Source organism: Copadichromis virginalis, linkage group LG15, assembly GCF_057382275.1.
Source record: "Copadichromis virginalis isolate Kocher_CV1m ecotype Utaka linkage group LG15, C_Virginalis_male_GT1.1, whole genome shotgun sequence".
Taxonomy (NCBI): domain Eukaryota; kingdom Metazoa; phylum Chordata; class Actinopteri; order Cichliformes; family Cichlidae; genus Copadichromis; species Copadichromis virginalis.
Window position 1 is genome coordinate 42,649,816 of NC_140632.1, and position 72,089 is coordinate 42,721,904.

Here is a 72,089-nt window from a genome sequence, read left to right on the forward strand (position 1 = left end):
ATATGAAGTTGTACAAAAACGCTTTCTTTCGCCAAGACAGTGCGTTTCTCACTGTTACATGCATTTGAATGGGGAACTCGACCGAAACAAAGTATAGGTTTTCATTATGTGTATAACTTGAAAATCTTAGCTCAAACAGCTGCAAAACCTGTTTTCCCAGCACGGGGATATTGAGTTCTATAAGATAAAGCCATAAACATGTTTGTCTGAGTCTTCTATCAAAAGTTACAGCTATTTATATGAAGTTGTACAAAAACGCTTTCTTTTGCTAAGACAGTGCGTTTCTCACTGTTACATGCATTTGAATGGGGAACTCGACCGAAACAAAGTATAGGTTTTCATTATGTGTATAACTTGAAAATCTTAGCTCAAACAGCTGCAAAACCTGATTTCCCAGCACGGGGACCTTGAGTTCTATAAGATAAAGCCATAAACATGTTTGTCTGAGTCGTATATCAAAAGTTACAGCTATTTATATGAAGTTGTACAAAAACGCTTTCTTTTGCTAAGACAGTGCGTTTCTCACTGTTACATGCATTTGAATGGGGAACTCAACCGAAACAAAGTATAGGTTTTCATTATGTGTATAACTTGAAAATCTTAGCTCAAACAGCTGCAAAACCTGATTTCCCAGCACGGGGACTTTGAGTTCTATAAGATAAAGCCATAAACATGTTTATCCGAGTCTTCTATCAAAAGTTACAGCTATTTATATGAAGTTGTACAAAAACGCTTTCTTTCGCCAAGACAGTGCGTTTCTCACTGTTACATGCATTTGAATGGGGAACTCGACCGAAACAAAGTATAGGTTTTCATTATGTGAATAATTTTAAAATCTTAGCTCAAACGGCTGCAAAACCTGTTTTCCCAGCACGGGGATATTGAGTTCTATAAGATAAAGCCATAAACATGTTTGTCTGAGTCTTATATCAAAAGTTACAGCTATTTATATGAAGTTGTACAAAAACGCTTTCTTTCGCCAAGACAGTGCGTTTCTCACTGTTACATGCATTTGAATGGGGAACTCGACCGAAACAAAGTATAGGTTTTCATTATGTGTATAACTTGAAAATCTTAGCTCAAACAGCTGCAAAACCTGATTTCCCAGCACGGGGACCTTGAGTTCTATAAGATAAAGCCATAAACATGTTTGTCTGAGTCTTCTATCAAAAGTTACAGCTATTTATATGAAGTTGTACAAAAACGCTTTCTTTCGCCAAGACAGTGCGTTTCTCACAGTTACATGCATTTGAATGGGGAACTCGCCCGAAACAAAGTATAGGTTTTCATTATGTGTATAACTTGAAAATCTTAGCTCAAACAGCTGCAAAACCTGATTTCCCAGCACGGGGACCTTGAGTTCTATAAGATAAAGCCATAAACATGTTTGTCTGAGTCTTCTATCAAAAGTTACAGCTATTTATATGAAGTTGTACAAAAACGCTTTCTTTCGCCAAGACAGTGCGTTTCTCACAGTTACATGCATTTGAATGGGGAACTCGCCCGAAACAAAGTATAGGTTTTCATTATGTGTATAACTTGAAAATCTTAACTCAAACAGCTGCAAAACCTGTTTTCCCAGCACGGGGACCTTGAGTTCTATAAGATAAAGCCATAAACATGTTTGTCTGAGTCTTATATCAAAAGTTACAGCTATTTATATGAAGTTGTACAAAAACGCTTTCTTTCGCCAAGACAGTGCGTTTCTCACTGTTACATGCATTTGAATGGGGAACTCGCCCGAAACAAAGTATAGGTTTTCATTATGTGTATAACTTGGAAATCTTAGCTCAAATGGCTGCAAAACCTGTTTTCTCAGCACAGGGACCTTGAGTTCTATAAGATAAAGCCATAAACATGTTTATCCGAGTCTTCTATCAAAAGTTACAGCTATTTATATGAAGTTGTACAAAAACGCTTTCTTTCGCCAAGACAGTGCGTTTCTCACTGTTACATGCATTTGAATGGGGATCTCGCCTGAAACAAAGTATAGGTTTTCATTATGTGTATAACTTGAAAATCTTAGCTCAAACAGCTGCAAAACCTGATTTCCCAGCACGGGGACCTTGAGTTCTATAAGATAAAGCCATAAACATGTTTGTCTGAGTCGTATATCAAAAGTTACAGCTATTTATATGAAGTTGTACAAAAACGCTTTCTTTTGCTAAGACAGTGCGTTTCTCACTGTTACATGCATTTGAATGGGGAACTCGACCGAAACAAAGTATAGGTTTTCATTATGTGTATAACTTGAAAATCTTAGCTCAAACAGCTGCAAAACCTGATTTCCCAGCACGGGGACCTTGAGTTCTATAAGATAAAGCCATAAACATGTTTGTCTGAGTCTTCTATCAAAAGTTACAGCTATTTATATGAAGTTGTACAAAAACGCTTTCTTTCGCCAAGACAGTGCGTTTCTCACTGTTACATGCATTTGAATGGGGAACTCGCCCGAAACAAAGTATAGGTTTTCATTATGTGTATAACTTGGAAATCTTAGCTCAAATGGCTGCAAAACCTGTTTTCTCAGCACAGGGACCTTGAGTTCTATAAGATAAAGCCATAAACATGTTTGTCTGAGTCTTCTATCTAAAGTTACAGCTATTTATATGAAGTTGTACAAAAACGCTTTCTTTTGCCAAGACAGTGCGTTTCTCACTGTTACATGCATTTGAATGGGAAACTCGCCTGAAACAAAGTATAGGTTTTCATTATGTGAATAATTTTAAAATCTTAGCTTAAACGGCTGCAAAACCTGTTTGCCCAGCACGGGGATATTGAGTTCTATAAGATAAAGCCATAAACATGTTTGTCTGAGTCTTATATCTAAAGTTACAGCTATTTATATGAAGTTGTACAAAGACACTTTATTTCGCCAAGACAGTGCGTTTCTCACTGTTACATGCATTTGAATGGGGAACTCGCCCGAAACAAAGTATAGGTTTTCATTATGTGTATAACTTGAAAATCTTAGCTCAAACAGCTGCAAAACCTGTTTGCCCAGCACGGGGATATTGAGTTCTATAAAATAAAGCCATAAACATGTGTATCCGAATCTTCTATCAAAAGTTACAGCTATTTATATGAAGTTGTACAAAAACGCTTTCTTTCGCCAAGACAGTGCGTTTCTCACTGTTACATGCATTTGAATGGGGAACTCGACCGAAACAAAGTATAGGTTTTCATTATGTGTATAACTTGAAAATCTTAGCTCAAACAGCTGCAAAACCTGTTTTCCCAGCACGGGGACCTTGAGTTCTATAAGATAAAGCCATAAACATGTTTGTCTGAGTCTTCTATCAAAAGTTACAGCTATTTATATGAAGTTGTACAAAAACGCTTTCTTTCGCCAAGACAGTGCGTTTCTCACTGTTACATGCATTTGAATGGGGAACTCGCCCGAAACAAAGTATAGGTTTTCATTATGTGTATAACTTGGAAATCTTAGCTCAAACGGCTGCAAAACCTGTTTTCTCAGCACAGGGACCTTGAGTTCTATAAGATAAAGCCATAAACATGTGTATCCGAGTCTTCTATCAAAAGTTACAGCTATTTATATGAAGTTGTACAAAAACGCTTTCTTTCGCCAAGACAGTGCGTTTCTCACTGTTACATGCATTTGAATGGGGAACTCGCCTGAAACAAAGTATAGGTTTTCATTATGTGTATAACTTGGAAATCTTAGCTCAAACAGCTGCAAAACCTTTTTTCTCAACACAGGGACCTTGAGTTCTATAAGATAAAGCCATAAACATGTTTGTCTGAGTCTTCTATCTAAAGTTACAGCTATTTATATGAAGTTGTACAAAAACGCTTTCTTTTGCCAAGACAGTGCGTTTCTCACTGTTACATGCATTTGAATGGGGAACTCGACCGAAACAAAGTATAGGTTTTCATTATGTGTATAACTTGGAAATCTTAGCTCAAACAGCTGAAAAACATTTTTTCTCAGCACAGGGACCTTGAGTTCTATAAGATAAAGCCATAAACATGTGTATCCGAATCTTCTATCAAAAGTTACAGCTATTTATATGAAGTTGTACAAAAACGCTTTCTTTCGCCAAGACAGTGCGTTTCTCACTGTTACATGCATTTGAATGGGGAACTCGCCTGAAACAAAGTATAGGTTTTCATTATGTGTATAACTTGGAAATCTTAGCTCAAACAGCTGCAAAACCTTTTTTCTCAGCACAGGGACCTTGAGTTATATAAGATAAAGCCATAAACATGTTTGTCTGAGTCTTATATCAAAAGTTACAGCTATTTATATGAAGTTGTACAAAAACGCTTTCTTTTGCCAAGAAAGTGCGTTTCTCACTGTTACATGCATTTGAATGGGGAACTCGACCGAAACAAAGTATAGGTTTTCATTATGTGTATAACTTGAAAATCTTAGCTCAAATGGCTGCAAAACCTGTTTTCTCAGCACAGGGACCTTGAGTTCTATAAGATAAAGCCATAAACATGTTTGTCTGAGTCTTCTATCTAAAGTTACAGCTATTTATATGAAGTTGTACAAAAACGCTTTCTTTTGCCAAGAAAGTGCGTTTCTCACTGTTACATGCATTTGAATGGGGAACTCGACCGAAACAAAGTATAGGTTTTCATTATGTGTATAAATTGGAAATCTTAGCTCAAACAGCTGAAAAACCTTTTTTCTCAGCACGGGGACCTTGAGTTCTATAAGATAAAGCCATAAACATGTGTATCCGAATCTTCTATCAAAAGTTACAGCTATTTATATGAAGTTGTACAAAAACGCTTTCTTTCGCCAAGACAGTGCGTTTCTCACTGTTACATGCATTTGAATGGGGAACTCGCCTGAAACAAAGTATAGGTTTTCATTATGTGTATAACTTGGAAATCTTAGCTCAAACGGCTGCAAAACCTGTTTTCTCAGCACAGGGACCTTGAGTTCTATAAGATAAAGCCATAAACATGTTTGTCTGAGTCTTCTATCAAAAGTTACAGCTATTTATATGAAGTTGTACAAAAACGCTTTCTTTTGCCAAGACAGTGCGTTTCTCACTGTTACATGCATTTGAATGGGGAACTCGACCGAAACAAAGTATAGGTTTTCATTATGTGTATAACTTGAAAATCGTAGCTCAAACAGCTGCAAAACCTGATTTCCCAGCACGGGGACCTTGAGTTCTATAAGATAAAGCCATAAACATGTTTGTCTGAGTCGTATATCAAAAGTTACAGCGATTTATATGAAGTTGTACAAAAACGCTTTCTTTTGCTAAGACAGTGCGTTTCTCACTGTTACATGCATTTGAATGGGGAACTCGACCGAAACAAAGTATAGGTTTTCATTATGTGTATAACTTGAAAATCTTAGCTCAAACAGCTGCAAAACCTGATTTCCCAGCACGGGGACCTTGAGTTCTATAAGATAAAGCCATAAACATGTTTGTCTGAGTCTTCTATCAAAAGTTACAGCTATTTATATGAAGTTGTACAAAAATGCTTTCTTTCGCCAAGACAGTGCGTTTCTCACTGTTACATGCATTTGAATGGGGAACTCGACCGAAACAAAGTATAGGTTTTCATTATGTGTATAACTTGAAAATCTTAGCTCAAACAGCTGCAAAACCTGATTTCCCAGCACGGGAACCTCGAGTTCTATAAGATAAAGCCATAAACATGTTTGTCTGAGTCTTCTATCAAAAGTTACAGCTATTTATATGAAGTTGTACAAAAACGCTTTCTTTCGCCAAGACAGTGCGTTTCTCACAGTTACATGCATTTGAATGGGGAACTCGACCGAAACAAAGTATAGGTTTTCATTATGTGTATAACTTGAAAATCGTAGCTCAAACAGCTGCAAAACCTGATTTCCCAGCACGGGGACCTTGAGTTCTATAAGATAAAGCCATAAACATGTTTGTCTGAGTCGTATATCAAAAGTTACAGCGATTTATATGAAGTTGTACAAAAACGCTTTCTTTTGCTAAGACAGTGCGTTTCTCACTGTTACATGCATTTGAATGGGGAACTCGACCGAAACAAAGTATAGGTTTTCATTATGTGTATAACTTGAAAATCTTAGCTCAAACAGCTGCAAAACCTGATTTCCCAGCACGGGGACCTTGAGTTCTATAAGATAAAGCCATAAACATGTTTGTCTGAGTCTTCTATCAAAAGTTACAGCTATTTATATGAAGTTGTACAAAAACGCTTTCTTTCGCCAAGACAGTGCGTTTCTCACTGTTACATGCATTTGAATGGGGAACTCGACCGAAACAAAGTATAGGTTTTCATTATGTGTATAACTTGAAAATCTTAGCTCAAACAGCTGCAAAACCTGTTTTCCCAGCACGGGGACATTGAGTTCTATAAGATAAAGCCATAAACATGTTTGTCTGAGTCTTATATCAAAAGTTACAGCTATTTATATGAAGTTGTACAAAAACGCTTTCTTTCGCCAAGACAGTGCGTTTCTTACTGTTACATGCATTTGAATGGGGAACTCGACCGAAACAAAGTATAGGTTTTCATTATGTGTATAACTTGAAAATCTTAGCTCAAACAGCTGCAAAACCTGATTTCCCAGCACGGGAACCTCGAGTTCTATAAGATAAAGCCATAAACATGTTTGTCTGAGTCTTCTATCAAAAGTTACAGCTATTTATATGAAGTTGTACAAAAACGCTTTCTTTCGCCAAGACAGTGCGTTTCTCACAGTTACATGCATTTGAATGGGGAACTCGCCCGAAACAAAGTATAGGTTTTCATTATGTGTATAACTTGGAAATCTTAGCTCAAACAACTGCAAATCCTGTTTTCCCAGCACGGGGACCTTGAGTTCTATAAGATAAAGCCATAAACATGTTTGTCTGAGTCTTCTATCAAAAGTTACAGCTATTTATATGAAGTTGTACAAAAACGCTTTCTTTTGCCAAGACAGTGTGTTTCTCACTGTTACATGCATTTGAATGGGGAACTCGCCTGAAACAAAGTATAGGTTTTCATTATGTGTATAACTTGGAAATCTTAGCTCAAACAGCTGCAAAACCTGTTTTCTCAGCACAGGGACCTTGAGTTCTATAAGATAAAGCCATAAACATGTGTATCCGAGTCTTCTATCAAAAGTTACAGCTATTTATATGAAGTTGTACAAAAACGCTTTCTTTCGCCAAGACAGTGCGTTTCTCACAGTTACATGCATTTGAATGGGGAACTCGCCTGAAACAAAGTATAGGTTTTCATTATGTGTATAACTTGGAAATCTTAGCTCAAACAGCTGCAAAACCTTTTTTCTCAACACAGGGACCTTGAGTTCTATAAGATAAAGCCATAAACATGTTTGTCTGAGTCTTCTATCAAAAGTTACAGCTATTTATATGAAGTTGTACAAAAACGCTTTCTTTCGCCAAGACAGTGCGTTTCTCACAGTTACATGCATTTCAATGGGGAACTCGCCCGAAACAAAGTATAGGTTTTCATTATGTGTATAACTTGAAAATCTTAGCTCAAACAGCTGCAAAACCTGTTTTCCCAGCACGGGGATATTGAGTTCTATAAGATAAAGCCATAAACATGTTTGTCTGAGTCTTCTATCAAAAGTTACAGCTATTTATATGAAGTTGTACAAAAACGCTTTCTTTTGCTAAGACAGTGCGTTTCTCACTGTTACATGCATTTGAATGGGGAACTCGCCCGAAACAAAGTATAGGTTTTCATTATGTGTATAACTTGAAAATCTTAGCTCAAACAGCTGCAAAACCTGTTTGCCCAGCACGGGGATATTGAGTTCTATAAGATAAAGCCATAAACATGTTTGTCTGAGTCTTCTATCAAAAGTTACAGCTATTTATATGAAGTTGTACAAAAACGCTTTCTTTCGCCAAGACAGTGCGTTTCACACTGTTACATGCATTTGAATGGGGAACTCGCCCGAAACAAAGTATAGGTTTTCATTATGTGTATAACTTGGAAATCTTAGCTCAAACGGCTGCAAAACCTGTTTTCTCAGCACAGGGACCTTGAGTTCTATAAGATAAAGCCATAAACATGTGTATCCGAGTCTTCTATCAAAAGTTACAGCTATTTATATGAAGTTGTACAAAAACGCTTTCTTTCGCCAAGACAGTGCGTTTCTCACAGTTACATGCATTTGAATGGGGAACTCGCCTGAAACAAAGTATAGGTTTTCATTATGTGTATAACTTGGAAATCTTAGCTCAAACAGCTGCAAAACCTTTTTTCTCAACACAGGGACCTTGAGTTCTATAAGATAAAGCCATAAACATGTTTGTCTGAGTCTTCTATCAAAAGTTACAGCTATTTATATGAAGTTGTACAAAAACGCTTTCTTTCGCCAAGACAGTGCGTTTCTCACAGTTACATGCATTTCAATGGGGAACTCGCCCGAAACAAAGTATAGGTTTTCATTATGTGTATAACTTGAAAATCTTAGCTCAAACAGCTGCAAAACCTGTTTTCCCAGCACGGGGACCTTGAGTTCTATAAGATAAAGCCATAAACATGTTTGTCTGAGTCTTATATCAAAAGTTACAGCTATTTATATGAAGTTGTACAAAAACGCTTTCTTTCGCCAAGACAGTGCGTTTCTCACTGTTACATGCATTTGAATGGGGAACTCGCCCGAAACAAAGTATAGGTTTTCATTATGTGTATAACTTGGAAATCTTAGCTCAAATGGCTGCAAAACCTGTTTTCTCAGCACAGGGACCTTGAGTTCTATAAGATAAAGCCATAAACATGTTTGTCTGAGTCTTCTATCTAAAGTTACAGCTATTTATATGAAGTTGTACAAAAACGCTTTCTTTCGCCAAGACAGTGCGTTTCTCACTGTTACATGCATTTGAATGGGGAACTCGACCGAAACAAAGTATAGGTTTTCATTATGTGTATAACTTGAAAATCTTAGCTCAAACAGCTGCAAAACCTGATTTCCCAGCACGGGGACCTTGAGTTCTATAAGATAAAGCCATAAACATGTTTGTCTGAGTCGTATATCAAAAGTTACAGCTATTTATATGAAGTTGTACAAAAACGCTTTCTTTTGCTAAGACAGTGCGTTTCTCACTGTTACATGCATTTGAATGGGGAACTCAACCGAAACAAAGTATAGGTTTTCATTATGTGTATAACTTGAAAATCTTAGCTCAAACAGCTGCAAAACCTGATTTCCCAGCACGGGGACTTTGAGTTCTATAAGATAAAGCCATAAACATGTTTATCCGAGTCTTCTATCAAAAGTTACAGCTATTTATATGAAGTTGTACAAAAACGCTTTCTTTCGCCAAGACAGTGCGTTTCTCACTGTTACATGCATTTGAATGGGGAACTCGACCGAAACAAAGTATAGGTTTTCATTATGTGAATAATTTTAAAATCTTAGCTCAAACGGCTGCAAAACCTGTTTTCCCAGCACGGGGATATTGAGTTCTATAAGATAAAGCCATAAACATGTTTGTCTGAGTCTTATATCAAAAGTTACAGCTATTTATATGAAGTTGTACAAAAACGCTTTCTTTCGCCAAGACAGTGCGTTTCTCACTGTTACATGCATTTGAATGGGGAACTCGACCGAAACAAAGTATAGGTTTTCATTATGTGTATAACTTGAAAATCTTAGCTCAAACAGCTGCAAAACCTGATTTCCCAGCACGGGGACCTTGAGTTCTATAAGATAAAGCCATAAACATGTTTGTCTGAGTCTTCTATCAAAAGTTACAGCTATTTATATGAAGTTGTACAAAAACGCTTTCTTTCGCCAAGACAGTGCGTTTCTCACAGTTACATGCATTTGAATGGGGAACTCGCCCGAAACAAAGTATAGGTTTTCATTATGTGTATAACTTGAAAATCTTAGCTCAAACAGCTGCAAAACCTGATTTCCCAGCACGGGGACCTTGAGTTCTATAAGATAAAGCCATAAACATGTTTGTCTGAGTCTTCTATCAAAAGTTACAGCTATTTATATGAAGTTGTACAAAAACGCTTTCTTTCGCCAAGACAGTGCGTTTCTCACAGTTACATGCATTTGAATGGGGAACTCGCCCGAAACAAAGTATAGGTTTTCATTATGTGTATAACTTGAAAATCTTAGCTCAAACAGCTGCAAAACCTGTTTTCCCAGCACGGGGACCTTGAGTTCTATAAGATAAAGCCATAAACATGTTTGTCTGAGTCTTATATCAAAAGTTACAGCTATTTATATGAAGTTGTACAAAAACGCTTTCTTTCGCCAAGACAGTGCGTTTCTCACTGTTACATGCATTTGAATGGGGAACTCGCCCGAAACAAAGTATAGGTTTTCATTATGTGTATAACTTGGAAATCTTAGCTCAAATGGCTGCAAAACCTGTTTTCTCAGCACAGGGACCTTGAGTTCTATAAGATAAAGCCATAAACATGTTTATCCGAGTCTTCTATCAAAAGTTACAGCTATTTATATGAAGTTGTACAAAAACGCTTTCTTTCGCCAAGACAGTGCGTTTCTCACTGTTACATGCATTTGAATGGGGATCTCGCCTGAAACAAAGTATAGGTTTTCATTATGTGTATAACTTGAAAATCTTAGCTCAAACAGCTGCAAAACCTGATTTCCCAGCACGGGGACCTTGAGTTCTATAAGATAAAGCCATAAACATGTTTGTCTGAGTCGTATATCAAAAGTTACAGCTATTTATATGAAGTTGTACAAAAACGCTTTCTTTTGCTAAGACAGTGCGTTTCTCACTGTTACATGCATTTGAATGGGGAACTCGACCGAAACAAAGTATAGGTTTTCATTATGTGTATAACTTGAAAATCTTAGCTCAAACAGCTGCAAAACCTGATTTCCCAGCACGGGGACCTTGAGTTCTATAAGATAAAGCCATAAACATGTTTGTCTGAGTCTTCTATCAAAAGTTACAGCTATTTATATGAAGTTGTACAAAAACGCTTTCTTTCGCCAAGACAGTGCGTTTCTCACTGTTACATGCATTTGAATGGGGAACTCGCCCGAAACAAAGTATAGGTTTTCATTATGTGTATAACTTGGAAATCTTAGCTCAAATGGCTGCAAAACCTGTTTTCTCAGCACAGGGACCTTGAGTTCTATAAGATAAAGCCATAAACATGTTTGTCTGAGTCTTCTATCTAAAGTTACAGCTATTTATATGAAGTTGTACAAAAACGCTTTCTTTTGCCAAGACAGTGCGTTTCTCACTGTTACATGCATTTGAATGGGAAACTCGCCTGAAACAAAGTATAGGTTTTCATTATGTGAATAATTTTAAAATCTTAGCTTAAACGGCTGCAAAACCTGTTTGCCCAGCACGGGGATATTGAGTTCTATAAGATAAAGCCATAAACATGTTTGTCTGAGTCTTATATCTAAAGTTACAGCTATTTATATGAAGTTGTACAAAAACGCTTTCTTTCGCCAAGACAGTGCGTTTCTCACTGTTACATGCATTTGAATGGGGAACTCGACCGAAACAAAGTATAGGTTTTCATTATGTGTATAACTTGAAAATCTTAGCTCAAACAGCTGCAAAACCTGTTTTCCCAGCACGGGGACCTTGAGTTCTATAAGATAAAGCCATAAACATGTTTGTCTGAGTCTTCTATCAAAAGTTACAGCTATTTATATGAAGTTGTACAAAAACGCTTTCTTTCGCCAAGACAGTGCGTTTCTCACTGTTACATGCATTTGAATGGGGAACTCGCCCGAAACAAAGTATAGGTTTTCATTATGTGTATAACTTGGAAATCTTAGCTCAAACGGCTGCAAAACCTGTTTTCTCAGCACAGGGACCTTGAGTTCTATAAGATAAAGCCATAAACATGTGTATCCGAGTCTTCTATCAAAAGTTACAGCTATTTATATGAAGTTGTACAAAAACGCTTTCTTTCGCCAAGACAGTGCGTTTCTCACTGTTACATGCATTTGAATGGGGAACTCGCCTGAAACAAAGTATAGGTTTTCATTATGTGTATAACTTGGAAATCTTAGCTCAAACAGCTGCAAAACCTTTTTTCTCAACACAGGGACCTTGAGTTCTATAAGATAAAGCCATAAACATGTTTGTCTGAGTCTTCTATCTAAAGTTACAGCTATTTATATGAAGTTGTACAAAAACGCTTTCTTTTGCCAAGACAGTGCGTTTCTCACTGTTACATGCATTTGAATGGGGAACTCGACCGAAACAAAGTATAGGTTTTCATTATGTGTATAACTTGGAAATCTTAGCTCAAACAGCTGAAAAACCTTTTTTCTCAGCACAGGGACCTTGAGTTCTATAAGATAAAGCCATAAACATGTGTATCCGAATCTTCTATCAAAAGTTACAGCTATTTATATGAAGTTGTACAAAAACGCTTTCTTTCGCCAAGACAGTGCGTTTCTCACTGTTACATGCATTTGAATGGGGAACTCGCCTGAAACAAAGTATAGGTTTTCATTATGTGTATAACTTGGAAATCTTAGCTCAAACAGCTGCAAAACCTTTTTTCTCAGCACAGGGACCTTGAGTTATATAAGATAAAGCCATAAACATGTTTGTCTGAGTCTTATATCAAAAGTTACAGCTATTTATATGAAGTTGTACAAAAACGCTTTCTTTTGCCAAGAAAGTGCGTTTCTCACTGTTACATGCATTTGAATGGGGAACTCGACCGAAACAAAGTATAGGTTTTCATTATGTGTATAACTTGAAAATCTTAGCTCAAATGGCTGCAAAACCTGTTTTCTCAGCACAGGGACCTTGAGTTCTATAAGATAAAGCCATAAACATGTTTGTCTGAGTCTTCTATCTAAAGTTACAGCTATTTATATGAAGTTGTACAAAAACGCTTTCTTTTGCCAAGACAGTGCGTTTCTCACTGTTACATGCATTTGAATGGGGAACTCGACCGAAACAAAGTATAGGTTTTCATTATGTGTATAAATTGGAAATCTTAGCTCAAACAGCTGAAAAACCTTTTTTCTCAGCACGGGGACCTTGAGTTCTATAAGATAAAGCCATAAACATGTGTATCCGAATCTTCTATCAAAAGTTACAGCTATTTATATGAAGTTGTACAAAAACGCTTTCTTTCGCCAAGACAGTGCGTTTCTCACTGTTACATGCATTTGAATGGGGAACTCGCCTGAAACAAAGTATAGGTTTTCATTATGTGTATAACTTGGAAATCTTAGCTCAAACGGCTGCAAAACCTGTTTTCTCAGCACAGGGACCTTGAGTTCTATAAGATAAAGCCATAAACATGTTTGTCTGAGTCTTCTATCAAAAGTTACAGCTATTTATATGAAGTTGTACAAAAACGCTTTCTTTTGCCAAGACAGTGCGTTTCTCACTGTTACATGCATTTGAATGGGGAACTCGACCGAAACAAAGTATAGGTTTTCATTATGTGTATAACTTGAAAATCGTAGCTCAAACAGCTGCAAAACCTGATTTCCCAGCACGGGGACCTTGAGTTCTATAAGATAAAGCCATAAACATGTTTGTCTGAGTCGTATATCAAAAGTTACAGCGATTTATATGAAGTTGTACAAAAACGCTTTCTTTTGCTAAGACAGTGCGTTTCTCACTGTTACATGCATTTGAATGGGGAACTCGACCGAAACAAAGTATAGGTTTTCATTATGTGTATAACTTGAAAATCTTAGCTCAAACAGCTGCAAAACCTGATTTCCCAGCACGGGAACCTCGAGTTCTATAAGATAAAGCCATAAACATGTTTGTCTGAGTCTTCTATCAAAAGTTACAGCTATTTATATGAAGTTGTACAAAAACGCTTTCTTTCGCCAAGACAGTGCGTTTCTCACAGTTACATGCATTTGAATGGGGAACTCGACCGAAACAAAGTATAGGTTTTCATTATGTGTATAACTTGAAAATCGTAGCTCAAACAGCTGCAAAACCTGATTTCCCAGCACGGGGACCTTGAGTTCTATAAGATAAAGCCATAAACATGTTTGTCTGAGTCGTATATCAAAAGTTACAGCGATTTATATGAAGTTGTACAAAAACGCTTTCTTTTGCTAAGACAGTGCGTTTCTCACTGTTACATGCATTTGAATGGGGAACTCGACCGAAACAAAGTATAGGTTTTCATTATGTGTATAACTTGAAAATCTTAGCTCAAACAGCTGCAAAACCTGATTTCCCAGCACGGGGACCTTGAGTTCTATAAGATAAAGCCATAAACATGTTTGTCTGAGTCTTCTATCAAAAGTTACAGCTATTTATATGAAGTTGTACAAAAACGCTTTCTTTCGCCAAGACAGTGCGTTTCTCACTGTTACATGCATTTGAATGGGGAACTCGACCGAAACAAAGTATAGGTTTTCATTATGTGTATAACTTGAAAATCTTAGCTCAAACAGCTGCAAAACCTGTTTTCCCAGCACGGGGACATTGAGTTCTATAAGATAAAGCCATAAACATGTTTGTCTGAGTCTTATATCAAAAGTTACAGCTATTTATATGAAGTTGTACAAAAACGCTTTCTTTCGCCAAGACAGTGCGTTTCTTACTGTTACATGCATTTGAATGGGGAACTCGACCGAAACAAAGTATAGGTTTTCATTATGTGTATAACTTGAAAATCTTAGCTCAAACAGCTGCAAAACCTGATTTCCCAGCACGGGAACCTCGAGTTCTATAAGATAAAGCCATAAACATGTTTGTCTGAGTCTTCTATCAAAAGTTACAGCTATTTATATGAAGTTGTACAAAAACGCTTTCTTTCGCCAAGACAGTGCGTTTCTCACAGTTACATGCATTTGAATGGGGAACTCGCCCGAAACAAAGTATAGGTTTTCATTATGTGTATAACTTGGAAATCTTAGCTCAAACAACTGCAAATCCTGTTTTCCCAGCACGGGGACCTTGAGTTCTATAAGATAAAGCCATAAACATGTTTGTCTGAGTCTTCTATCAAAAGTTACAGCTATTTATATGAAGTTGTACAAAAACGCTTTCTTTTGCCAAGACAGTGTGTTTCTCACTGTTACATGCATTTGAATGGGGAACTCGCCTGAAACAAAGTATAGGTTTTCATTATGTGTATAACTTGGAAATCTTAGCTCAAACAGCTGCAAATCCTGTTTTCCCAGCACGGGGACCTTGAGTTCTATAAGATAAAGCCATAAACATGTTTGTCTGAGTCTTCTATCAAAAGTTACAGCTATTTATATGAAGTTGTACAAAAACGCTTTCTTTTGCCAAGACAGTGCGTTTCTCACTGTTACATGCATTTGAATGGGGAACTCGACCGAAACAAAGTATAGGTTTTCATTATGTGTATAACTTGAAAATCTTAGCTCAAACAGCTGCAAAACCTGATTTCCCAGCACGGGGACCTTGAGTTCTATAAGATAAAGCCATAAACATGTTTGTCTGAGTCTTCTATCAAAAGTTACAGCTATTTATATGAAGTTGTACAAAAACGCTTTCTTTCGCCAAGACAGTGCGTTTCTCACTGTTACATGCATTTGAATGGGGAACTCGACCGAAACAAAGTATAGGTTTTCATTATGTGTATAACTTGGAAATCTTAGCTCAAACAGCTGCAAAACCTTTTTTCTCAGCACAGGGACATTGAGTTCTATAAGATAAAGCCATAAACATGTTTGTCTGAGTCTTATATCAAAAGTTACAGCTATTTATATGAAGTTGTACAAAAACACTTTATTTCGCCAAGACAGTGCGTTTCTCACTGTTACATGCATTTGAATGGGGAACTCGACCGAAACAAAGTATAGGTTTTCATTATGTGTATAACTTGAAAATCTTAGCTCAAACAGCTGCAAAACCTGTTTTCCCAGCACGGGGACCTTGAGTTCTATAAGATAAAGCCATAAACATGTTTGTCTGAGTCTTCTATCAAAAGTTACAGCTATTTATATGAAGTTGTACAAAAACGCTTTCTTTCGCCAAGACAGTGCGTTTCTCACTGTTACATGCATTTGAATGGGGAACTCGACCGAAACAAAGTATAGGTTTTCATTATGTGTATAACTTGAAAATCTTAGCTCAAACAGCTGCAAAACCTGATTTCCCAGCACGGGGACCTTGAGTTCTATAAGATAAAGCCATAAACATGTTTGTCTGAGTCTTCTATCAAAAGTTACAGCTATTTATATGAAGTTGTACAAAAACGCTTTCTTTCGCCAAGACAGTGCGTTTCTCACTGTTACATGCATTTGAATGGGGAACTCGACCGAAACAAAGTATAGGTTTTCATTATGTGTATAACTTGAAAATCTTAGCTCAAACAGCTGCAAAACCTGTTTTCCCAGCACGGGGACATTGAGTTCTATAAGATAAAGCCATAAACATGTTTGTCTGAGTCTTATATCAAAAGTTACAGCTATTTATATGAAGTTGTACAAAAACGCTTTCTTTCGCCAAGACAGTGCGTTTCTCACTGTTACATGCATTTGAATGGGGAACTCGACCGAAACAAAGTATAGGTTTTCATTATGTGTATAACTTGAAAATCTTAGCTCAAACAGCTGCAAAACCTGATTTCCCAGCACGGGAAGCTCGAGTTCTATAAGATAAAGCCATAAACATGTTTGTCTGAGTCTTCTATCAAAAGTTACAGCTATTTATATGAAGTTGTACAAAAACGCTTTCTTTCGCCAAGACAGTGCGTTTCTCACAGTTACATGCATTTGAATGGGGAACTCGCCCGAAACAAAGTATAGGTTTTCATTATGTGTATAACTTGGAAATCTTAGCTCAAACAACTGCAAATCCTGTTTTCCCAGCACGGGGACCTTGAGTTCTATAAGATAAAGCCATAAACATGTTTGTCTGAGTCTTCTATCAAAAGTTACAGCTATTTATATGAAGTTGTACAAAAACGCTTTCTTTTGCCAAGACAGTGCGTTTCTCACTGTTACATGCATTTGAATGGGGAACTCGACCGAAACAAAGTATAGGTTTTCATTATGTGTATAACTTGAAAATCTTAGCTCAAACAGCTGCAAAACCTGATTTCCCAGCACGGGGACCTTGAGTTCTATAAGATAAAGCCATAAACATGTTTGTCTGAGTCGTATATCAAAAGTTACAGCTATTTATATGAAGTTGTACAAAAACGCTTTCTTTCGCCAAGACAGTGCGTTTCTCACTGTTACATGCATTTGAATGGGGAACTCGACCGAAACAAAGTATAGGTTTTCATTATGTGTATAACTTGGAAATCTTAGCTCAAACAGCTGCAAAACCTTTTTTCTCAGCACAGGGACATTGAGTTCTATAAGATAAAGCCATAAACATGTTTGTCTGAGTCTTATATCAAAAGTTACAGCTATTTATATGAAGTTGTACAAAAACGCTTTCTTTCGCCAAGACAGTGCGTTTCTCACTGTTACATGCATTTGAATGGGGAACTCGCCCGAAACAAAGTATAGGTTTTCATTATGTGTATAACTTGGAAATCTTAGCTCAAACGGCTGCAAAACCTGTTTTCTCAGCACAGGGACCTTGAGTTCTATAAGATAAAGCCATAAACATGTTTGTCTGAGTCTTCTATCAAAAGTTACAGCTATTTATATGAAGTTGTACAAAAACGCTTTCTTTTGCCAAGACAGTGCGTTTCTCACTGTTACATGCATTTGAATGGGGAACTTGACCGAAACAAAGTATAGGTTTTCATTATGTGTATAACTTGAAAATCTTAGCTCAAACAGCTGCAAAACCTGATTTCCCAGCACGGGGACCTTGAGTTCTATAAGATAAAGCCATAAACATGTTTGTCTGAGTCGTATATCAAAAGTTACAGCGATTTATATGAAGTTGTACAAAAACGCTTTCTTTTGCTAAGACAGTGCGTTTCTCACTGTTACATGCATTTGAATGGGGAACTCGACCGAAACAAAGTATAGGTTTTCATTATGTGTATAACTTGGAAATCTTAGCTCAAACAGCTGCAAAACCTTTTTTCTCAGCACAGGGACCTTGAGTTCTATAAGATAAAGCCATAAACATGTTTGTCTGAGTCTTATATCAAAAGTTACAGCTATTTATATGAAGTTGTACAAAAACACTTTATTTCGCCAAGACAGTGCGTTTCTCACTGTTACATGCATTTGAATGGGGAACTCGACCGAAACAAAGTATAGGTTTTCATTATGTGTATAACTTGAAAATCTTAGCTCAAACAGCTGCAAAACCTGTTTTCCCAGCACGGGGACCTTGAGTTCTATAAGATAAAGCCATAAACATGTTTGTCTGAGTCTTCTATCAAAAGTTACAGCTATTTATATGAAGTTGTACAAAAACGCTTTCTTTCGCCAAGACAGTGCGTTTCTCACTGTTACATGCATTTGAATGGGGAACTCGCCCGAAACAAAGTATAGGTTTTCATTATGTGTATAACTTGGAAATCTTAGCTCAAACGGCTGCAAAACCTGTTTTCTCAGCACAGGGACCTTGAGTTCTATAAGATAAAGCCATAAACATGTTTGTCTGAGTCTTCTATCAAAAGTTACAGCTATTTATATGAAGTTGTACAAAAACGCTTTCTTTTGCCAAGACAGTGCGTTTCTCACTGTTACATGCATTTGAATGGGGAACTTGACCGAAACAAAGTATAGGTTTTCATTATGTGTATAACTTGAAAATCTTAGCTCAAACAGCTGCAAAACCTGATTTCCCAGCACGGGGTCCTTGAGTTCTATAAGATAAAGCCATAAACATGTTTGTCTGAGTCGTATATCAAAAGTTACAGCTATTTATATGAAGTTGTACAAAAACGCTTTCTTTTGCTAAGACAGTGCGTTTCTCACTGTTACATGCATTTGAATGGGGAACTCGACCGAAACAAAGTATAGGTTTTCATTATGTGTATAACTTGAAAATCTTAGCTCAAACAGCTGCAAAACCTGATTTCCCAGCACGGGGACCTTGAGTTCTATAAGATAAAGCCATAAACATGTTTGTCTGAGTCTTCTATCAAAAGTTACAGCTATTTATATGAAGTTGTACAAAAACGCTTTCTTTCGCCAAGACAGTGCGTTTCTCACTGTTACATGCATTTGAATGGGGAACTCGACCGAAACAAAGTATAGGTTTTCATTATGTGTATAACTTGAAAATCTTAGCTCAAACAGCTGCAAAACCTGTTTTCCCAGCACGGGGACCTTGAGTTCTATAAGATAAAGCCATAAACATGTTTGTCTGAGTCTTCTATCAAAAGTTACAGCTATTTATATGAAGTTGTACAAAAACGCTTTCTTTCGCCAAGACAGTGCGTTTCTCACTGTTACATGCATTTGAATGGGGAACTCGCCCGAAACAAAGTATAGGTTTTCATTATGTGTATAACTTGGAAATCTTAGCTCAAACGGCTGCAAAACCTGTTTTCTCAGCACAGGGACCTTGAGTTCTATAAGATAAAGCCATAAACATGTGTATCCGAGTCTTCTATCAAAAGTTACAGCTATTTATATGAAGTTGTACAAAAACGCTTTCTTTCGCCAAGACAGTGCGTTTCTCACTGTTACATGCATTTGAATGGGGAACTCGCCTGAAACAAAGTATAGGTTTTCATTATGTGTATAACTTGGAAATCTTAGCTCACACAGCTGCAAAATCTGTTTGCCCAGCACGGGGATATTGAATTATATAAGATAAAACCATAAATACGTAAATCTGAGCCTTCTATCAAAAGTTACAGCTGTCTTCATGAAGCTGTACAAAAACACTTTATTTCGCCGAGACAGTGCGTTTCTGACTATTACATGCATTTGAATGCAGTTCTCGCACGAAACAAAATATAGGTTTTCATTATGTGAATAACCCGAAAATCTTAGCTCAAACCTGTTTGCTCAACACGGGGATACTGAATATTATAAGATAAAGTCATAACTACTTAAATCTGAATCTTCTATCAAAAGTTACAGCTAACTTCATGAAGTTGTACAAAAAGGCTTTATTTTGCAAAGATAGTGCGTTTCTGACTATTACATGCCAGACATGTCTCTTTACTGTGTTTAAGACACTTTACAGGTCCCTCCCCTAATGAAGAGTAGTGAGCAGCTGATTGGACCATGGAACAGGTGACCACGTTCAAAAAGCCGCTCTGACAGCTCCAGAGGGGAGAGAGAGAGAGAGTGTGTGCAACGAGCGAGTAGCCTGACAGCCTTCGCGGTTCTTACCATGGTTTTCCCAGCCTGTGCTTATCTTGTGTATTTGTGTGAGGGTGAATTGTAAAAGCCGCTCCTAGTGCATTAGCTGAGAGCTTAGGCACTCGTGGGCTGAAGCGGAAGGGGTGAGCTGCCTTTTCTTTTGGAATCGTTTTCTCCTGTTTTCTTGGTCAGGGAGCGAGGGATAGCTCTGTCATTTGTTTGTTATTTTTCTTTCCTAGGGTTTAGTTAGTCTTTTCTGGTCGGTCTTAGTTGGTTTTGTTTATTATTTTGGCCTGGGCTCACCCTGGAGCTATGCTTCTTGTCCTTAAATAAAATCACCTTTTTTTACTCACAACTGGTTTGGATGTTTGGCTTGGGAACCAGGGCGGGGATTTGTCTCTCTCTCCTCCAACCTTATGTGCGTCCCTACACGCCTAGATTAGGGGCGTAACATAAATGGAGTTCAAACACGAAACAAAGTATAGCTTTTTATTTTGTGAATAACTTAAAAATCTTAGCTCACATAGCTTTAAAACTGTTTGCTCAACGGGGATATTGAATTCTATAAGATAAAGCCATAAATACGTATATCTGAGTTTCCTATCAAAAGTTACAGCTGTCTTCATGAAGTTGTAAACCCTTTATTTCGCCGAGACAGTGCGTTTCTGACTTTTACATGCATTTGAATGGAGTTCTCGCACGAAACAAAGTATAGGCTTTCATTTTTTCAATAACTGGAAGCTCTTGGCTCAAACAGCTGCAAAACCTGTTTCCCCAGCACGGAGATGCTGAATTGTATAAGGCAAAGCCATATTGATGTGTGTCTGAGCCTTCTATCAAAAGTTACAGGTAACTTCATGAAGCTGTACAAAAAAACTTTATTTCGCCGAGACCGTGCGTTTCTGACTATTACATGCATTTGAATGGAGTTCTCGCACGAAACAAAGTATAGGTTTTCATCTTGTGAATAACTTGAAAATCTTAGCTCACATAGCTTTAAAACTGTTTGCTCAACACGGGGATATTGAATTCGATAAGATAAAGCCATAAATACGCATATCTGAGTCTCCTATCAAAAGTTAGAGCTGTCTTCATGAAGTTGTAAACGCTTTATTTCGCCAAGACAGTGCGTTTCTGACTATTACATGCATTTGAATGGAGTTGTCGCACGAAACAAAGCATAGGTATTCATTTTGTGAATAACTTGAAAATCTTAGATCAAACAGCTGCAAAACCTGTTTGCTCAACACGGGGATATCGAACTTTATAAGACAAAGCCATAAATATGTTTATATGCGTCTTCTATCAAAAGTTACAGCTGTCTTGAACGAAAGCATTATAGCAGCTTACCTCGATCATGTGGTAGAACAGACACATGGGCCACCTACGTGTCCTTCTATGGCAGGAGTAGTTGCCACAAACCTGCAAAACAAAAAGAAATGATCAGGTGACATGAACAGATTTATACAGCCATAAGCAAGAGATTCTTCCTGCCTGTGGGCGTCAAACTGGACCCCCCCCCCCCCCCTCCTTACTGTAACTATCAAAACTATCATAGTCTAAAACTATCATCTCATATCAAAACTATTATAATCACATTATGACTTTATCAGTTATAACAATGAGAAACGGTAAACAATTTGGCAAATAATACTTATAATTTAAAATAAATAAAATAATAATAAATAATAATAAAAAATAATAATAAAATGAAAATAAATACTTATAATTGTGCTTACCTGGTCCAAATGATCCACAGTCCCTTTGCATTTGTTATAATCCAGGATGATGTGGGGCTTTCTCTTCCCAGAGTCCTGGACTTGTAGCTCACGGTGCCTGGTGCTCAATAAGACAACCTTTTTTCTTTGCTTGGGGATGTAGGAAACCACAGCCTTGCCCCCCCCCCCCCCCCCCCCCCCCCCCCCCCCTGTAGCGACCTGGACGGGAGAGACGATCATCGAATCTTACTGCCCGATTAATTTGCTCAAATCTTTTCTTTTTTTTTTTTGACATGGTAGCATGAAACAGAAGAGCCCTGTCTCCCCATTTCACAGGCTTGTTGTCGTTTCATGTTGAGACCTGTACAGGCCAGCCAGCATCACAAGCCCCATGTAAGCCTGCAACTCCTCATCTATGTCCTTCCAGTCTTTTACTGACCTGTTGCCCCTGCAGGTTGGTGAAATGCAGGATTAGCTGCATAATGTCCTCTGCAAAAAAAAAGATGGAAAGTGCTCACAGGGCTGCTGATCCTATACGATTTGCATAATGGGTTGGTCCTGGGGTTAAAATGGGGGGAGGAAAAAATGGCAGGACCTCTTCGTGTGTGGGTTGCCACATGATTTCTCCATTTTTAGATCTCCACTGGCCATCCTCCAGTCTTGTCTCTTCCTCCTGCTCTTCTTCCTCCTTCTCCTTCTCCTCCTCCGCACATGAGCTGCAAAGCTCCTTGGTGCCTGGCAAAAATTCTTCTTCGCTGTCAGAAGTATCTCCACTGCTTGTGGAGAGTGCAAAACTGCAGCAACAGCCTCCTCTAAACTGAGTGCACGCTTCATTGTGTCTGTGCAGAAATGACCACTCAGACCAGGCTGCAAAGTATTCTCATAGACTTCAAAGGTGCACCTGAATAAACATGCTATACCATACATCCAATAAGAGAGAGGAGGCACACTCTTGATCAAGAAAAAACATAAGCGCAGGCCTTTGATCTCTTCCCCCCCCCCCTCTCTTTCTCTCTCTCTCTCTCTCTCTCTCTCTCTCTCTCTCTCTCTCACACACACACACACACACATGCACATACATACATACACAATACCATTTTATGGTGGTTAGCTGTTTTATTGTCATGCATTTTACAAGGTAAGATAACCATGTCCTGCATTCAAAACCACTGAAAATGTCTATGGTGGTGCTGTGCCTAATATTGTGCTGGTGTATGCTGGGTAATCGCACAGCTAGCGACTGGGTGACTTTATTCACCCGCTTCGGCTGTTATCAGTCCATATCCCCATAGATATGGACCATCTCCTGCTAGATTGTTCAGAAGGTTGTTATCATCCATCCAGATGGAGGATCACTAACAGGAGCGTGGGAAGACTCCAGAATCCACTCTGGCTGCAATGTGTGTACAGGTAAGACCGTTTAAACGGACAGCATTTATAGAATGACTATTAAAAGTCAGACCAGCGAGTGTCAATAATGTTAATGTGGTTATGTTAGTAATACACCGAGTGCTAATATAACAGCTTTAAGATGCATTTGTAGATGTTATTACGTGTTTTACCGTCTTTATGGTGCTAGCTTAAAGTTACGGTGTAAACGTTAGCTTATATTGGAGTAAAGCTGTTACTGTTTAAACGATGTTAGCACAGAAATATTAGCTTCTGTCATGACTGACGAAGTTACTAGTTAATAAAGTTTCCAGTAAAGTGTTTAATCGCAGCCACAGACTGACAGCAAATATCTCGATTAGCTTCAGTGCATCTGTAATAAATATGTGCAAGTTTCAGTGCTTCGTTTAAACTGTATGATACTTATACTGACCCAGGGTCAGTGTAAAATACAATCCTAGCTGTGTGAACAAAGCCTGGCTCCTTTAATCCTGCATGAAAAACCTCAGGATGCAGGCTATTATTACTCTTTCCTGCTGGCACACCTGTCGCACCTGAGAGTCAGCTAGAAACTTACAGTGACGTGGACATCATGCAAAGACTGCCAGACTCTGTAATACTGCAAATGATCAGTGACTCAAGTTAACACTAAACTTTAAACGGTACCTCTGTGTCTCTGTGTGCTGAACATTTAGGATTGAGTCAGGCTGCATCTGTGTTAGTCCTCTGACAGACTGGTGACCTGTCCAGGTGTGCTCTACCTATGACTACTGGGACAGGCTCTAGCTCCTGTAATAGAAATTTTATGTTATTCTCATTTAAAGCATTTAAGTGCTTATGCATATGCTTAGTTGTGACACTGTTATAGACTGTTCAATGAAAGTTTCTAAAACTAGATGAACTTACTTCAGCAGTTTGAGAAAACAACTCCCTTTACAGGTGCTGATAACGTCAAGGGCACAAAACAGCATAACCATTGATCCGTTAGGTTTCATAGCGAGACACGTGAAGTGGCAGAGTTGACATGACTGAACTGTGATGTTTGATGTGTGTTTGCTCTCCTGTGCACAGTAATAAATAGCATGATCACAGCTCTTTCTGTGTTGCAGACTTTATTTAAAAAATTCCATGACATCTACTATAACTGAACCAACCTGGTGCTCTTCATTTATGGAGGCTGTTGAGTCTGAATGTTGGATGTTGTGTATCTCGTGTTCTCTGGGCTTTGTTGTCCTCAGTCTTTTTGCAGGATCAGAAAACAAAACCGGGAGGCGCGTAAATGTTTCTTCTCCATGATGTTTCTTCAAATGTTTCTTCTGGATGATGATATGACCGTGACACGGGATGCCACCTTTGGTCTTGTGACGAAGCAAAGCTCAGGAAGAAGTGTGATTAAATGGTACCCACATGTTGAGAAGGATGTACAGGGCACCTGCAGCCAAATCCAAGCTTCAGCTTAGTTGTAGTTGCAGAATGCTATAGGACTGAGACATCTAAGGCATCAAATGTTTGATTAAATGGATGAAAAAGAGAAGTTTTTTCCCTATAATTATCACTTCTTAAAATCTGTAGCAACTTCAAGTCTGTCAGCATGCTGAGCATGCTCAGAATGTGACAATATATTTTTGTTCAATATTTAATTTCTTTCAGTTGCAATTGTTAAATGAAAAAATATATATTCTTATAATTTAGCAAACGAATTTATCAAAAAAAAAAAATACATATATCTGTATTAGTTTTAGTAAATTAATTTGACACCTGTATTGAAAATACCATATTGTATTCATACAGAATCAGTATGGTATCATTGTTTGTCTGTTCACTGATTGTTGAAGCTAAGAGCTACTTTGATCTGTTTAGATCTAAAGTATCCAAAGTTGAGTTCTAATGTTTCTTCACCCCTGTGTGTGTGATATGTGATTTCCTACATGCTGGCAGAGCAGAGCAGCAGTTTGTGCTCACAGATGGTGACAGTGTGGAGAGACGGTGGTATTTCCTCAGAAGAACCAGCAGAGTCACAAAGGACACCAGTCCATCTCACCACCTTGACTTGCTGACTGATGTTCGTCTGCACTGCACAGAGGAAATCAACTGACCGAGGTTTGTCCAGTGACATGTTATGAAATGTATATTTGTTTTATGCTTACAGATATGTTTTTCTTGACAGAGGCTCTGCAGAGGTTAGACAAAGCAGAGAAAACATGTGCTTTACATTTTACTGTGATTTATTGAGATATTTGTTGCCTGATGTTCAGCAGGAATGGAGAAATAGAATCAAAGGGAGATGTTTTTCCTGTTTTTGTAATGATGTAAGTAAATCTTCAATATTATTTATTTGCTTGGTTATATTAGGAGCGTTTCTGAGTGAGGGGGAGAGGAGTCATCATCCAGGTAAAGTGACGTGGATCAGTGGATACACTTGTCTCCCCTTTAAAGGAGACGATCCAAGTCATCCTTAAATGTTAGTGCTTTCAAATACACAAACATTTTTAAAGGACAAAAATGAACATCCAACTTTGACTGTAATACAAAATAAATCTTTGCATGTGTGTTTTCAAACTCTCAGATGGGCAGTATATCAGTCTTGGACTGTCTAACCTGCCGGAGCAGCACTGAATGACCACCGCACGAGCATGTTCCTGCAACATTCAGCATCTGATCCTTCATCTGTGTGCTTCTGCTTTTGGTAAGTAGAGTTACCCAACTCCAGTAACTCTAAACACATGCCATCCATTTCTAACGGCCTGGTTACTTCCTGTCAGTTACTTTAGAAACCATGTGGTCACCTGACCTAACACTGTTTCTTCTTCTTCCCCTTAATGTTGAAGTGTCAAATGTCAAACAGCTGGAGAGGAAACTACACCAGTGTACTGGGATGTTTCAGCAACACGTGCCAGATGCTGTTCCTTCATGGTGACATCACCAGAGACAGTCCCGCCCACCTCAGGACCCATTGATTATGATGATCTGATCCATCAAACCCCCAGCAGGTGAACTTTATTCATGACATAACACCGCAACAATGTAAAAAATTAAACAGCAACAGTCTAAATGTAAAGTGCATTCTAAAGTCCTCTTCAATAAATTGTATGCAAAGAGTCATTCAGGTCACTACAGAACCCAGAGTCTTCATCATTAAATCTCTGGTTGCTTCATTTTTTCTATCCTATATCAGATATTTTAAAGGTTAGCTTAGGTAAAGTTCCATTCTCATGGTGAGGCAAAGTGCTTTATGTGTGTGTGTGCGTGTGTCATGAACGGCTATAAAAGGCCTATAATTAAAGAACAAAGTGGGGTTTGAGTTCGAGTTGCGGCAGACTGTCACTACTTGTAAATGGAACGCAGCCTTCCTACGGCGGACAGCTAATAACAGGAATCGGACGCGGTCCAGCCAAGTCCACAGCAACCACCATAGCAACCGCCTAGCATGACCTTAAAAACATATTCTGTCTTCATAACTATCAAAATCGTGAAATGATTTGCAAAGTGTGAAAGTGTTACAGCTGCAGAGAGCTATGGCGGTATCTATGGAAGCTGTTTACATAGCTAATAATATACGATGTAACCATGGAGACAGTCAGTCACTTGAGCTAGCGGTGCATGTTTACTACAGTGAATAAGGTGATTGAGTGCACAGCGTCCACACTCTGCAGGGGATAAAGACATTACTTCAATATTATTTTATATTGATATCTATTAGCCTTCTGTTGACCATCACCTCAGGTTCACCATTATAGTTTCAGCATACAAATGCACACTGTCTAAACACATTCAAAAACTCATGTCTCAGAGATAAGCACAGCTGTTCATGTTTGTCATTAGAGTTTTATTTGTAAGAAAATTATGAACTTCATATTGTGCATTAAATAAAAGAACATTTCACAACTCTGAGTCAACAGAAACAGGTAACAGAAATGTCTCTAATGTGTACAGTGTAGTGTAAGCATTAAAAGATCATAAAGGAAAAACTAACATTTATGTGAAACTAATTGTAATAAAAAATGAGCAGGTGCTTTATAGATTTAAAAGAAAGAATCTGAAAACAACACTTTTTTGGTCTAAGTGATCAAAGTAGAAAACAGAACTGATGTTCAAGAACAAACCGTAGCTGCACTAATATTACACATCTCGATCGTTGTACTGAACAGACATGTTGCTTTTAAAACCACATGCAGTGTGTGACCATGACTGTTCACTGAGACCATGAACGCCACTTCGCTGAAGCATTCTTCTTCTTCTTCTTGCCATTAAATTGAAAGCAGAAGCAGCACGAGCTGATTTGATCTACTGAAAGGAAAAAGCAGAACATCTGAGTTGAAACCAGTCAGCTGAAATCATTAAGACAGGAACAAATTCAATGCAGTGTCTCAAGTGGCTTAGCCTGTTACAACTGTTGATACAAGCTAAATACGGTTAACACACAGTGTCAGGGAGCTCCAGTGTGGGAACTAGTGGCTTTAGGTTTGTAGTCATTTAACTTTCATCCATTCATTCATTTAATTCAGGAGGAAGAAATGCCAGGTTGGTGCAGGCTGGTTACATGCATTTGGTCCCATGCTGTCTTTAATTAAATGACTTGGTTCATTTTATGGCTGGGCTGTATGTGGGGTTATATCAGGTTATTTGGGCAGGAGTACCTGTCCCCTGTTAGACTTAGAAAGTTTCTCCATAAGTAGAGTTTCTAACTCTTCTAGCACATCTGTGGCTGACAGCTTTTTGGTGGCTCTTTTTACCCCACACTGGTTGTGAGTGTGTAAATAGCCCCACTAGTTATTTTGGGTTGCAGTTAACTAGGGAGGAAGGGGTGGGTATGCCATGATTAGGTGAATAACAATTATATGTGATACATAAATTTCACAATGCATGCATATATCTCTATCAATTAAACCTGGCCTGAGGGCTGCCATTTTTTACATTCAGTTATTTATCTTAGAAATGTTGGAACTAAATAATGAATGTGTTACAGTTAAAGTGAAACACTGGTCAGTGTAAATGGCTCATTGGGACACAGAAACCTTTAAATTAAACCTGATATCTAGTGTCAAACAATATCAAAGCTGTAAAAGATGTTTACATTCAGAATTTATAAAACTATGATTGTAAATAAATTCAAACAAGTGAGCTTTTCTCTTTGTGCTGAATATCAACACTGTGGTTTCTTAGACTGTAAGCTTTACTTTAGTGCAACCAGTTGCAGAAGCTGCCACTCCAAATGTCTTTTGATAACAAGAAAAAAATACCTTTTCAGTACACGGCCTGAAGTTCTTCTCCGACATCTTCTGCAATCGGCTTTGTCTGCTGGTTTGAAGACAATAAACCACAAAAAAGATGATTTAGTCACTTTGTCTGCGTCATGCAGCTCGAATGTGTCGTGTAACGATGTTGAATAGCCGTCGTTATCCCTCTGCTTTGAGCCTTTTATCAAAAGTTACAGCTAACTTCATGAAGTTGTACAAAAAGGCTTCATTTCGCCGAGACAGTGCGTTTCTGACTATTACATGCATTTGAATGGAGTTCTTGCACGAAACAAAGTATAAGTTTTCATTATGTGAATAACTTGTATTTTACACTGACCCTGGGTCAGTATCAACTTCATGAAGACAGCTGTAACTTTTGATAGAGGACTCACACACAAACATATTTATGGCTTTGCCTTATAGAATTCAGCATCTCCGTGCTGAGGAAATAGGTTTTGCAGCTGTTTGAGCTAAGATTTTCAAGTTATTCACAAATTGAAAACCTATACTTTGTGTCGGGCGAGAACTCCATTCAAATGCATGTAATAGCGAGAAACGCACTAACGTGGTGAAATAAAGCGTTTTTCCATAAACTTCATAAAGACAGCTGTAAATTTTGAGAGAAGACTCACACACACATTGGGGGGATATTGAAGTCTATAAGATAAAGCCATGAATATGTTTGTCTGAGTCTTCTATCAAAAGTTACAGCAAGCTCTATGAAGTTGATGAGAAACGCTTTACTTCGCCAAGACAGTGCGTTTCTCACTGTTACATGCATTTGAATTTAGTTCTTGCCCGACACAAAGTATAGGTTTTAATTTGTGAATAACTTGAAAATCTTAGCTCAAACAGCTGCAAAACCTATTTCCTGAGCACTGAGATGCTGAATTCTATAAGGCAAAGCCATAAATATGTGTGTGTGATTCTTCTATCAACAGTTACAGCTGTCTTCTTGAAGTTGATACTGACCCAGGGTCAGTGTAAAATACAATCCTAACTGTGTGAACAAAGCTTGGCTCCTTTAATCCTGCATGACAAACCTCAGGATGCAGGTTATTATTACTCTTTCCTGCTGGCACACCTGAGAGTCAGCTAGAAACTTACAGTGACGTGGACATCATGCAAAGACTTCCAGACTCTGTAATACTGTGAATGATCAGTGACTCAAGTTAACACTAAACTTTAAACGGTACCTCTGTGTCTCTGTGTGCTGAACATTTAGGACTGAGTCTGCATTGACTTTATTTATTGAGACTTTAATGTGCTAAAAGCAGGTTGAAGACAGCTCAGAAACATTTGAAGATTAAAATTTAGCATTATGGCTGCTGGTGGTTTGTAAAGCCTATACTCAGCTGTAGTTTTTGTTACTAATTTATGTTTGTTGTTGTTTAACACAGATTTCAGAAGAGCAAATATGCTTAATAGTTTAACTAGATTTCATTTGTCAGTGTGGGACTGCTGAGTCACCTGAAGAACTCATTTCATTCATTCTCCACATGATGTTCATATACAGAAATGTTTCACAGGAACTGGTTCCTCCCAAACTGTGAACTAGTGTGTTTCCATAGATTATCTCTGTATGAATGTACTTTTAAATGAAGGCAAGTGTTTGTCCTTTTTTGTTCCTCAGTTACAGTACGTGATATCTTGATATCAGGCGGTCAACACTGGGGGAAGACAAGAAGCAGACGTACTTCCAAGAGGGAGCTGCAGTGAGGACACAGCCAGGTCACTGAGGTCAGAGGTCAGAATCTGAAACAGCTCAGGTTTATATTTTAGGGGTTATAAAAAATCAAAATGTATTTATGAAGAAACCTTTAAATAATAGTCATAATTATGATTATTATAAGAAATATCAAACATTTAAGTGGATTTTCTGTTACACATATTGTATTATCCCTGCAATAAACTGGCAGCCTGTCTTTGTCCTGTATCAGCTGGGATAGGCTTCATCCTCCCGCAACCCTGAATTGGATACATTGTATGTAATCTGATCATTTACAAACTCAAGGTATCTAATCAAAATGTAAGTAATAATTATAAAATGGGAAAGCAGAAATAAGTGTGACATAAATGTAAATGTGTTAGCTGACATAGAGGACAGCTACATGTAGTCTGAAAAACCTTTGTTGTCAAGTTTGCAGGTATATCAGCACGAGACATTCTTACATAGAAGAGTCTGTTAAAGTCTCTAACTCAGCGAAGCATTATTGGTCCCGTCTGTTTGGATAAATATAGTAAGTTGATGTTTGTCCATTTATTGACACATTTTCTTAAGTGCTTATCCAGTTCAGGATCACAGTGGAGCTGCAGCTGGATATGTTCATTAAATAAACCTTACAAAAGTTAACAATAAACCTGCATCCATGTACGTTGTTGTCCACAGGATAAGAAAATCAAACTGGAACACTGTGGAACATGTTAATAAATGTTTGTGTGTTTATGCCTGTGTCTTTCACAGGAGGCGCTGGAAGGTTTCCCTAATAGTTCCTGGTGAATCAAAGCAGAACCATAAAGGTTGCTGGATTGCATGATGGCCTTACCCCTGAGCAGTCATCCTGTTAAAGGAGGAACCAGTTAGAAGCTGTTTTCAAAGTAGCTGAGCAGATTTCATCTCAAGTAAGCGATTAACTGTTTGTTCATCTGTTCTGCCACTTAAAGAGCATTTAAGGACGTCTTTCGAGTGTCCAGCTGAATTAATTCTACTGGCTCTCATGGTCATTTGCTATTATAGACATATTTTTCATGTTCATCCAGCTATTTAGTAAATTCTATCTATTTAGTAATATCCGTCAGCTATAAAATGTAATATAGATATAAAAAATATCTAAATATCTCCTGCACTTTATATTTTAATGATGTAAGTCTGTTATCGTGTTACATTAGCATTCCTCACATATCAATGAGATGCTGTACAGTACAATCCTACTGACGCAGCAGAGGGATAACGACGGCTATTCAACATCGTTACACGACACATTCGAGCTGCATGACACAGACAAAGTGACTAAATCATCTTTTTTATGGTTTATTGTCTTCAAACCAGCAGACAAAGCCGATTGCAGAAGATTTCGGAGAAGAACTTCAGGCCGTGTACTGAAAAGGTATTTTTTTCTTGTTATCAAAAGACATTTGGAGTGGCAGCTTCTGCAACTGGTTGCACTAAAGTAAAGCTTACAGTCTAAGAAACCACAGTGTTGATATTCAGCACAAAGAGAAAAGCTCACTTGTTTGAATTTATTTACAATCATAGTTTTATAAATTCTGAATGTAAACATCTTTTACAGCTTTGATATTGTTTGACACTAGATATCAGGTTTAATTTAAAGGTTTCTGTGTCCCAATGAGCCATTTACACTGACCAGTGTTTCACTTTAACTGTAACACATTCATTATTTAGTTCCAACATTTCTAAGAGAAATAACTGAATGTAAAAAATGGCAGCCCTCAGGCCAGGTTTAATTGATAGAGATATATGCATGCATTGTGAAATTTATGTATCACATATAATTGTTATTCACCTAATCATGGCATACCCACCCCTTCCTCCCCTAGTTAACTGCAACCCAAAATAACTAGTGGGGCTATTTACACACTCACAACCAGTGTGGGGTAAAAAGAGCCACCAAAAAGCTGTCAGCCACAGATGTGCTAGAAGAGTTAGAAACTCTACTTATGGAGAAACTTTCTAAGTCTAACAGGGGACAGGTACTCCTGCCCAAATAACATGATATAACCCCACATACAGCCCAGCCATAAAATGAACCAAGTCATTTAATTAAAGACAGCATGGGACCAAATGCATGTAACCAGCCTGCACCAACCTGGCATTTCTTCCTCCTGAATTAAATGAATGAATGGATGAAAGTTAAATGACTACAAACCTAAAGCCACTAGTTCCCACACTGGAGCTCCCTGACACTGTGTGTTAACCGTATTTAGCTTGTATCAACAGTTGTAACAGGCTAAGCCACTTGAGACACTGCATTGAATTTGTTCCTGTCTTAATGATTTCAGCTGACTGGTTTCAACTCAGATGTTCTGCTTTTTCCTTTCAGTAGATCAAATCAGCTCGTGCTGCTTCTGCTTCCAATTTAATGGCAAGAAGAAGAAGAAGAATGCTTCAGCGAAGTGGCGTTCATGGTCTCAGTGAACAGTCATGGTCACACACTGCATGTGGTTTTAAAAGCAACATGTCTGTTCAGTACAACGATCGAGATGTGTAATATTAGTGCAGCTACGGTTTGTTCTTGAACATCAGTTCTGTTTTCTACTTTGATCACTTAGACCAAAAAAGTGTTGTTTTCAGATTCTTTCTTTTAAATCTATAAAGCACCTGCTCATTTTTTATTACAATTAGTTTCACATAAATGTTAGTTTTTCCTTTATGATCTTTTAATGCTTACACTACACTGTACACATTAGAGACATTTCTGTTACCTGTTTCTGTTGACTCAGAGTTGTGAAATGTTCTTTTATTTAATGCACAATATGAAGTTCATAATTTTCTTACAAATAAAACTCTAATGACAAACATGAACAGCTGTGCTTATCTCTGAGACATGAGTTTTTGAATGTGTTTAGACAGTGTGCATTTGTATGCTGAAACTATAATGGTGAACCTGAGGTGATGGTCAACAGAAGGCAAATATATATCAATATAAAACAATATTGAAGTAATGTCTTTAACCCCTGCAGAGTGTGGACGCTGTGCACTCAATCACCTTATTCACTGTAGAAAACGTGACTGACTGTCTCCATGGTTACATCGTATATTATTAGCTATGTAAACAGCTTCCATAGATACCGCCATAGCTCTCTGCAGCTGTAACACTTTCACACTTTGCAAATCATTTCACGATTTTGATAGTTATGAAGACAGAATATGTTTTTAAGGTCATGCTAGGCGGTTGCTATGGTGGTTGCTGTGGACTTGGCTGGACCGCATCCGATTCCTGTTATTAGCTGTCCGCCGTAGGAAGGCTGCGTTCCATTTACAAGTAGTGACAGTCTGCCGCAACTCGAACTCAAACCCCGCTTTGTTCTTTAATTATAGGCCTTTTATAGCCGTTCATGACACGCGCACACACACACATAAAGCACTTTGCCTCACCATGAGAATGGAACTTTACCTAAGCTAACCTTTAAAATATCTGATATAGGATAGAAAAATGAAGCAACCAGAGATTTAATGATGAAGACTCTAAAACCCACGGTCTTGACAAAATAAAGCGTTTTTGTACAACTTTATATAAATAGCTGTAACTTTTAAAATTATTCACATAATGAAAACCTATACTTTGTTTCGGTCGAGTTTCCCATTCAAATGCATGTAACAGTGAGAAACGCATTGTCTTGGCGAAATAAAGCGTTTTTGAACAACTTCATATAAATCGCTGTAACTTTTGATAGAAGACTCAGACAAACATGTTTATGGCTTTATCTTATAGAACTCAATATCCCCGTGCTGGGCAAACAGGTTTTGCAGCCGTTTGAGCTAAGATTTTAAAATTATTCACATAATGAAAACCTATACTTTGTTTCAGGCGAGTTTCCCATTCAAATGCATGTAACAGTGAGAAACGCATTGTCTTGGCGAAATAAAGCGTTTTCGTACAACTTCATATAAATCGCTGTAACTTTTGATAGAAGACTCAGAAACACATGTTTATGGCTTTATCTTATAGAACTCAATATCCCCGTGCTGGGCAAACAGGTTTTGCAGCCGTTTGAGCTAAGATTTTAAAATTATTCACATAATGAAAACCTATACTTTGTTTCAGGCGAGTTTCCCATTCAAATGCATGTAACAGTGAGAAACACACTGTCTTGGCGAAAGAAAGCATTTTCGTACAACTTCATATAAATCGCTGTAACTTTTGATAGAAGACTCAGACAAACATGTTTATGGCTTTATCTTATAGAACTCAATATCCCCGTGCTGGGCAAACAGGCTTTGCAGCCGTTTGAGCTAAGATTTTAAAAGTATTCACATAATGAAAACCTATACTTTGTTTCAGGCGAGTTTCCCATTCAAATGCATGTAACAGTGAGAAACGCATTGTCTTGGCGAAATAAAGCGTTTTCGTACAACTTCATATAAATCGCTGTAACTTTTGATAGAAGACTCAGACAAACATGTTTATGGCTTTATCTTATAGAACTCAATATCCCCGTGCTGGGCAAACAGGTTTTGCAGCCGTTTGAGCTAAGATTTTAAAATTATTCACATAATGAAAACCTATACTTTGTTTCAGGCGAGTTTCCCATTCAAATGCATGTAACAGTGAGAAACGCATTGTCTTGGCGAAATAAAGCGTTTTCGTACAACTTCATATAAATCGCTGTAACTTTTGATAGAAGACTCAGACAAACATGTTTATGGCTTTATCTTATAGAACTCAATATCCCCGTGCTGGGCAAACAGGTTTTGCAGCCGTTTGAGCTAAGATTTTAAAATTATTCACATAATGAAAACCTATACTTTGTTTCAGGCGAGTTTCCCATTCAAATGCATGTAACAGTGAGAAACGCATTGTCTTGGCGAAATAAAGCGTTTTTGAACAACGTCATATAAATCGCTGTAACTTTTGATAGAAGACTCAGAAACACATGTTTATGGCTTTATCTTATAGAACTCAATATCCCCGTGCTGGGCAAACAGGTTTTGCAGCCGTTTGAGCTAAGATTTTAAAATTATTCACATAATGAAAACCTATACTTTGTTTCAGGCGAGTTTCCCATTCAAATGCATGTAACAGTGAGAAACGCATTGTCTTGGCGAAATAAAGCGTTTTTGAACAACTTCATATAAATCGCTGTAACTTTTGATAGAAGACTCAGAAACACATGTTTATGGCTTTATCTTATAGAACTCAATATCCCCGTGCTGGGCAAACAGGTTTTGCAGCCGTTTGAGCTAAGATTTTAAAATTATTCACATAATGAAAACCTATACTTTGTTTCAGGCGAGTTTCCCATTCAAATGCATGTAACAGTGAGAAACGCATTGTCTTGGCGAAATAAAGCGTTTTTGAACAACTTCATATAAATCGCTGTAACTTTTGATATAAGACTCAGAAACACATGTTTATGGCTTTATCTTATAGAACTCAATATCCCCGTGCTGGGCAAACAGGTTTTGCAGCCGTTTGAGCTAAGATTTTAAAATTATTCACATAATGAAAACCTATACTTTGTTTCAGGCGAGTTTCCCATTCAAATGCATGTAACAGTGAGAAACGCATTGTCTTGGCGAAATAAAGCGTTTTTGAACAACGTCATATAAATCGCTGTAACTTTTGATAGAAGACTCAGAAACACATGTTTATGGCTTTATCTTATAGAACTCAATATCCCCGTGCTGGGCAAACAGGTTTTGCAGCCGTTTGAGCTAAGATTTTAAAATTATTCACATAATGAAAACCTATACTTTGTTTCAGGCGAGTTTCCCATTCAAATGCATGTAACAGTGAGAAACGCATTGTCTTGGCGAAATAAAGCGTTTTTGAACAACTTCATATAAATCGCTGTAACTTTTGATATAAGACTCAGAAACACATGTTTATGGCTTTATCTTATAGAACTCAATATCCCCGTGCTGGGCAAACAGGTTTTGCAGCCGTTTGAGCTAAGATTTTAAAATTATTCACATAATGAAAACCTATACTTTGTTTCAGGCGAGTTTCCCATTCAAATGCATGTAACAGTGAGAAACGCATTGTCTTGGCGAAATAAAGCGTTTTTGAACAACTTCATATAAATCGCTGTAACTTTTGATAGAAGACTCAGAAACACATGTTTATGGCTTTATCTTATAGAACTCAATATCCCCGTGCTGGGCAAACAGGTTTTGCAGCCGTTTGAGCTAAGATTTTAAAATTATTCACATAATGAAAACCTATACTTTGTTTCAGGCGAGTTTCCCATTCAAATGCATGTAACAGTGAGAAACGCATTGTCTTGGCGAAATAAAGCGTTTTTGAACAACTTCATATAAATCGCTGTAACTTTTGATAGAAGACTCAGAAACACATGTTTATGGCTTTATCTTATAGAACTCAATATCCCCGTGCTGGGCAAACAGGTTTTGCAGCCGTTTGAGCTAAGATTTTAAAATTATTCACATAATGAAAACCTATACTTTGTTTCAGGCGAGTTTCCCATTCAAATGCATGTAACAGTGAGAAACGCATTGTCTTGGCGAAATAAAGCGTTTTTGAACAACTTCATATAAATCGCTGTAACTTTTGATATAAGACTCAGAAACACATGTTTATGGCTTTATCTTATAGAACTCAATATCCCCGTGCTGGGCAAACAGGTTTTGCAGCCGTTTGAGCTAAGATTTTAAAATTATTCACATAATGAAAACCTATACTTTGTTTCAGGCGAGTTTCCCATTCAAATGCATGTAACAGTGAGAAACGCATTGTCTTGGCGAAATAAAGCGTTTTTGAACAACTTCATATAAATCGCTGTAACTTTTGATAGAAGACTCAGAAACACATGTTTATGGCTTTATCTTATAGAACTCAATATCCCCGTGCTGGGCAAACAGGTTTTGCAGCCGTTTGAGCTAAGATTTTAAAATTATTCACATAATGAAAACCTATACTTTGTTTCAGGCGAGTTTCCCATTCAAATGCATGTAACAGTGAGAAACGCATTGTCTTGGCGAAATAAAGCGTTTTTGAACAACTTCATATAAATCGCTGTAACTTTTGATAGAAGACTCAGAAACACATGTTTATGGCTTTATCTTATAGAACTCAATATCCCCGTGCTGGGCAAACAGGTTTTGCAGCCGTTTGAGCTAAGATTTTAAAATTATTCACATAATGAAAACCTATACTTTGTTTCAGGCGAGTTTCCCATTCAAATGCATGTAACAGTGAGAAACGCATTGTCTTGGCGAAATAAAGCGTTTTCGTACAACTTCATATAAATCGCTGTAACTTTTGATAGAAGACTCAGACAAACATGTTTATGGCTTTATCTTATAGAACTCAATATCCCCGTGCTGGGCAAACAGGTTTTGCAGCCGTTTGAGCTAAGATTTTAAAATTATTCACATAATGAAAACCTATACTTTGTTTCAGGCGAGTTTCCCATTCAAATGCATGTAACAGTGAGAAACGCATTGTCTTGGCGAAATAAAGCGTTTTTGAACAACGTCATATAAATCGCTGTAACTTTTGATAGAAGACTCAGAAACACATGTTTATGGCTTTATCTTATAGAACTCAATATCCCCGTGCTGGGCAAACAGGTTTTGCAGCCGTTTGAGCTAAGATTTTAAAATTATTCACATAATGAAAACCTATACTTTGTTTCAGGCGAGTTTCCCATTCAAATGCATGTAACAGTGAGAAACGCATTGTCTTGGCGAAATAAAGCGTTTTTGAACAACTTCATATAAATCGCTGTAACTTTTGATAGAAGACTCAGAAACACATGTTTATGGCTTTATCTTATAGAACTCAATATCCCCGTGCTGGGCAAACAGGTTTTGCAGCCGTTTGAGCTAAGATTTTAAAATTATTCACATAATGAAAACCTATACTTTGTTTCAGGCGAGTTTCCCATTCAAATGCATGTAACAGTGAGAAACGCATTGTCTTGGCGAAATAAAGCGTTTTTGAACAACTTCATATAAATCGCTGTAACTTTTGATATAAGACTCAGAAACACATGTTTATGGCTTTATCTTATAGAACTCAATATCCCCGTGCTGGGCAAACAGGTTTTGCAGCCGTTTGAGCTAAGATTTTAAAATTATTCACATAATGAAAACCTATACTTTGTTTCAGGCGAGTTTCCCATTCAAATGCATGTAACAGTGAGAAACGCATTGTCTTGGCGAAATAAAGCGTTTTTGAACAACGTCATATAAATCGCTGTAACTTTTGATAGAAGACTCAGAAACACATGTTTATGGCTTTATCTTATAGAACTCAATATCCCCGTGCTGGGCAAACAGGTTTTGCAGCCGTTTGAGCTAAGATTTTAAAATTATTCACATAATGAAAACCTATACTTTGTTTCAGGCGAGTTTCCCATTCAAATGCATGTAACAGTGAGAAACGCATTGTCTTGGCGAAATAAAGCGTTTTTGAACAACTTCATATAAATCGCTGTAACTTTTGATATAAGACTCAGAAACACATGTTTATGGCTTTATCTTATAGAACTCAATATCCCCGTGCTGGGCAAACAGGTTTTGCAGCCGTTTGAGCTAAGATTTTAAAATTATTCACATAATGAAAACCTATACTTTGTTTCAGGCGAGTTTCCCATTCAAATGCATGTAACAGTGAGAAACGCATTGTCTTGGCGAAATAAAGCGTTTTTGAACAACTTCATATAAATCGCTGTAACTTTTGATAGAAGACTCAGAAACACATGTTTATGGCTTTATCTTATAGAACTCAATATCCCCGTGCTGGGCAAACAGGTTTTGCAGCCGTTTGAGCTAAGATTTTAAAATTATTCACATAATGAAAACCTATACTTTGTTTCAGGCGAGTTTCCCATTCAAATGCATGTAACAGTGAGAAACGCATTGTCTTGGCGAAATAAAGCGTTTTTGAACAACTTCATATAAATCGCTGTAACTTTTGATAGAAGACTCAGAAACACATGTTTATGGCTTTATCTTATAGAACTCAATATCCCCGTGCTGGGCAAACAGGTTTTGCAGCCGTTTGAGCTAAGATTTTAAAATTATTCACATAATGAAAACCTATACTTTGTTTCAGGCGAGTTTCCCATTCAAATGCATGTAACAGTGAGAAACGCATTGTCTTGGCGAAATAAAGCGTTTTTGAACAACTTCATATAAATCGCTGTAACTTTTGATATAAGACTCAGAAACACATGTTTATGGCTTTATCTTATAGAACTCAATATCCCCGTGCTGGGCAAACAGGTTTTGCAGCCGTTTGAGCTAAGATTTTAAAATTATTCACATAATGAAAACCTATACTTTGTTTCAGGCGAGTTTCCCATTCAAATGCATGTAACAGTGAGAAACGCATTGTCTTGGCGAAATAAAGCGTTTTTGAACAACTTCATATAAATCGCTGTAACTTTTGATAGAAGACTCAGAAACACATGTTTATGGCTTTATCTTATAGAACTCAATATCCCCGTGCTGGGCAAACAGGTTTTGCAGCCGTTTGAGCTAAGATTTTAAAATTATTCACATAATGAAAACCTATACTTTGTTTCAGGCGAGTTTCCCATTCAAATGCATGTAACAGTGAGAAACGCATTGTCTTGGCGAAATAAAGCGTTTTTGAACAACTTCATATAAATCGCTGTAACTTTTGATAGAAGACTCAGAAACACATGTTTATGGCTTTATCTTATAGAACTCAATATCCCCGTGCTGGGCAAACAGGTTTTGCAGCCGTTTGAGCTAAGATTTTAAAATTATTCACATAATGAAAACCTATACTTTGTTTCAGGCGAGTTTCCCATTCAAATGCATGTAACAGTGAGAAACGCATTGTCTTGGCGAAATAAAGCGTTTTTGAACAACGTCATATAAATCGCTGTAACTTTTGATAGAAGACTCAGAAACACATGTTTATGGCTTTATCTTATAGAACTCAATATCCCCGTGCTGGGCAAACAGGTTTTGCAGCCGTTTGAGCTAAGATTTTAAAATTATTCACATAATGAAAACCTATACTTTGTTTCAGGCGAGTTTCCCATTCAAATGCATGTAACAGTGAGAAACGCATTGTCTTGGCGAAATAAAGCGTTTTCGTACAACTTCATATAAATCGCTGTAACTTTTGATAGAAGACTCAGACAAACATGTTTATGGCTTTATCTTATAGAACTCAATATCCCCGTGCTGGGCAAACAGGTTTTGCAGCCGTTTGAGCTAAGATTTTAAAATTATTCACATAATGAAAACCTATACTTTGTTTCAGGCGAGTTTCCCATTCAAATGCATGTAACAGTGAGAAACGCATTGTCTTGGCGAAATAAAGCGTTTTCGTACAACTTCATATAAATCGCTGTAACTTTTGATAGAAGACTCAGACAAACATGTTTATGGCTTTATCTTATAGAACTCAATATCCCCGTGCTGGGCAAACAGGTTTTGCAGCCGTTTGAGCTAAGATTTTAAAATTATTCACATAATGAAAACCTATACTTTGTTTCAGGCGAGTTTCCCATTCAAATGCATGTAACAGTGAGAAACGCATTGTCTTGGCGAAATAAAGCGTTTTCGTACAACTTCATATAAATCGCTGTAACTTTTGATATAAGACTCAGACAAACATGTTTATGGCTTTATCTTATAGAACTCAATGTCCCCGTGCTGGGAAAACAGGTTTTGCAGCCGTTTGAGCTAAGATTTTAAAATTATTCACATAATGAAAACCTATACTTTGTTTCAGGCGAGTTTCCCATTCAAATGCATGTAACAGTGAGAAACGCATTGTCTTGGCGAAATAAAGCGTTTTCGTACAACTTCATATAAATCGCTGTAACTTTTGATAGAAGACTCAGACAAACATGTTTATGGCTTTATCTTATAGAACTCAATATCCCCGTGCTGGGCAAACAGGCTTTGCAGCCGTTTGAGCTAAGATTTTAAAATTATTCACATAATGAAAACCTATACTTTGTTTCAGGCGAGTTTCCCATTCAAATGCATGTAACAGTGAGAAACGCATTGTCTTGGCGAAATAAAGCGTTTTCGTACAACTTCATATAAATCGCTGTAACTTTTGATAGAAGACTCAGACAAACATGTTTATGGCTTTATCTTATAGAACTCAATATCCCCGTGCTGGGCAAACAGGTTTTGCAGCCGTTTGAGCTAAGATTTTAAAATTATTCACATAATGAAAACCTATACTTTGTTTCAGGCGAGTTTCCCATTCAAATGCATGTAACAGTGAGAAACGCATTGTCTTGGCGAAATAAAGCGTTTTTGAACAACGTCATATAAATCGCTGTAACTTTTGATAGAAGACTCAGAAACACATGTTTATGGCTTTATCTTATAGAACTCAATATCCCCGTGCTGGGCAAACAGGTTTTGCAGCCGTTTGAGCTAAGATTTTAAAATTATTCACATAATGAAAACCTATACTTTGTTTCAGGCGAGTTTCCCATTCAAATGCATGTAACAGTGAGAAACGCATTGTCTTGGCGAAATAAAGCGTTTTTGAACAACGTCATATAAATCGCTGTAACTTTTGATAGAAGACTCAGACAAACATGTTTATGGCTTTATCTTATAGAACTCAATATCCCCGTGCTGGGCAAACAGGTTTTGCAGCCGTTTGAGCTAAGATTTTAAAATTATTCACATAATGAAAACCTATACTTTGTTTCAGGCGAGTTTCCCATTCAAATGCATGTAACAGTGAGAAACGCATTGTCTTGGCGAAATAAAGCGTTTTCGTACAACTTCATATAAATCGCTGTAACTTTTGATAGAAGACTCAGACAAACATGTTTATGGCTTTATCTTATAGAACTCAATATCCCCGTGCTGGGCAAACAGGTTTTGCAGCCGTTTGAGCTAAGATTTTAAAATTATTCACATAATGAAAACCTATACTTTGTTTCAGGCGAGTTTCCCATTCAAATGCATGTAACAGTGAGAAACGCATTGTCTTGGCGAAATAAAGCGTTTTTGAACAACTTCATATAAATCGCTGTAACTTTTGATAGAAGACTCAGACAAACATGTTTATGGCTTTATCTTATAGAACTCAATATCCCCGTGCTGGGCAAACAGGTTTTGCAGCCGTTTGAGCTAAGATTTTAAAATTATTCACATAATGAAAACCTATACTTTGTTTCAGGCGAGTTTCCCATTCAAATGCATGTAACAGTGAGAAACGCATTGTCTTGGCGAAATAAAGCGTTTTCGTACAACTTCATATAAATCGCTGTAACTTTTGATAGAAGACTCAGACAAACATGTTTATGGCTTTATCTTATAGAACTCAATATCCCCGTGCTGGGCAAACAGGCTTTGCAGCCGTTTGAGCTAAGATTTTAAAATTATTCACATAATGAAAACCTATACTTTGTTTCAGGCGAGTTTCCCATTCAAATGCATGTAACAGTGAGAAACGCATTGTCTTGGCGAAATAAAGCGTTTTCGTACAACTTCATATAAATCGCTGTAACTTTTGATAGAAGACTCAGACAAACATGTTTATGGCTTTATCTTATAGAACTCAATATCCCCGTGCTGGGCAAACAGGTTTTGCAGCCGTTTGAGCTAAGATTTTAAAATTATTCACATAATGAAAACCTATACTTTGTTTCAGGCGAGTTTCCCATTCAAATGCATGTAACAGTGAGAAACGCATTGTCTTGGCGAAATAAAGCGTTTTCGTACAACTTCATATAAATCGCTGTAACTTTTGATAGAAGACTCAGACAAACATGTTTATGGCTTTATCTTATAGAACTCAATATCCCCGTGCTGGGCAAACAGGTTTTGCAGCCGTTTGAGCTAAGATTTTAAAATTATTCACATAATGAAAACCTATACTTTGTTTCAGGCGAGTTTCCCATTCAAATGCATGTAACAGTGAGAAACGCATTGTCTTGGCGAAATAAAGCGTTTTCGTACAACTTCATATAAATCGCTGTAACTTTTGATAGAAGACTCAGACAAACATGTTTATGGCTTTATCTTATAGAACTCAATATCCCCGTGCTGGGCAAACAGGTTTTGCAGCCGTTTGAGCTAAGATTTTAAAATTATTCACATAATGAAAACCTATACTTTGTTTCAGGCGAGTTTCCCATTCAAATGCATGTAACAGTGAGAAACGCATTGTCTTGGCGAAATAAAGCGTTTTCGTACAACTTCATATAAATCGCTGTAACTTTTGATAGAAGACTCAGACAAACATGTTTATGGCTTTATCTTATAGAACTCAATATCCCCGTGCTGGGCAAACAGGTTTTGCAGCCGTTTGAGCTAAGATTTTAAAATTATTCACATAATGAAAACCTATACTTTGTTTCAGGCGAGTTTCCCATTCAAATGCATGTAACAGTGAGAAACGCATTGTCTTGGCGAAATAAAGCGTTTTTGAACAACGTCATATAAATCGCTGTAACTTTTGATAGAAGACTCAGAAACACATGTTTATGGCTTTATCTTATAGAACTCAATATCCCCGTGCTGGGCAAACAGGTTTTGCAGCCGTTTGAGCTAAGATTTTAAAATTATTCACATAATGAAAACCTATACTTTGTTTCAGGCGAGTTTCCCATTCAAATGCATGTAACAGTGAGAAACGCATTGTCTTGGCGAAATAAAGCGTTTTTGAACAACTTCATATAAATCGCTGTAACTTTTGATAGAAGACTCAGAAACACATGTTTATGGCTTTATCTTATAGAACTCAATATCCCCGTGCTGGGCAAACAGGTTTTGCAGCCGTTTGAGCTAAGATTTTAAAATTATTCACATAATGAAAACCTATACTTTGTTTCAGGCGAGTTTCCCATTCAAATGCATGTAACAGTGAGAAACGCATTGTCTTGGCGAAATAAAGCATTTTTGTACAACTTCATATAAATCGCTGTAACTTTTGATAGAAGACTCAGAAACACATGTTTATGGCTTTATCTTATAGAACTCAATATCCCCGTGCTGGGCAAACAGGTTTTGCAGCCGTTTGAGCTAAGATTTTAAAATTATTCACATAATGAAAACCTATACTTTGTTTCAGGCGAGTTTCCCATTCAAATGCATGTAACAGTGAGAAACGCATTGTCTTGGCGAAATAAAGCGTTTTTGAACAACTTCATATAAATCGCTGTAACTTTTGATAGAAGACTCAGAAACACATGTTTATGGCTTTATCTTATAGAACTCAATATCCCCGTGCTGGGCAAACAGGTTTTGCAGCCGTTTGAGCTAAGATTTTAAAATTATTCACATAATGAAAACCTATACTTTGTTTCAGGCGAGTTTCCCATTCAAATGCATGTAACAGTGAGAAACGCATTGTCTTGGCGAAATAAAGCGTTTTTGAACAACTTCATATAAATCGCTGTAACTTTTGATAGAAGACTCAGAAACACATGTTTATGGCTTTATCTTATAGAACTCAATATCCCCGTGCTGGGCAAACAGGTTTTGCAGCCGTTTGAGCTAAGATTTTAAAATTATTCACATAATGAAAACCTATACTTTGTTTCAGGCGAGTTTCCCATTCAAATGCATGTAACAGTGAGAAACGCATTGTCTTGGCGAAAGAAAGCGTTTTCGTACAACTTCATATAAATCGCTGTAACTTTTGATAGAAGACTCAGACAAACATGTTTATGGCTTTATCTTATAGAACTCAATATCCCCGTGCTGGGCAAACAGGCTTTGCAGCCGTTTGAGCTAAGATTTTAAAATTATTCACATAATGAAAACCTATACTTTGTTTCAGGCGAGTTTCCCATTCAAATGCATGTAACAGTGAGAAACGCATTGTCTTGGCGAAATAAAGCGTTTTCGTACAACTTCATATAAATCGCTGTAACTTTTGATAGAAGACTCAGACAAACATGTTTATGGCTTTATCTTATAGAACTCAATATCCCCGTGCTGGGCAAACAGGTTTTGCAGCCGTTTGAGCTAAGATTTTAAAATTATTCACATAATGAAAACCTATACTTTGTTTCAGGCGAGTTTCCCATTCAAATGCATGTAACAGTGAGAAACGCATTGTCTTGGCGAAATAAAGCGTTTTCGTACAACTTCATATAAATCGCTGTAACTTTTGATAGAAGACTCAGACAAACATGTTTATGGCTTTATCTTATAGAACTCAATATCCCCGTGCTGGGCAAACAGGTTTTGCAGCCGTTTGAGCTAAGATTTTAAAATTATTCACATAATGAAAACCTATACTTTGTTTCAGGCGAGTTTCCCATTCAAATGCATGTAACAGTGAGAAACGCATTGTCTTGGCGAAATAAAGCGTTTTCGTACAACTTCATATAAATCGCTGTAACTTTTGATAGAAGACTCAGACAAACATGTTTATGGCTTTATCTTATAGAACTCAATATCCCCGTGCTGGGCAAACAGGTTTTGCAGCCGTTTGAGCTAAGATTTTAAAATTATTCACATAATGAAAACCTATACTTTGTTTCAGGCGAGTTTCCCATTCAAATGCATGTAACAGTGAGAAACGCATTGTCTTGGCGAAATAAAGCGTTTTTGAACAACGTCATATAAATCGCTGTAACTTTTGATAGAAGACTCAGAAACACATGTTTATGGCTTTATCTTATAGAACTCAATATCCCCGTGCTGGGCAAACAGGTTTTGCAGCCGTTTGAGCTAAGATTTTAAAATTATTCACATAATGAAAACCTATACTTTGTTTCAGGCGAGTTTCCCATTCAAATGCATGTAACAGTGAGAAACGCATTGTCTTGGCGAAAGAAAGCATTTTTGTACAACTTCATATAAATCGCTGTAACTTTTGATAGAAGACTCAGAAACACATGTTTATGGCTTTATCTTATAGAACTCAATATCCCCGTGCTGGGCAAACAGGTTTTGCAGCCGTTTGAGCTAAGATTTTAAAATTATTCACATAATGAAAACCTATACTTTGTCTCGGGCGAGTTTCCCATTCAAATGCATGTAACAGTGAGAAACGCATTGTCTTGGCGAAATAAAGCATTTTTGTACAACTTCATATAAATCGCTGTAACTTTTGATAGAAGACTCAGAAACACATGTTTATGGCTTTATCTTATAGAACTCAATATCCCCGTGCTGGGCAAACAGGTTTTGCAGCCGTTTGAGCTAAGATTTTAAAATTATTCACATAATGAAAACCTATACTTTGTTTCAGGCGAGTTTCCCATTCAAATGCATGTAACAGTGAGAAACGCATTGTCTTGGCGAAATAAAGCGTTTTTGAACAACTTCATATAAATCGCTGTAACTTTTGATAGAAGACTCAGAAACACATGTTTATGGCTTTATCTTATAGAACTCAATATCCCCGTGCTGGGCAAACAGGTTTTGCAGCCGTTTGAGCTAAGATTTTAAAATTATTCACATAATGAAAACCTATACTTTGTTTCAGGCGAGTTTCCCATTCAAATGCATGTAACAGTGAGAAACGCATTGTCTTGGCGAAAGAAAGCATTTTTGTACAACTTCATATAAATCACTGTAACTTTTGATAGAAGACTCAGAAACACATGTTTATGGCTTTATCTTATAGAACTCAATATCCCCGTGCTGGGCAAACAGGTTTTGCAGCCGTTTGAGCTAAGATTTTAAAATTATTCACATAATGAAAACCTATACTTTGTTTCAGGCGAGTTTCCCATTCAAATGCATGTAACAGTGAGAAACGCATTGTCTTGGCGAAAGAAAGCATTTTTGAACAACTTCATATAAATCGCTGTAACTTTTGATAGAAGACTCAGAAACACATGTTTATGGCTTTATCTTATAGAACTCAATATCCCCGTGCTGGGCAAACAGGTTTTGCAGCCGTTTGAGCTAAGATTTTAAAATTATTCACATAATGAAAACCTATACTTTGTTTCAGGCGAGTTTCCCATTCAAATGCATGTAACAGTGAGAAACGCATTGTCTTGGCGAAAGAAAGCGTTTTCGTACAACTTCATATAAATCGCTGTAACTTTTGATAGAAGACTCAGAAACACATGTTTATGGCTTTATCTTATAGAACTCAATATCCCCGTGCTGGGCAAACAGGTTTTGCAGCCGTTTGAGCTAAGATTTTAAAATTATTCACATAATGAAAACCTATACTTTGTTTCAGGCGAGTTTCCCATTCAAATGCATGTAACAGTGAGAAACGCATTGTCTTGGCGAAATAAAGCGTTTTTGAACAACTTCATATAAATCGCTGTAACTTTTGATAGAAGACTCAGAAACACATGTTTATGGCTTTATCTTATAGAACTCAATATCCCCGTGCTGGGCAAACAGGTTTTGCAGCCGTTTGAGCTAAGATTTTAAAATTATTCACATAATGAAAACCTATACTTTGTTTCAGGCGAGTTTCCCATTCAAATGCATGTAACAGTGAGAAACGCATTGTCTTGGCGAAAGAAAGCATTTTTGAACAACTTCATATAAATCGCTGTAACTTTTGATAGAAGACTCAGAAACACATGTTTATGGCTTTATCTTATAGAACTCAATATCCCCGTGCTGGGCAAACAGGTTTTGCAGCCGTTTGAGCTAAGATTTTAAAATTATTCACATAATGAAAACCTATACTTTGTTTCAGGCGAGTTTCCCATTCAAATGCATGTAACAGTGAGAAACGCATTGTCTTGGCGAAAGAAAGCGTTTTCGTACAACTTCATATAAATCGCTGTAACTTTTGATAGAAGACTCAGAAACACATGTTTATGGCTTTATCTTATAGAACTCAATATCCCCGTGCTGGGCAAACAGGTTTTGCAGCCGTTTGAGCTAAGATTTTAAAATTATTCACATAATGAAAACCTATACTTTGTTTCAGGCGAGTTTCCCATTCAAATGCATGTAACAGTGAGAAACGCATTGTCTTGGCGAAATAAAGCGTTTTTGAACAACTTCATATAAATCGCTGTAACTTTTGATAGAAGACTCAGAAACACATGTTTATGGCTTTATCTTATAGAACTCAATATCCCCGTGCTGGGCAAACAGGTTTTGCAGCCGTTTGAGCTAAGATTTTAAAATTATTCACATAATGAAAACCTATACTTTGTTTCAGGCGAGTTTCCCATTCAAATGCATGTAACAGTGAGAAACGCATTGTCTTGGCGAAAGAAAGCATTTTTGTACAACTTCATATAAATCGCTGTAACTTTTGATAGAAGACTCAGAAACACATGTTTATGGCTTTATCTTATAGAACTCAATATCCCCGTGCTGGGCAAACAGGTTTTGCAGCCGTTTGAGCTAAGATTTTAAAATTATTCACATAATGAAAACCTATACTTTGTTTCAGGCGAGTTTCCCATTCAAATGCATGTAACAGTGAGAAACGCATTGTCTTGGCGAAAGAAAGCGTTTTCGTACAACTTCATATAAATCGCTGTAACTTTTGATAGAAGACTCAGAAACACATGTTTATGGCTTTATCTTATAGAACTCAATATCCCCGTGCTGGGCAAACAGGTTTTGCAGCCGTTTGAGCTAAGATTTTAAAATTATTCACATAATGAAAACCTATACTTTGTTTCAGGCGAGTTTCCCATTCAAATGCATGTAACAGTGAGAAACGCATTGTCTTGGCGAAAGAAAGCATTTTTGTACAACTTCATATAAATCGCTGTAACTTTTGATAGAAGACTCAGAAACACATGTTTATGGCTTTATCTTATAGAACTCAATATCCCCGTGCTGGGCAAACAGGTTTTGCAGCCGTTTGAGCTAAGATTTTAAAATTATTCACATAATGAAAACCTATACTTTGTTTCAGGCGAGTTTCCCATTCAAATGCATGTAACAGTGAGAAACGCATTGTCTTGGCGAAAGAAAGCATTTTTGAACAACTTCATATAAATCGCTGTAACTTTTGATAGAAGACTCAGAAACACATGTTTATGGCTTTATCTTATAGAACTCAATATCCCCGTGCTGGGCAAACAGGTTTTGCAGCCGTTTGAGCTAAGATTTTAAAATTATTCACATAATGAAAACCTATACTTTGTTTCAGGCGAGTTTCCCATTCAAATGCATGTAACAGTGAGAAACGCATTGTCTTGGCGAAATAAAGCGTTTTTGAACAACTTCATATAAATCGCTGTAACTTTTGATAGAAGACTCAGACAAACATGTTTATGGCTTTATCTTATAGAACTCAATATCCCCGTGCTGGGCAAACAGGTTTTGCAGCCGTTTGAGCTAAGATTTTAAAATTATTCACATAATGAAAACCTATACTTTGTTTCAGGCGAGTTTCCCATTCAAATGCATGTAACAGTGAGAAACGCATTGTCTTGGCGAAAGAAAGCATTTTTGTACAACTTCATATAAATCACTGTAACTTTTGATAGAAGACTCAGAAACACATGTTTATGGCTTTATCTTATAGAACTCAATATCCCCGTGCTGGGCAAACAGGTTTTGCAGCCGTTTGAGCTAAGATTTTAAAATTATTCACATAATGAAAACCTATACTTTGTTTCAGGCGAGTTTCCCATTCAAATGCATGTAACAGTGAGAAACGCATTGTCTTGGCGAAAGAAAGCGTTTTCGTACAACTTCATATAAATCGCTGTAACTTTTGATAGAAGACTCAGAAACACATGTTTATGGCTTTATCTTATAGAACTCAATATCCCCGTGCTGGGCAAACAGGTTTTGCAGCCGTTTGAGCTAAGATTTTAAAATTATTCACATAATGAAAACCTATACTTTGTTTCAGGCGAGTTTCCCATTCAAATGCATGTAACAGTGAGAAACGCATTGTCTTGGCGAAAGAAAGCGTTTTCGTACAACTTCATATAAATCGCTGTAACTTTTGATAGAAGACTCAGAAACACATGTTTATGGCTTTATCTTATAGAACTCAATATCCCCGTGCTGGGCAAACAGGTTTTGCAGCCGTTTGAGCTAAGATTTTAAAATTATTCACATAATGAAAACCTATACTTTGTTTCAGGCGAGTTTCCCATTCAAATGCATGTAACAGTGAGAAACGCATTGTCTTGGCGAAAGAAAGCGTTTTCGTACAACTTCATATAAATCGCTGTAACTTTTGATAGAAGACTCAGAAACACATGTTTATGGCTTTATCTTATAGAACTCAATATCCCCGTGCTGGGCAAACAGGTTTTGCAGCCGTTTGAGCTAAGATTTTAAAATTATTCACATAATGAAAACCTATACTTTGTTTCAGGCGAGTTTCCCATTCAAATGCATGTAACAGTGAGAAACGCATTGTCTTGGCGAAATAAAGCGTTTTTGAACAACTTCATATAAATCGCTGTAACTTTTGATAGAAGACTCAGAAACACATGTTTATGGCTTTATCTTATAGAACTCAATATCCCCGTGCTGGGCAAACAGGTTTTGCAGCCGTTTGAGCTAAGATTTTAAAATTATTCACATAATGAAAACCTATACTTTGTTTCAGGCGAGTTTCCCATTCAAATGCATGTAACAGTGAGAAACGCATTGTCTTGGCGAAAGAAAGCATTTTTGTACAACTTCATATAAATCACTGTAACTTTTGATAGAAGACTCAGAAACACATGTTTATGGCTTTATCTTATAGAACTCAATATCCCCGTGCTGGGCAAACAGGTTTTGCAGCCGTTTGAGCTAAGATTTTAAAATTATTCACATAATGAAAACCTATACTTTGTTTCAGGCGAGTTTCCCATTCAAATGCATGTAACAGTGAGAAACGCATTGTCTTGGCGAAAGAAAGCATTTTTGTACAACTTCATATAAATCGCTGTAACTTTTGATAGAAGACTCAGAAACACATGTTTATGGCTTTATCTTATAGAACTCAATATCCCCGTGCTGGGCAAACAGGTTTTGCAGCCGTTTGAGCTAAGATTTTAAAATTATTCACATAATGAAAACCTATACTTTGTTTCAGGCGAGTTTCCCATTCAAATGCATGTAACAGTGAGAAACGCATTGTCTTGGCGAAAGAAAGCGTTTTCGTACAACTTCATATAAATCGCTGTAACTTTTGATAGAAGACTCAGAAACACATGTTTATGGCTTTATCTTATAGAACAATATCCCCGTGCTGGGCAAACAGGTTTTGCAGCCGTTTGAGCTAAGATTTTAAAATTATTCACATAATGAAAACCTATACTTTGTTTCAGGCGAGTTTCCCATTCAAATGCATGTAACAGTGAGAAACGCATTGTCTTGGCGAAAGAAAGCATTTTTGTACAACTTCATATAAATCGCTGTAACTTTTGATAGAAGACTCAGAAACACATGTTTATGGCTTTATCTTATAGAACTCAATATCCCCGTGCTGAGCAAACAGGTTTTGCAGCCGTTTGAGCTAAGATTTTAAAATTATTCACATAATGAAAACCTATACTTTGTTTCAGGCGAGTTTCCCATTCAAATGCATGTAACAGTGAGAAACGCATTGTCTTGGCGAAATAAAGCGTTTTTGAACAACTTCATATAAATCGCTGTAACTTTTGATAGAAGACTCAAAAACACATGTTTATGGCTTTATCTTATAGAACTCAATATCCCCGTGCTGGGCAAACAGGTTTTGCAGCCGTTTGAGCTAAGATTTTAAAATTATTCACATAATGAAAACCTATACTTTGTTTCAGGCGAGTTTCCCATTCAAATGCATGTAACAGTGAGAAACGCATTGTCTTGGCGAAAGAAAGCGTTTTCGTACAACTTCATATAAATCGCTGTAACTTTTGATAGAAGACTCAGAAACACATGTTTATGGCTTTATCTTATAGAACTCAATATCCCCGTGCTGGGCAAACAGGTTTTGCAGCCGTTTGAGCTAAGATTTTAAAATTATTCACATAATGAAAACCTATACTTTGTTTCAGGCGAGTTTCCCATTCAAATGCATGTAACAGTGAGAAACGCATTGTCTTGGCGAAAGAAAGCATTTTTGTACAACTTCATATAAATCGCTGTAACTTTTGATAGAAGACTCAGAAACACATGTTTATGGCTTTATCTTATAGAACTCAATATCCCCGTGCTGGGCAAACAGGTTTTGCAGCCGTTTGAGCTAAGATTTTAAAATTATTCACATAATGAAAACCTATACTTTGTTTCAGGCGAGTTTCCCATTCAAATGCATGTAACAGTGAGAAACGCATTGTCTTGGCGAAAGAAAGCGTTTTCGTACAACTTCATATAAATCGCTGTAACTTTTGATAGAAGACTCAGAAACACATGTTTATGGCTTTATCTTATAGAACTCAATATCCCCGTGCTGGGCAAACAGGTTTTGCAGCCGTTTGAGCTAAGATTTTAAAATTATTCACATAATGAAAACCTATACTTTGTTTCAGGCGAGTTTCCCATTCAAATGCATGTAACAGTGAGAAACGCATTGTCTTGGCGAAAGAAAGCATTTTTGTACAACTTCATATAAATCGCTGTAACTTTTGATAGAAGACTCAGAAACACATGTTTATGGCTTTATCTTATAGAACTCAATATCCCCGTGCTGGGCAAACAGGTTTTGCAGCCGTTTGAGCTAAGATTTTAAAATTATTCACATAATGAAAACCTATACTTTGTTTCAGGCGAGTTTCCCATTCAAATGCATGTAACAGTGAGAAACGCATTGTCTTGGCGAAATAAAGCGTTTTTGAACAACTTCATATAAATCGCTGTAACTTTTGATAGAAGACTCAGAAACACATGTTTATGGCTTTATCTTATAGAACTCAATATCCCCGTGCTGGGCAAACAGGTTTTGCAGCCGTTTGAGCTAAGATTTTAAAATTATTCACATAATGAAAACCTATACTTTGTTTCAGGCGAGTTTCCCATTCAAATGCATGTAACAGTGAGAAACGCATTGTCTTGGCGAAATAAAGCATTTTTGAACAACTTCATATAAATCGCTGTAACTTTTGATAGAAGACTCAGAAACACATGTTTATGGCTTTATCTTATAGAACTCAATATCCCCGTGCTGGGCAAACAGGTTTTGCAGCCGTTTGAGCTAAGATTTTAAAATTATTCACATAATGAAAACCTATACTTTGTTTCAGGCGAGTTTCCCATTCAAATGCATGTAACAGTGAGAAACGCATTGTCTTGGCGAAAGAAAGCATTTTTGTACAACTTCATATAAATCGCTGTAACTTTTGATAGAAGACTCAGAAACACATGTTTATGGCTTTATCTTATAGAACTCAATATCCCCGTGCTGGGCAAACAGGCTTTGCAGCCGTTTGAGCTAAGATTTTAAAATTATTCACATAATGAAAACCTATACTTTGTTTCAGGCGAGTTTCCCATTCAAATGCATGTAACAGTGAGAAACGCATTGTCTTGGCGAAATAAAGCGTTTTCGTACAACTTCATATAAATCGCTGTAACTTTTGATAGAAGACTCAGACAAACATGTTTATGGCTTTATCTTATAGAACTCAATATCCCCGTGCTGGGCAAACAGGTTTTGCAGCCGTTTGAGCTAAGATTTTAAAATTATTCACATAATGAAAACCTATACTTTGTTTCAGGCGAGTTTCCCATTCAAATGCATGTAACAGTGAGAAACGCATTGTCTTGGCGAAAGAAAGCATTTTTGTACAACTTCATATAAATCACTGTAACTTTTGATAGAAGACTCAGAAACACATGTTTATGGCTTTATCTTATAGAACTCAATATCCCCGTGCTGGGCAAACAGGTTTTGCAGCCGTTTGAGCTAAGATTTTAAAATTATTCACATAATGAAAACCTATACTTTGTTTCAGGCGAGTTTCCCATTCAAATGCATGTAACAGTGAGAAACGCATTGTCTTGGCGAAAGAAAGCATTTTTGAACAACTTCATATAAATCGCTGTAACTTTTGATAGAAGACTCAGAAACACATGTTTATGGCTTTATCTTATAGAACTCAATATCCCCGTGCTGGGCAAACAGGTTTTGCAGCCGTTTGAGCTAAGATTTTAAAATTATTCACATAATGAAAACCTATACTTTGTTTCAGGCGAGTTTCCCATTCAAATGCATGTAACAGTGAGAAACGCATTGTCTTGGCGAAATAAAGCGTTTTTGAACAACTTCATATAAATCGCTGTAACTTTTGATAGAAGACTCAGAAACACATGTTTATGGCTTTATCTTATAGAACTCAATATCCCCGTGCTGGGCAAACAGGTTTTGCAGCCGTTTGAGCTAAGATTTTAAAATTATTCACATAATGAAAACCTATACTTTGTTTCAGGCGAGTTTCCCATTCAAATGCATGTAACAGTGAGAAACGCATTGTCTTGGCGAAAGAAAGCATTTTTGTACAACTTCATATAAATCACTGTAACTTTTGATAGAAGACTCAGAAACACATGTTTATGGCTTTATCTTATAGAACTCAATATCCCCGTGCTGGGCAAACAGGTTTTGCAGCCGTTTGAGCTAAGATTTTAAAATTATTCACATAATGAAAACCTATACTTTGTTTCAGGCGAGTTTCCCATTCAAATGCATGTAACAGTGAGAAACGCATTGTCTTGGCGAAAGAAAGCATTTTTGTACAACTTCATATAAATCGCTGTAACTTTTGATAGAAGACTCAGAAACACATGTTTATGGCTTTATCTTATAGAACTCAATATCCCCGTGCTGGGCAAACAGGTTTTGCAGCCGTTTGAGCTAAGATTTTAAAATTATTCACATAATGAAAACCTATACTTTGTTTCAGGCGAGTTTCCCATTCAAATGCATGTAACAGTGAGAAACGCATTGTCTTGGCGAAAGAAAGCGTTTTCGTACAACTTCATATAAATCGCTGTAACTTTTGATAGAAGACTCAGAAACACATGTTTATGGCTTTATCTTATAGAACTCAATATCCCCGTGCTGGGCAAACAGGTTTTGCAGCCGTTTGAGCTAAGATTTTAAAATTATTCACATAATGAAAACCTATACTTTGTTTCAGGCGAGTTTCCCATTCAAATGCATGTAACAGTGAGAAACGCATTGTCTTGGCGAAAGAAAGCATTTTTGTACAACTTCATATAAATCGCTGTAACTTTTGATAGAAGACTCAGAAACACATGTTTATGGCTTTATCTTATAGAACTCAATATCCCCGTGCTGGGCAAACAGGTTTTGCAGCCGTTTGAGCTAAGATTTTAAAATTATTCACATAATGAAAACCTATACTTTGTTTCAGGCGAGTTTCCCATTCAAATGCATGTAACAGTGAGAAACGCATTGTCTTGGCGAAATAAAGCATTTTTGAACAACTTCATATAAATCGCTGTAACTTTTGATAGAAGACTCAGAAACACATGTTTATGGCTTTATCTTATAGAACTCAATATCCCCGTGCTGGGCAAACAGGTTTTGCAGCCGTTTGAGCTAAGATTTTAAAATTATTCACATAATGAAAACCTATACTTTGTTTCAGGCGAGTTTCCCATTCAAATGCATGTAACAGTGAGAAACGCATTGTCTTGGCGAAAGAAAGCATTTTTGTACAACTTCATATAAATCGCTGTAACTTTTGATAGAAGACTCAGAAACACATGTTTATGGCTTTATCTTATAGAACTCAATATCCCCGTGCTGGGCAAACAGGTTTTGCAGCCGTTTGAGCTAAGATTTTAAAATTATTCACATAATGAAAACCTATACTTTGTTTCAGGCGAGTTTCCCATTCAAATGCATGTAACAGTGAGAAACGCATTGTCTTGGCGAAAGAAAGCATTTTTGTACAACTTCATATAAATCGCTGTAACTTTTGATAGAAGACTCAGAAACACATGTTTATGGCTTTATCTTATAGAACTCAATATCCCCGTGCTGGGCAAACAGGTTTTGCAGCCGTTTGAGCTAAGATTTTAAAATTATTCACATAATGAAAACCTATACTTTGTTTCAGGCGAGTTTCCCATTCAAATGCATGTAACAGTGAGAAACGCATTGTCTTGGCGAAATAAAGCATTTTTGTACAACTTCATATAAATCGCTGTAACTTTTGATAGAAGACTCAGAAACACATGTTTATGGCTTTATCTTATAGAACTCAATATCCCCGTGCTGGGCAAACAGGTTTTGCAGCCGTTTGAGCTAAGATTTTAAAATTATTCACATAATGAAAACCTATACTTTGTTTCAGGCGAGTTTCCCATTCAAATGCATGTAACAGTGAGAAACGCATTGTCTTGGCGAAAGAAAGCATTTTCGTACAACTTCATATAAATCGCTGTAACTTTTGATAGAAGACTCAGAAACACATGTTTATGGCTTTATCTTATAGAACTCAATATCCCCGTGCTGGGCAAACAGGTTTTGCAGCCGTTTGAGCTAAGATTTTAAAATTATTCACATAATGAAAACCTATACTTTGTTTCAGGCGAGTTTCCCATTCAAATGCATGTAACAGTGAGAAACGCATTGTCTTGGCGAAATAAAGCGTTTTTGAACAACTTCATATAAATCGCTGTAACTTTTGATAGAAGACTCAGAAACACATGTTTATGGCTTTATCTTATAGAACTCAATATCCCCGTGCTGGGCAAACAGGTTTTGCAGCCGTTTGAGCTAAGATTTTAAAATTATTCACATAATGAAAACCTATACTTTGTTTCAGGCGAGTTTCCCATTCAAATGCATGTAACAGTGAGAAACGCATTGTCTTGGCGAAAGAAAGCATTTTTGTACAACTTCATATAAATCACTGTAACTTTTGATAGAAGACTCAGAAACACATGTTTATGGCTTTATCTTATAGAACTCAATAACCCTTGTGCTGGGCAAACAGGTTTTGCAGCCGTTTGAGCTAAGATTTTAAAATTATTCACATAATGAAAACCTATACTTTGTTTCAGGCGAGTTTCCCATTCAAATGCATGTAACAGTGAGAAACGCATTGTCTTGGCGAAATAAAGCGTTTTTGAACAACTTCATATAAATCGCTGTAACTTTTGATAGAAGACTCAGAAACACATGTTTATGGCTTTATCTTATAGAACTCAATATCCCCGTGCTGGGCAAACAGGTTTTGCAGCCGTTTGAGCTAAGATTTTAAAATTATTCACATAATGAAAACCTATACTTTGTTTCAGGCGAGTTTCCCATTCAAATGCATGTAACAGTGAGAAACGCATTGTCTTGGCGAAAGAAAGCATTTTTGTACAACTTCATATAAATCACTGTAACTTTTGATAGAAGACTCAGAAACACATGTTTATGGCTTTATCTTATAGAACTCAATATCCCCGTGCTGGGCAAACAGGTTTTGCAGCCGTTTGAGCTAAGATTTTAAAATTATTCACATAATGAAAACCTATACTTTGTTTCAGGCGAGTTTCCCATTCAAATGCATGTAACAGTGAGAAACGCATTGTCTTGGCGAAATAAAGCGTTTTTGAACAACTTCATATAAATCACTGTAACTTTTGATAGAAGACTCAGAAACACATGTTTATGGCTTTATCTTATAGAACTCAATATCCCCGTGCTGGGCAAACAGGTTTTGCAGCCGTTTGAGCTAAGATTTTAAAATTATTCACATAATGAAAACCTATACTTTGTTTCAGGCGAGTTTCCCATTCAAATGCATGTAACAGTGAGAAACGCATTGTCTTGGCGAAATAAAGCGTTTTTGAACAACTTCATATAAATCGCTGTAACTTTTGATAGAAGACTCAGAAACACATGTTTATGGCTTTATCTTATAGAACTCAATATCCCCGTGCTGGGCAAACAGGTTTTGCAGCCGTTTGAGCTAAGATTTTAAAATTATTCACATAATGAAAACCTATACTTTGTTTCAGGCGAGTTTCCCATTCAAATGCATGTAACAGTGAGAAACGCATTGTCTTGGCGAAAGAAAGCATTTTTGTACAACTTCATATAAATCACTGTAACTTTTGATAGAAGACTCAGAAACACATGTTTATGGCTTTATCTTATAGAACTCAATATCCCCGTGCTGGGCAAACAGGTTTTGCAGCCGTTTGAGCTAAGATTTTAAAATTATTCACATAATGAAAACCTATACTTTGTTTCAGGCGAGTTTCCCATTCAAATGCATGTAACAGTGAGAAACGCATTGTCTTGGCGAAAGAAAGCATTTTTGTACAACTTCATATAAATCGCTGTAACTTTTGATAGAAGACTCAGAAACACATGTTTATGGCTTTATCTTATAGAACTCAATATCCCCGTGCTGGGCAAACAGGTTTTGCAGCCGTTTGAGCTAAGATTTTAAAATTATTCACATAATGAAAACCTATACTTTGTTTCAGGCGAGTTTCCCATTCAAATGCATGTAACAGTGAGAAACGCATTGTCTTGGCGAAAGAAAGCATTTTCGTACAACTTCATATAAATCGCTGTAACTTTTGATAGAAGACTCAGAAACACATGTTTATGGCTTTATCTTATAGAACTCAATATCCCGGTGCAGCCGTTTGAGCTAAGATTTTAAAATTATTCACATAATGAAAACCTATACTTTGTTTCAGGCGAGTTTCCCATTCAAATGCATGTAACAGTGAGAAACGCATTGTCTTGGCGAAAGAAAGCATTTTTGTACAACTTCATATAAATCGCTGTAACTTTTGATAGAAGACTCAGAAACACATGTTTATGGCTTTATCTTATAGAACTCAATATCCCCGTGCTGGGCAAACAGGTTTTGCAGCCGTTTGAGCTAAGATTTTAAAATTATTCACATAATGAAAACCTATACTTTGTTTCAGGCGAGTTTCCCATTCAAATGCATGTAACAGTGAGAAACGCATTGTCTTGGCGAAATAAAGCGTTTTCGTACAACTTCATATAAATCGCTGTAACTTTTGATAGAAGACTCAGAAACACATGTTTATGGCTTTATCTTATAGAACTCAATATCCCGGTGCAGCCGTTTGAGCTAAGATTTTAAAATTATTCACATAATGAAAACCTATACTTTGTTTCAGGCGAGTTTCCCATTCAAATGCATGTAACAGTGAGAAACGCATTGTCTTGGCGAAAGAAAGCATTTTTGTACAACTTCATATAAATCGCTGTAACTTTTGATAGAAGACTCAGAAACACATGTTTATGGCTTTATCTTATAGAACTCAATATCCCCGTGCTGGGCAAACAGGTTTTGCAGCCGTTTGAGCTAAGATTTTAAAATTATTCACATAATGAAAACCTATACTTTGTTTCAGGCGAGTTTCCCATTCAAATGCATGTAACAGTGAGAAACGCATTGTCTTGGCGAAAGAAAGCATTTTTGTACAACTTCATATCGCTGTAACTTTTGATAGAAGACTCAGAAACACATGTTTATGGCTTTATCTTATAGAACTCAATATCCCGGTGCTGGGCAAACAGGTTTTGCAGCCGTTTGAGCTAAGATTTTAAAATTATTCACATAATGAAAACCTATACTTTGTTTCAGGCGAGTTTCCCATTCAAATGCATGTAACAGTGAGAAACGCATTGTCTTGGCGAAATAAAGCATTTTTGTACAACTTCATATCGCTGTAACTTTTGATAGAAGACTCAGAAACACATGTTTATGGCTTTATCTTATAGAACTCAATATCCCGGTGCTGGGCAAACAGGTTTTGCAGCCGTTTGAGCTAAGATTTTAAAATTATTCACATAATGAAAACCTATACTTTGTTTCAGGCGAGTTTCCCATTCAAATGCATGTAACAGTGAGAAACGCATTGTCTTGGCGAAATAAAGCGTTTTTGAACAACTTCATATAAATCGCTGTAACTTTTGATAGAAGACTCAGACAAACATGTTTATGGCTTTATCTTATAGAACTCAATATCCCCGTGCTGGGCAAACAGGTTTTGCAGCCGTTTGAGCTAAGATTTTAAAATTATTCACATAATGAAAACCTATACTTTGTTTCAGGCGAGTTTCCCATTCAAATGCATGTAACAGTGAGAAACGCATTGTCTTGGCGAAATAAAGCGTTTTCGTACAACTTCATATAAATCGCTGTAACTTTTGATAGAAGACTCAGAAACACATGTTTATGGCTTTATCTTATAGAACTCAATATCCCGGTGCAGCCGTTTGAGCTAAGATTTTAAAATTATTCACATAATGAAAACCTATACTTTGTTTCAGGCGAGTTTCCCATTCAAATGCATGTAACAGTGAGAAACGCATTGTCTTGGCGAAAGAAAGCATTTTTGTACAACTTCATATAAATCGCTGTAACTTTTGATAGAAGACTCAGAAACACATGTTTATGGCTTTATCTTATAGAACTCAATATCCCCGTGCTGGGCAAACAGGTTTTGCAGCCGTTTGAGCTAAGATTTTAAAATTATTCACATAATGAAAACCTATACTTTGTTTCAGGCGAGTTTCCCATTCAAATGCATGTAACAGTGAGAAACGCATTGTCTTGGCGAAAGAAAGCATTTTTGTACAACTTCATATCGCTGTAACTTTTGATAGAAGACTCAGAAACACATGTTTATGGCTTTATCTTATAGAACTCAATATCCCGGTGCTGGGCAAACAGGTTTTGCAGCCGTTTGAGCTAAGATTTTAAAATTATTCACATAATGAAAACCTATACTTTGTTTCAGGCGAGTTTCCCATTCAAATGCATGTAACAGTGAGAAACGCATTGTCTTGGCGAAATAAAGCGTTTTTGAACAACTTCATATAAATCGCTGTAACTTTTGATAGAAGACTCAGAAACACATGTTTATGGCTTTATCTTATAGAACTCAATATCCCGGTGCAGCCGTTTGAGCTAAGATTTTAAAATTATTCACATAATGAAAACCTATACTTTGTTTCAGGCGAGTTTCCCATTCAAATGCATGTAACAGTGAGAAACGCATTGTCTTGGCGAAATAAAGCGTTTTTGAACAACTTCATATAAATCGCTGTAACTTTTGATAGAAGACTCAGAAACACATGTTTATGGCTTTATCTTATAGAACTCAATATCCCGGTGCAGCCGTTTGAGCTAAGATTTTAAAATTATTCACATAATGAAAACCTATACTTTGTTTCAGGCGAGTTTCCCATTCAAATGCATGTAACAGTGAGAAACGCATTGTCTTGGCGAAAGAAAGCATTTTTGTACAACTTCATATAAATCGCTGTAACTTTTGATAGAAGACTCAGAAACACATGTTTATGGCTTTATCTTATAGAACTCAATATCCCCGTGCTGGGCAAACAGGTTTTGCAGCCGTTTGAGCTAAGATTTTAAAATTATTCACATAATGAAAACCTATACTTTGTTTCAGGCGAGTTTCCCATTCAAATGCATGTAACAGTGAGAAACGCATTGTCTTGGCGAAATAAAGCGTTTTTGAACAACTTCATATAAATCGCTGTAACTTTTGATAGAAGACTCAGACAAACATGTTTATGGCTTTATCTTATAGAACTCAATATCCCCGTGCTGGGCAAACAGGTTTTGCAGCCGTTTGAGCTAAGATTTTAAAATTATTCACATAATGAAAACCTATACTTTGTTTCAGGCGAGTTTCCCATTCAAATGCATGTAACAGTGAGAAACGCATTGTCTTGGCGAAAGAAAGCATTTTTGTACAACTTCATATAAATCGCTGTAACTTTTGATAGAAGACTCAGAAACACATGTTTATGGCTTTATCTTATAGAACTCAATATCCCCGTGCTGGGCAAACAGGTTTTGCAGCCGTTTGAGCTAAGATTTTAAAATTATTCACATAATGAAAACCTATACTTTGTTTCAGGCGAGTTTCCCATTCAAATGCATGTAACAGTGAGAAACGCATTGTCTTGGCGAAATAAAGCGTTTTCGTACAACTTCATATAAATCGCTGTAACTTTTGATAGAAGACTCAGAAACACATGTTTATGGCTTTATCTTATAGAACTCAATATCCCGGTGCAGCCGTTTGAGCTAAGATTTTAAAATTATTCACATAATGAAAACCTATACTTTGTTTCAGGCGAGTTTCCCATTCAAATGCATGTAACAGTGAGAAACGCATTGTCTTGGCGAAAGAAAGCATTTTTGTACAACTTCATATAAATCGCTGTAACTTTTGATAGAAGACTCAGAAACACATGTTTATGGCTTTATCTTATAGAACTCAATATCCCGGTGCTGGGCAAACAGGTTTTGCAGCCGTTTGAGCTAAGATTTTAAAATTATTCACATAATGAAAACCTATACTTTGTTTCAGGCGAGTTTCCCATTCAAATGCATGTAACAGTGAGAAACGCATTGTCTTGGCGAAATAAAGCGTTTTTGAACAACTTCATATAAATCGCTGTAACTTTTGATAGAAGACTCAGAAACACATGTTTATGGCTTTATCTTATAGAACTCAATATCCCGGTGCAGCCGTTTGAGCTAAGATTTTAAAATTATTCACATAATGAAAACCTATACTTTGTTTCAGGCGAGTTTCCCATTCAAATGCATGTAACAGTGAGAAACGCATTGTCTTGGCGAAAGAAAGCATTTTTGTACAACTTCATATAAATCGCTGTAACTTTTGATAGAAGACTCAGAAACACATGTTTATGGCTTTATCTTATAGAACTCAATATCCCCGTGCTGGGCAAACAGGTTTTGCAGCCGTTTGAGCTAAGATTTTAAAATTATTCACATAATGAAAACCTATACTTTGTTTCAGGCGAGTTTCCCATTCAAATGCATGTAACAGTGAGAAACGCATTGTCTTGGCGAAAGAAAGCGTTTTCGTACAACTTCATATAAATCGCTGTAACTTTTGATAGAAGACTCAGAAACACATGTTTATGGCTTTATCTTATAGAACTCAATATCCCCGTGCTGGGCAAACAGGTTTTGCAGCCGTTTGAGCTAAGATTTTAAAATTATTCACATAATGAAAACCTATACTTTGTTTCAGGCGAGTTTCCCATTCAAATGCATGTAACAGTGAGAAACGCATTGTCTTGGCGAAAGAAAGCGTTTTCGTACAACTTCATATAAATCGCTGTAACTTTTGATAGAAGACTCAGAAACACATGTTTATGGCTTTATCTTATAGAACTCAATATCCCGGTGCTGGGCAAACAGGTTTTGCAGCCGTTTGAGCTAAGATTTTAAAATTATTCACATAATGAAAACCTATACTTTGTTTCAGGCGAGTTTCCCATTCAAATGCATGTAACAGTGAGAAACGCATTGTCTTGGCGAAATAAAGCGTTTTTGAACAACTTCATATAAATCGCTGTAACTTTTGATAGAAGACTCAGACAAACATGTTTATGGCTTTATCTTATAGAACTCAATATCCCCGTGCTGGGCAAACAGGTTTTGCAGCCGTTTGAGCTAAGATTTTAAAATTATTCACATAATGAAAACCTATACTTTGTTTCAGGCGAGTTTCCCATTCAAATGCATGTAACAGTGAGAAACGCATTGTCTTGGCGAAATAAAGCATTTTTGAACAACTTCATATAAATCGCTGTAACTTTTGATAGAAGACTCAGAAACACATGTTTATGGCTTTATCTTATAGAACTCAATATCCCCGTGCTGGGCAAACAGGTTTTGCAGCCGTTTGAGCTAAGATTTTAAAATTATTCACATAATGAAAACCTATACTTTGTTTCAGGCGAGTTTCCCATTCAAATGCATGTAACAGTGAGAAACGCATTGTCTTGGCGAAAGAAAGCATTTTTGAACAACTTCATATAAATCGCTGTAACTTTTGATAGAAGACTCAGAAACACATGTTTATGGCTTTATCTTATAGAACTCAATATCCCCGTGCTGGGCAAACAGGTTTTGCAGCCGTTTGAGCTAAGATTTTAAAATTATTCACATAATGAAAACCTATACTTTGTTTCAGGCGAGTTTCCCATTCAAATGCATGTAACAGTGAGAAACGCATTGTCTTGGCGAAAGAAAGCGTTTTCGTACAACTTCATATAAATCGCTGTAACTTTTGATAGAAGACTCAGAAACACATGTTTATGGCTTTATCTTATAGAACTCAATATCCCCGTGCTGGGCAAACAGGTTTTGCAGCCGTTTGAGCTAAGATTTTAAAATTATTCACATAATGAAAACCTATACTTTGTTTCAGGCGAGTTTCCCATTCAAATGCATGTAACAGTGAGAAACGCATTGTCTTGGCGAAATAAAGCGTTTTTGAACAACTTCATATAAATCGCTGTAACTTTTGATAGAAGACTCAGAAACACATGTTTATGGCTTTATCTTATAGAACTCAATATCCCCGTGCTGGGCAAACAGGTTTTGCAGCCGTTTGAGCTAAGATTTTAAAATTATTCACATAATGAAAACCTATACTTTGTTTCAGGCGAGTTTCCCATTCAAATGCATGTAACAGTGAGAAACGCATTGTCTTGGCGAAAGAAAGCATTTTTGAACAACTTCATATAAATCGCTGTAACTTTTGATAGAAGACTCAGAAACACATGTTTATGGCTTTATCTTATAGAACTCAATATCCCCGTGCTGGGCAAACAGGTTTTGCAGCCGTTTGAGCTAAGATTTTAAAATTATTCACATAATGAAAACCTATACTTTGTTTCAGGCGAGTTTCCCATTCAAATGCATGTAACAGTGAGAAACGCATTGTCTTGGCGAAAGAAAGCGTTTTCGTACAACTTCATATAAATCGCTGTAACTTTTGATAGAAGACTCAGAAACACATGTTTATGGCTTTATCTTATAGAACTCAATATCCCCGTGCTGGGCAAACAGGTTTTGCAGCCGTTTGAGCTAAGATTTTAAAATTATTCACATAATGAAAACCTATACTTTGTTTCAGGCGAGTTTCCCATTCAAATGCATGTAACAGTGAGAAACGCATTGTCTTGGCGAAAGAAAGCATTTTTGTACAACTTCATATAAATCGCTGTAACTTTTGATAGAAGACTCAGAAACACATGTTTATGGCTTTATCTTATAGAACTCAATATCCCCGTGCTGGGCAAACAGGTTTTGCAGCCGTTTGAGCTAAGATTTTAAAATTATTCACATAATGAAAACCTATACTTTGTTTCAGGCGAGTTTCCCATTCAAATGCATGTAACAGTGAGAAACGCATTGTCTTGGCGAAAGAAAGCGTTTTCGTACAACTTCATATAAATCGCTGTAACTTTTGATAGAAGACTCAGAAACACATGTTTATGGCTTTATCTTATAGAACTCAATATCCCCGTGCTGGGCAAACAGGTTTTGCAGCCGTTTGAGCTAAGATTTTAAAATTATTCACATAATGAAAACCTATACTTTGTTTCAGGCGAGTTTCCCATTCAAATGCATGTAACAGTGAGAAACGCATTGTCTTGGCGAAAGAAAGCATTTTTGTACAACTTCATATAAATCACTGTAACTTTTGATAGAAGACTCAGAAACACATGTTTATGGCTTTATCTTATAGAACTCAATATCCCCGTGCTGGGCAAACAGGTTTTGCAGCCGTTTGAGCTAAGATTTTAAAATTATTCACATAATGAAAACCTATACTTTGTTTCAGGCGAGTTTCCCATTCAAATGCATGTAACAGTGAGAAACGCATTGTCTTGGCGAAATAAAGCATTTTTGTACAACTTCATATAAATCACTGTAACTTTTGATAGAAGACTCAGAAACACATGTTTATGGCTTTATCTTATAGAACTCAATATCCCCGTGCTGGGCAAACAGGTTTTGCAGCCGTTTGAGCTAAGATTTTAAAATTATTCACATAATGAAAACCTATACTTTGTTTCAGGCGAGTTTCCCATTCAAATGCATGTAACAGTGAGAAACGCATTGTCTTGGCGAAATAAAGCATTTTTGAACAACTTCATATAAATCGCTGTAACTTTTGATAGAAGACTCAGAAACACATGTTTATGGCTTTATCTTATAGAACTCAATATCCCCGTGCTGGGCAAACAGGTTTTGCAGCCGTTTGAGCTAAGATTTTAAAATTATTCACATAATGAAAACCTATACTTTGTTTCAGGCGAGTTTCCCATTCAAATGCATGTAACAGTGAGAAACGCATTGTCTTGGCGAAAGAAAGCATTTTTGTACAACTTCATATAAATCGCTGTAACTTTTGATAGAAGACTCAGAAACACATGTTTATGGCTTTATCTTATAGAACTCAATATCCCCGTGCTGGGCAAACAGGTTTTGCAGCCGTTTGAGCTAAGATTTTAAAATTATTCACATAATGAAAACCTATACTTTGTTTCAGGCGAGTTTCCCATTCAAATGCATGTAACAGTGAGAAACGCATTGTCTTGGCGAAATAAAGCGTTTTTGAACAACTTCATATAAATCGATGTAACTTTTGATAGAAGACTCAGAAACACATGTTTATGGCTTTATCTTATAGAACTCAATATCCCCGTGCTGGGCAAACAGGTTTTGCAGCCGTTTGAGCTAAGATTTTAAAATTATTCACATAATGAAAACCTATACTTTGTTTCAGGCGAGTTTCCCATTCAAATGCATGTAACAGTGAGAAACGCATTGTCTTGGCGAAAGAAAGCATTTTTGTACAACTTCATATAAATCGCTGTAACTTTTGATAGAAGACTCAGAAACACATGTTTATGGCTTTATCTTATAGAACTCAATATCCCCGTGCTGGGCAAACAGGTTTTGCAGCCGTTTGAGCTAAGATTTTAAAATTATTCACATAATGAAAACCTATACTTTGTTTCAGGCGAGTTTCCCATTCAAATGCATGTAACAGTGAGAAACGCATTGTCTTGGCGAAATAAAGCGTTTTTGAACAACTTCATATAAATCGCTGTAACTTTTGATAGAAGACTCAGAAACACATGTTTATGGCTTTATCTTATAGAACTCAATATCCCCGTGCTGGGCAAACAGGTTTTGCAGCCGTTTGAGCTAAGATTTTAAAATTATTCACATAATGAAAACCTATACTTTGTTTCAGGCGAGTTTCCCATTCAAATGCATGTAACAGTGAGAAACGCATTGTCTTGGCGAAATAAAGCGTTTTCGTACAACTTCATATAAATCGCTGTAACTTTTGATAGAAGACTCAGAAACACATGTTTATGGCTTTATCTTATAGAACTCAATATCCCCGTGCTGGGCAAACAGGTTTTGCAGCCGTTTGAGCTAAGATTTTAAAATTATTCACATAATGAAAACCTATACTTTGTTTCAGGCGAGTTTCCCATTCAAATGCATGTAACAGTGAGAAACGCATTGTCTTGGCGAAATAAAGCGTTTTTGAACAACTTCATATAAATCGCTGTAACTTTTGATAGAAGACTCAGAAACACATGTTTATGGCTTTATCTTATAGAACTCAATATCCCCGTGCTGGGCAAACAGGTTTTGCAGCCGTTTGAGCTAAGATTTTAAAATTATTCACATAATGAAAACCTATACTTTGTTTCAGGCGAGTTTCCCATTCAAATGCATGTAACAGTGAGAAACGCATTGTCTTGGCGAAATAAAGCATTTTTGTACAACTTCATATAAATCGCTGTAACTTTTGATAGAAGACTCAGAAACACATGTTTATGGCTTTATCTTATAGAACTCAATATCCCCGTGCTGGGCAAACAGGTTTTGCAGCCGTTTGAGCTAAGATTTTAAAATTATTCACATAATGAAAACCTATACTTTGTTTCAGGCGAGTTTCCCATTCAAATGCATGTAACAGTGAGAAACGCATTGTCTTGGCGAAAGAAAGCATTTTTGTACAACTTCATATAAATCGCTGTAACTTTTGATAGAAGACTCAGAAACACATGTTTATGGCTTTATCTTATAGAACTCAATATCCCCGTGCTGGGCAAACAGGTTTTGCAGCCGTTTGAGCTAAGATTTTAAAATTATTCACATAATGAAAACCTATACTTTGTTTCAGGCGAGTTTCCCATTCAAATGCATGTAACAGTGAGAAACGCATTGTCTTGGCGAAATAAAGCGTTTTTGAACAACTTCATATAAATCGCTGTAACTTTTGATAGAAGACTCAGAAACACATGTTTATGGCTTTATCTTATAGAACTCAATATCCCCGTGCTGGGCAAACAGGTTTTGCAGCCGTTTGAGCTAAGATTTTAAAATTATTCACATAATGAAAACCTATACTTTGTTTCAGGCGAGTTTCCCATTCAAATGCATGTAACAGTGAGAAACGCATTGTCTTGGCGAAATAAAGCGTTTTCGTACAACTTCATATAAATCGCTGTAACTTTTGATAGAAGGCTCAGAAACACATGTTTATGGCTTTATCTTATAGAACTCAATATCCCCGTGCTGGGCAAACAGGTTTTGCAGCCGTTTGAGCTAAGATTTTAAAATTATTCACATAATGAAAACCTATACTTTGTTTCAGGCGAGTTTCCCATTCAAATGCATGTAACAGTGAGAAACGCATTGTCTTGGCGAAATAAAGCGTTTTTGAACAACTTCATATAAATCGATGTAACTTTTGATAGAAGACTCAGAAACACATGTTTATGGCTTTATCTTATAGAACTCAATATCCCCGTGCTGGGCAAACAGGTTTTGCAGCCGTTTGAGCTAAGATTTTAAAATTATTCACATAATGAAAACCTATACTTTGTTTCAGGCGAGTTTCCCATTCAAATGCATGTAACAGTGAGAAACGCATTGTCTTGGCGAAATAAAGCGTTTTTGAACAACTTCATATAAATCGCTGTAACTTTTGATAGAAGACTCAGAAACACATGTTTATGGCTTTATCTTATAGAACTCAATATCCCCGTGCTGGGCAAACAGGTTTTGCAGCCGTTTGAGCTAAGATTTTAAAATTATTCACATAATGAAAACCTATACTTTGTTTCAGGCGAGTTTCCCATTCAAATGCATGTAACAGTGAGAAACGCATTGTCTTGGCGAAATAAAGCGTTTTCGTACAACTTCATATAAATCGCTGTAACTTTTGATAGAAGACTCAGAAACACATGTTTATGGCTTTATCTTATAGAACTCAATATCCCCGTGCTGGGCAAACAGGTTTTGCAGCCGTTTGAGCTAAGATTTTAAAATTATTCACATAATGAAAACCTATACTTTGTTTCAGGCGAGTTTCCCATTCAAATGCATGTAACAGTGAGAAACGCATTGTCTTGGCGAAATAAAGCGTTTTTGAACAACTTCATATAAATCGCTGTAACTTTTGATAGAAGACTCAGAAACACATGTTTATGGCTTTATCTTATAGAACTCAATATCCCCGTGCTGGGCAAACAGGTTTTGCAGCCGTTTGAGCTAAGATTTTAAAATTATTCACATAATGAAAACCTATACTTTGTTTCAGGCGAGTTTCCCATTCAAATGCATGTAACAGTGAGAAACGCATTGTCTTGGCGAAATAAAGCATTTTTGTACAACTTCATATAAATCGCTGTAACTTTTGATAGAAGACTCAGAAACACATGTTTATGGCTTTATCTTATAGAACTCAATATCCCCGTGCTGGGCAAACAGGTTTTGCAGCCGTTTGAGCTAAGATTTTAAAATTATTCACATAATGAAAACCTATACTTTGTTTCAGGCGAGTTTCCCATTCAAATGCATGTAACAGTGAGAAACGCATTGTCTTGGCGAAAGAAAGCATTTTTGTACAACTTCATATAAATCGCTGTAACTTTTGATAGAAGACTCAGAAACACATGTTTATGGCTTTATCTTATAGAACTCAATATCCCCGTGCTGGGCAAACAGGTTTTGCAGCCGTTTGAGCTAAGATTTTAAAATTATTCACATAATGAAAACCTATACTTTGTTTCAGGCGAGTTTCCCATTCAAATGCATGTAACAGTGAGAAACGCATTGTCTTGGCGAAATAAAGCGTTTTTGAACAACTTCATATAAATCGCTGTAACTTTTGATAGAAGACTCAGACAAACATGTTTATGGCTTTATCTTATAGAACTCAATATCCCCGTGCTGGGCAAACAGGTTTTGCAGCCGTTTGAGCTAAGATTTTAAAATTATTCACATAATGAAAACCTATACTTTGTTTCAGGCGAGTTTCCCATTCAAATGCATGTAACAGTGAGAAACGCATTGTCTTGGCGAAAGAAAGCATTTTTGTACAACTTCATATAAATCGCTGTAACTTTTGATAGAAGACTCAGAAACACATGTTTATGGCTTTATCTTATAGAACTCAATATCCCCGTGCTGGGCAAACAGGTTTTGCAGCCGTTTGAGCTAAGATTTTAAAATTATTCACATAATGAAAACCTATACTTTGTTTCAGGCGAGTTTCCCATTCAAATGCATGTAACAGTGAGAAACGCATTGTCTTGGCGAAATAAAGCGTTTTTGAACAACTTCATATAAATCGCTGTAACTTTTGATAGAAGACTCAGACAAACATGTTTATGGCTTTATCTTATAGAACTCAATATCCCGGTGCTGGGCAAACAGGTTTTGCAGCCGTTTGAGCTAAGATTTTAAAATTATTCACATAATGAAAACCTATACTTTGTTTCAGGCGAGTTTCCCATTCAAATGCATGTAACAGTGAGAAACGCATTGTCTTGGCGAAATAAAGCGTTTTTGAACAACTTCATATAAATCGCTGTAACTTTTGATAGAAGACTCAGAAACACATGTTTATGGCTTTATCTTATAGAACTCAATATCCCGGTGCAGCCGTTTGAGCTAAGATTTTAAAATTATTCACATAATGAAAACCTATACTTTGTTTCAGGCGAGTTTCCCATTCAAATGCATGTAACAGTGAGAAACGCATTGTCTTGGCGAAAGAAAGCATTTTTGTACAACTTCATATAAATCGCTGTAACTTTTGATAGAAGACTCAGAAACACATGTTTATGGCTTTATCTTATAGAACTCAATATCCCCGTGCTGGGCAAACAGGTTTTGCAGCCGTTTGAGCTAAGATTTTAAAATTATTCACATAATGAAAACCTATACTTTGTTTCAGGCGAGTTTCCCATTCAAATGCATGTAACAGTGAGAAACGCATTGTCTTGGCGAAATAAAGCGTTTTTGAACAACTTCATATAAATCGCTGTAACTTTTGATAGAAGACTCAGACAAACATGTTTATGGCTTTATCTTATAGAACTCAATATCCCCGTGCTGGGCAAACAGGTTTTGCAGCCGTTTGAGCTAAGATTTTAAAATTATTCACATAATGAAAACCTATACTTTGTTTCAGGCGAGTTTCCCATTCAAATGCATGTAACAGTGAGAAACGCATTGTCTTGGCGAAAGAAAGCATTTTTGTACAACTTCATATAAATCGCTGTAACTTTTGATAGAAGACTCAGAAACACATGTTTATGGCTTTATCTTATAGAACTCAATATCCCCGTGCTGGGCAAACAGGTTTTGCAGCCGTTTGAGCTAAGATTTTAAAATTATTCACATAATGAAAACCTATACTTTGTTTCAGGCGAGTTTCCCATTCAAATGCATGTAACAGTGAGAAACGCATTGTCTTGGCGAAATAAAGCGTTTTTGAACAACTTCATATAAATCGCTGTAACTTTTGATAGAAGACTCAGACAAACATGTTTATGGCTTTATCTTATAGAACTCAATATCCCCGTGCTGGGCAAACAGGTTTTGCAGCCGTTTGAGCTAAGATTTTAAAATTATTCACATAATGAAAACCTATACTTTGTCTCGGGCGAGTTTCCCATTCAAATGCATGTAACAGTGAGAAACGCATTGTCTTGGCGAAATAAAGCATTTTTGTACAACTTCATATAAATCGCTGTAACTTTTGATAGAAGACTCAGAAACACATGTTTATGGCTTTATCTTATAGAACTCAATATCCCGGTGCAGCCGTTTGAGCTAAGATTTTAAAATTATTCACATAATGAAAACCTATACTTTGTTTCAGGCGAGTTTCCCATTCAAATGCATGTAACAGTGAGAAACGCATTGTCTTGGCGAAAGAAAGCATTTTTGTACAACTTCATATAAATCGCTGTAACTTTT

General features: G+C 36.9%; 1 long non-coding RNA gene across 8 annotated transcripts; it reads left to right on the forward strand.

Annotated features, from left to right (window-relative positions):
• Positions 1-22,890: 22,890 nt before the first annotated feature.
• LOC146693113 (uncharacterized) lies at positions 22,891-32,018 on the forward strand. Of its 8 annotated transcripts, none has more exons than XR_014915356.1 (8): positions 22,891-22,972; positions 23,068-25,323; positions 25,576-25,684; positions 25,790-25,909; positions 26,052-26,213; positions 30,094-30,207; positions 30,925-31,082; positions 31,510-32,018. It is a non-coding gene; the product is annotated as an uncharacterized LOC146693113 (long non-coding RNA). The 8 variants fall into 8 exon arrangements; XR_014915357.1 differs by having other exon boundaries at positions 23,179-25,323; positions 31,510-32,016; XR_014915360.1 differs by lacking the exon at positions 22,891-22,972 and having other exon boundaries at positions 23,106-24,622; positions 25,167-25,323; positions 31,510-31,969.
• The last annotated feature ends 40,071 nt before the right edge of the window (positions 32,019-72,089 follow it).